Genomic DNA, 72,089 nt, shown 5'->3' with positions numbered 1-72,089 from the left:
ACAGTTCACTGCAGTGGGCACTCCCTTCTGGTGTTGTGTCCTGCATGCATTTGCAGCCTCAATACTCATTGAAAACGCCAGAGAATTGACCATTATAAGTTGTCCACTGCAGTGAAACTCATGCACCACAGGGTTAAGGCAGTGAAAGATGGACTTTCAGTGTGAAAGATATTCAGAAACTGGGGATTGCTCAGGAAAAAAAAAAACAAGTTTGGAATAGACTGATGTGAAAGACATAATTATGAATGTAATGAAAATGGTATGGATGCAAGTGTATTAGGTCATTCAGCCTGGTGGATGGACGGCAAATGGATCAACAACCTCCATTGCTGAACTCCAATAGATAAGGACAGTTTGCGACGAAAGATAGGCAGATGGTGTTAGAAAACACGCAGGACTAACGCTGACGTGTATAGCTTGTCACATGAGATAGTGGTGCTCCCACTTCTCCAAGTGCCGAAGTTCTTCATAATTGTTGATTGTGTATTGACTGAAACATGACTGAAACAAGCGCTCTAGTCGCTTATTACCTTGTAGTGTTACTTACATAACAGGTTCCAACTCAATTAATTGTTACTTACAAGCATGTAATATCTTTATGCTGAGAACAGAACAATCACATTAAGTCTGAGTTAGGACGACAGTCGTCGTTTTCAGCTGGCGCACAAATGGAGAAGTCTGGACGTGGTCTCTATCCAGCAAGGGAAGTCAAATGGCTGATTAATATTGAACCAGTAGCCCCATCCAAGATTCTTTAAGCAATAGAACTCCCATGCATTAAACAGATTCAAATGTCTGATTACTTTACAAACGAGTTCACGCGCCAAAAATTGACGTTAAGCACGTAAAATTTTTATTGTTTAAGAAGAAGAACACTAATGATGATGGTTGATTTGTTTCGGGTTATTAACACATACGCTAACGAAAACGTTAAAATCAAAACTCTTTTCCTATTTTGTGGCGCTGTGGGTGAGAAAAATGTAGAAAAGATCCGGATCTATGTGCAAAGTTTGGTGGTAGTCGCTAAGTGCTATCATTCTCAAATGTTTGATGAATATCGTCTAGGTGATTTATGAACCATGAAATACACAACCCCGAGATATGCTCAGTTTCTAACTTAAATGTTAGGGGGACCAGGGAATAATGTTTTTGGATTGTCGATATTGGTTTGTCATTTATCAGCTCATTGTGTACTTCAAAGACGTACAAAAGACATTTTAAACTTACGATGACTTGTTTACTCGTAAATAATTAAATATTATTATTACTGGTAACTGGCCAGTCAAACACAGGACAAATAGCCTACGTACCAAGCATCATATGTTTATTGAGTTTCACAAGGGTAGTAACGCAATAGTTACTACCAATACCATTTGCGGTTTTATACAAGTGCGTTCTTTCTCTCTCCGTCTGAACAGCCTTTGAAGGCTCAACGGTACCGATCGACCGCCGTATCTTCCTCAGCCCATAGGCGTCACTCCCAATATGGATACCGGGAGAAATGTTGTCAGCACACCGTCTTTCGGGCGTTGTCAGTTGTCGTGACTGGGGACGCTACTTGTTAGTCAACTAGCTTCTGTATTGGCCTTGAAAAGACCAGCAGCGGTCGGCGGTCTCGGACGGTCAACCATCAGAATTAGCTATCCCAGCCCGACAGCGCTCAACGTTTATGAGCTGACGGGAATCGCTGTTACCATTGCGGCAAGATCTCCGGCATCCAAGACGTTCGTAGATGCCAGAGGCCGTTCTCTAAGTTCAAATCTGATAATTTTGATCTTTCCAACGGTTATTGGTTAGGAAGATCAGCAACTGTAGACAGACATGTTAAGGGCGGAAGTGGAAGAAAAACCGTGTCAAACAATCGATGAACTGTCACACACTCTTAACCAACATTAGTGGACCATCTAAGAACATTTACAGGACATTGGTAAAGATCAGTGAAGCTAACCCATCCAGCTCACGAAACTTATTGCTTCAGCGGCACAATACAGAAGCGTTTTTTGATCGCTTGATCACTGGAGATGAAAAATGGGTCCTCTATGATAAAACTAAACACAAAAGCCAATCGCTATTTCCGAATGAAGTGCGACGAAGAAGAAGTAAGACAGGTATCGCACCCCAGAAAGGTGCTTTCGTGTATGTGGCGGGGTATTCACGAGCTCGTTCATTTTGAAGTGCTGGAACCCGGACTGACAGTGAATGCATATTGAAAACTACCCAGCGATTAGTAACAGTTAGTACAACACGAAAACGTAAGATCACACGGCGCAAAACGAAACCGTAAAAATACATAAAAAAGTTTTGCATCACCTCGCTTCCGAGATTTCCGGAAGCTGTACAGAAAATTGGAATAGAGATCAACATAAACATCATGTCCGCCTTTTTATTGCTCGTGAAAAGCACACGTTGCATGTTGTACCACCATACAGAGAGACCTTCAGAGGTGGTGGTTCAGATTTCTGTACACACCGGTACCTCTAATACCTAGTAGCAAGCACTGTTGGTCCAGACAGTCCCACCCCTCAACTGCGATTCGGCGTAGTGGTTGGTGGGTCTCGTCGTCTATAAACAGCCCTTTTCAATCCATCCCAGGCATGTTCGATAGCGTTCACATTTGGAGAACATGCTGGCCACTCTAGTCGAGCGATGTCGTTGTCCTGAAGGAAGTCATTCACAAGATGTGCACGTTGGGGGTGCGATTTGTCGTCCATAAAGACGAGTGCCTGACCAATATGCTGCCGATTGGTTGCACTGTCGGTCGGAGGATGGCACTCATGTATCGTACAGCCGTTACGGCGCCTTCCATGACCACCAGCGGCGTACGTCGGCCCCACATAATGCCACCCCAAAACAGCAGGGAACCTCCACCTTGATGTACTCGCTGGACAGTGTGTCTAAGGCTTTCAGCCTGATCAGGTTGCCTCCAAACACGTCTCCGACGATTGTCTGCTTGAAGGCATATGCGACACTCGTCGGTGAAGAGAATGTGATGCCAATCCTGAGAGGTCCATTCGGCATGTTGTTGGGCCCATTTGTACCACGCTGCATGGTATCGCGGTTGCAAAGATGAACCTCGCTGTAGACGTTGGGAGTGAAGTTGCGCATCATGCTGCCTATTGCGCACAGTTTGAGTCGTAACACGACGTCCTGTGGCTGCACGAAAAACATTATGTATATGTATGTATATGTAAAACATTGTGTATTGTGTGTGTGTTTTCAACCGGGGACCTAGAAAGAGCGTAGAGGCTTCGTCCCGCCGTAACACTCAATGGTTCACAACCTCTCAACAGACCACACCGGTCCACCCACCCCACCACCGCCCCAATCCGAACCCAGGTTTATTGTGTGGTTCGGCTCCCAGTCTCATACAAGACGTGTGTAGCCCCAAATGTTTGCGTGGTAGAGTAATTAAGGTGTACGCGTGCGTGGAGACAGTGTTTGTGCAGCAATCGCCGGCATAGTGTAACTGAGGCGGAATAAGGGGAACCAGGCAGCATTTGCCGAGGCAGATGGGAAACTGCCTTAAAATTCAACCACAAGCTGACCAGCACACCGGACCTCGACACTAATCCGCCGGTGGATTCGTGCTGGAGATCGGCACGCCTTCCCGCTCGGGAAGCAGCACGTTAGACCGCGCGGCTACCGGGGCGGGCATTATTCAACATTGTGGCGTTGTTGTCCGAGGTATAATCCGTAGGTAGCGGTAATCCACTGCAGTAGCAGCCCTTGGGCGGCCCGAGCGAGGCATGTCATTGACAATTCCTGTCTCGCTGTATCTCCTCCGTGTCACTCCGAGACGTCTGGACACTTTCCTTGTTGAGAGGCCTTCCTGGCACAAAGTAACAATGCGTACACGATCGAACCGCGGTATTGACCGTCTAGGTATGGTTGAACTACAGACAACACAAGCCGTGTACCTCCTTCCTGGTGGAATGACTGGAACTGATCGGCTGTCCGACCCCCTCCGTTTAATAGGCGCTGCTCATGGATGGTTGTTTGTCATCTTTGGGCGGGCTTAGTGACGTCTGTGAAGGGGCTGTGTCTGTGATACAATATCCACAGTCAACGTCTATCTTCAGGAGCTCTGGGAACTGGGGTGATGAAACACTTTTTTTGATGTGTGTATTAATGGTTCAAATGGCTTTGAGCATTATGGGACTTACCATTGAGGTCATCAGTCCCCCAGAACTTAGAACTACTTAAAGCTAACTAACCTAAGGACATCACACACATCCATGCTCGAGGCAGGATTCGAACGTGCGGCCGTAGCAGCCGAGCAGTTCCGGACTGAAGCGCCTAGAACTGCTCGGCCACCGCTGCCGGCGGGGAAGGTATTGCCTCACCCACCATACCTGACCGATATTTCGCCATAGGATTTTCATTTATTCCAATTGCTACAACATTTTCTTAGTGATAAAAAATGTGAAACTGTGTAGGATGCCTAAAATGCCATAACTAGGTATTTAGCTCGTAAAGCAGCGGATTTTTATGGCCCCTGCATTCCAAATTTGGACATCGAGCGTCATTACGTAATTGATTAAAAATAAAGAACTTGTTAAAAATTTATCTCTTTGAATTCGATGTAAAAACGACATTAATTTCCGTTCTCGCTCATACCTGACTTATTATTTTAAATGTTTAATGTAAGATTATAACTGTTTTGAGTAGATCATAATAATATTCTAAATTTTCGAAGTCTGTCAATAATTATTTGAAAGTAAAGCTTTTGTTGCTCCTGGAAACCATCAGATAGGGAACCTGCAAATGATACCGGGTGACCGGGTGTCCGTTTTAGCCATTTTGTTAGTAATACACATACTGAAGGCATATAGTCGTCGCACTTAGGGTATGCAAACTTTGAAGTGTTACATCACGTTGCTTTAATTTTATTTATTCGATTTTTTCATTATGCTGCAAGTTGCTTATTATTTGATGGCTATGTTTCAATTCGGATACAAATGTAGTGACATCCTTGAAATTTTAATGTTAAGTTTCCGCTAATTGAAAAGTGATGTATTTAAAAAAAATGTGTACTATAAATGATCCAACGGATACCTTTGGATGGAAAATTGGCGTTTAACGTAGCACCGTCAAGGAAAATGTTGGTTATGACACGTAAATACGCTGTGGGTAATAATGAGAATGAGAATATCGCAGCGAATTTTTATCCTGAAGAAGAGGCTCCAGTCAATGTGTTTCAGAATTTAGATGCAGTTGTCTGTGTGTCAGTATCGGATATACTGCCTGAAATTTCTGTGTGCCGGCTGTATTGCGAACTCGGCAGTAGCTCGGCGCTCCCAATAGGTGTGAGGACAGGTTCGCCACTTGGATACCTCGCGGGATGCGCGCGGCGATGCAGCTAACTTGTCAATAAGCCCCACACCCGGGCGCGCCCTCCCTTCCGGCCGGCTGCCTTACGCTGCACCTCCGCCTTCCCGCACCCTCCCCAGCACTCTTCCTGCGCTTGGCACGTGTGACTCTCCCTCTGGTCGATAGCGTTCTGTTGCTGCCAGTCGTGCAAAAACGCGTGCTGTCTGTCACACCGCAAAACAATGGCTTTCATAACGCATTATTGCATATATCACACAGATCAACAAAAGTCTTTGACTCCTTAATTATTCTTTCCGATTCTTTCAGCATAGGTGAGCTTTTCATTAAAGGCTCGTATTTGCACAAGTACACTAAATATTTTTTAACGCGTTCATAGATACACTAGTAGCTTTGTCGAGCTCACGAGACATGGCTGTGAGTTTAGAACTGCTGGTCTCCTTTACCGAACGAGATACGACTATGAGTTTAGAACTGCTGGTCTCCTTCACCGGGACTTGTAAAGACAATTCTTTTATTTCAATTCTGAGGAAGACACTCCTATCAGTGTTGAAACCCGGTTAATTCGTTTAAATATAGTGCCGAGAGTTGTAGTATATTCCTAGAGTCATCCTTTAAAGCTGGTTCCTGAAGTGTTATTAGTAGGTTTTTAACGGATAGTTTACGTCTGTCTCCAAGAGTCTGCCATTTCAGTTCCTTCAACGGCTCTGTGACACTTTCCAACGGATCAAACAAACCTGATGCCCTTCTCTGTGTACGTCCAATTTCGCCTGTTAGTCCTATTTGCTACGGGTCTCACACACCTGAGCAACAATCTAATACCTGTAGCACAAGTGATTTGTAAGCAATATCCTTTCTAGACTTATTGCGTTTTTTCAGTATTCTACCTATAAACCGAAGACTGCCACCTGCGTTACTCACGACTGAACCTGTATGATCATTCCATTTCACATTCTTACAAAGGACTTTCAACTCTGACTCCCTGCTGTTACTGTTATACAATACTACGTTTTTTGTTTTGTAAAATGGACTACTTGGCATTTCTAAACATTTAAAGCAAGCTGTTAATCTTTGCACCTCTTTGAAATCTCATCAAGATCTGACTGAGTATTTATGCTCCTTCTGTCTGACAGTATTTCATTAGAGGTATCAGCATCATCTGCAAAAAGTCTGAGGTTACTATTAATGTCGCCCGCAAGGTCGTCAGTGTACAACATGAGCAGAAAGGATCCCAACACACTTCCCCGGGGCACATTCTAAGCTACTTCTACATCAGTAAGTGACACTTCATCCAAGATAACTTGCTGAGTCCTCCCTGCTAAACACCTTCAATAGACACAATTGAAAGATAATGGCTCTGAGCACTATGGGACTTAACATCGAGGACATCAGTCCCCTAGAACTTAGAACTACTTAAACCTAACTAACCTAAGGACATCACACACATCTATGCCCGAGGCAGGATTCGAACCTGTGACCGTAGCAGTCGCGTGGTTCCGGACTGAGCGCCTAGAACCGCTAGACCACCGCGGCCGGCACAATTGCAAGAAAAACAGCTTTAGTAACCATACGGTTTTTCTTTTCTGCCTTTAAGGCACAACATAAAAGAATGAAGAACAAGCTAAGCAGAGTTTAAAGGACTAAAAAAAAAATGTTGGTTTTATTACGCACAGGATGCCGTCTAGTTTTGGGACCTGTAACAAGGCGTGATAATGCTGCTTTACCCAGTGTCAAATTTTGCTCTGTGTAGTATGACTGATAGCTTGCTGCAACTGTAGTTGCTATATAAATGATGAGCTGCTTGTTAAGAACTGCGACTACTTAGATAAAACAAATATTGGTACACTGCTCAAGTCTCTTTTATTTAACGAGGGTTGGAACTTGAATAGTGGCAACTATTTATTTACAGCTCGTACAAAATACATTGGTGTTTCAAAGTTTTACTGGCCTTCAAAGCAGTCACCAGCATTATGTATAACCCGTTTCCAGCGATTTGGAAGTCGCAGGATACTCTTAGCAGTGCCAGTTGTGTTGATAGTTAGAGCGGCGCGGTCTATTGCCCGTCGAAACTGTAGCAGTTCTGAAGCGAATGCCGTGAAGTGTTTACTTCAGTTTAGAAATCGAGTTGAATTCACGAGTTCAGTAGATGGTATAGCACTTAGCAGGCCCAAAAGTCAAACAAATCAGTAGCAGCTTGCACTATACGCGCTTGAGCATTGTTCCGCAAAATGATGGTCAGGTCCTGCAGAAAGTTTCATCACTTCTGTCTCTAAGCTGGTCGTACGTTGTGTTGCAAAAATGAACAGCATAGAGACAAGTGACGACACTTACTTCAGGACCTGACCATCATTTTGCAGGACAATGCTCAAGCGCGTATAGTGCAAGCTCTTACTGATTTGTTTGACTGAGGGGGCTGCTAAGTGCTTTACCACTTACTGCACTTCCCTGAGTTAAGCCCTCCTATGTTCAGCTCGATTTCTAAACTGAAGGAAACACTTCACGGCATTCGCTTCAGAACTGCTACAGCCGGCCGGAGTGGCCGTGCGGTTCTAGGCGTTAGTCTGGTCGCATGTTCGAATCCTGCCTCGGGCATGGATGTGTGTGATGTCCTTAGGTTAGTTAGGTTTAAGTAGTTCTAAGTTCTAGGGGACTGATGACCTCAGAATTTGAGTCCCATAGTGCTCAGAGCCATTTGAACCATTTTTGAACTGCTACAAATTCGTTGGGCAATAGACTGCGCAGCTCGAAGTGTCAACTAACACTGCTAAGATGATGATGATGATGATGATGTTTGGTTTGTGGGACGCTCAACTGCACGGTTATCAGCGCCTGTACAAATTCCCAACCTTTGCTCAGCCCAGTCTCACTACTTTCTGGAATGATGATGAAATGATGAGGGCAACACAAACACCCAGTTATCTTGAGGCACGTGAAAATCCGTGACCCCGCCGGGAATCGAACCCGAGACCCCGTTCTCGGGAAGCGAGAACGCGACCGCGAGACCACGAGCTGCGGACAGCACTACTAAGAGTATCCTACGACTTCCACATCGCTGGCAACGCGTTATACACAGTGCTGGTGACTGCTTTGAAGGTCAGTGAAACTTTGAAACACGTATCTATTTTGTACGAACTGTAAATAAATAGTTGCCACTTTTAAAGTACCAACCCTCATATTTCGACATCACTATGCTTTCCGATAGTCATGCTATCGTCTTCAGGTGAATTATGATGCTCTACATTGCTGATTTATCTATTTGGTAGACAGCGCTGTGATACTGAGGTTAGATGTCGCCGTGCTTCTGTATCTGGACGGATACCTTTGTTAAATACTGCCACAGGGATCGCAATGCCTCTGTCAGTACACACCTTTGAGTTGTGCAATACTTAAAAGCGGCACTCACATGAAAGCTAGACAGATGGAAAAAAAATAGCAAACTGTTTATTCCTCAAAAGTAATCGCACTAACTGTTAGTACACGTATCTCACTTTGAGACAAGCTGGTCATCTCCTTCATGGAAAAATGTTTGTGGTTGCCTACCGAACCATCATTGTGCGAGGACGTGCATCTCTTCGTCCGAAGCAAATCCACAGCCACGAACCTGTTTCTTCTGACCTCTAAAAATATGTAAATCACATGAGGAGACATCCGGAGTCTATGGAGGATGTGTGAGGGCTGTGCAGGGAAACTTCTACAGCAAACTCGGAACACCCTTGGCAATATGTAGGCCGGCATCATCCTACAGCATAGTGATGCTTTGGACTTGATGACGGGCTTCAGTCTTTGCAAAGTGTCGACGTACCACTGCTTGTTAATTGTGGCACCGTGTTACAGAACGTCAATGAGCAGCGGGTTGGCGGACGACATCATTCTGTTGCAGGATAATTCGCGTCCAAATGTTGCCAAAATTGTTTCGACTACACTGCAGAAGTTTCGCTTGGAAGCCTTCTCCATAGAGTCGTGAACTCTCCGATATGCGATTTCCGTATTTATGGAACCGTGAAGAAAGACATTCCTGGCTGTCCATTTTCTTCGCACGAAGAGGTGCACTCCTATGGACAATCATCGTTCCGTAGACAACCGCAAAGATTTTTCCACGAAGGCGTTGACCGTCTTGTCCCACAGTGGGATAACAGTTACGGGAACAACTGTTCAAATAATAAACAGTTGTCATTTTCCTATCTGTCTCGTTCTCCGTTGACTGCGCCTTATACAAGTCTTACAGTTCAAATAGGATAGCTTTGAGAGACATTCTGCTCATAAGACAAAAGTTTGTTTAAAGATATGTAGATGCTGTCTGGCAAATACGAGTAGACAGCACGTTTATGCCTCCAACAATTTCAAGAGTAAAACTACGATAGTCCACCTGAAGAGGGCCGCGCGAGATTAGGCGAGCGGTCTATGGCGCTGCAGTCGTGGACTGTGCGGTTGGTCCCGGCGGAGGTTCGAGTCCTCCCACGGGCATGGGTGTGTGTGTTTGTCCTTAGGATAATTTAGGTTAAGTAGTGTGTAGGCGTAGGGACTGATGACCTTAGCAGTTAAGTCCCATAAGATTTCACACACATTTGAACATTTTTGAACCTGAAGTTGGTGGTGGCATGACAATCGAAATACGTACTGACGGTAAAATAAGAATAAAGGAGTATAAAGTTGAGTATCAACAATTCTTTGTAATTATTGTTTCTATCTTAAATTCACAATGACGCCCAAATAAAATTGACCCGTAAAATATCTCTGAATCTGACATGATGTTACTCACCCCAGTTAACGAACTGGAGTACTTCTCCTTGCAGGAGATGCTGGAAATGGCCACTGTAGATGCCGATACAGGACTGTGTTTGATTTACCAAAACCATGAATCACACATACCAACTTTGCCTGAGGAATGCCAACGCATGGCGTTTCCATCATTCCGTAGCTCTTCCACCTGGTGTAGATTATTTGAGCACAATAGATTCTTCAAGTTATCCCATAAAAGAAAAATCACAGGGAGAGACAGAGTAGAGTACCAACTACGGTCTAATAGAAGTCGTCTGGTACCTCAATCATACGACAGTGAAAAATAGTGAACTTCATCCCTGGTATTACCGCTAGTTGGAGGTACGTGTTCTGTACCACATCTACGCTAGTTATCAAAATCGCGGTCGTATGGGTACCAAGCGAAATTTGGGACTCGTTTGAAGGTGTTTGGCAGGGAGGACTCAGCAAGTTATCTTGGATGAAGTGTCACTGACAGATGTAGAAGTAGCTTCGAATGTGCCCCGTGGAAGTGTGTTGGGATCGTTGCTGTTTATGTACATTGACGACCTTGCGGGCACATCAGTAGTAACCTCAGACTTTTTGCAGATGATGCAGATACCTCTAATGAAATACTGTCAGACAGAAGGTGCATAAATACTCAGTCAGATCTTGATGAGATTTCAAAGTGTTGCAAAGATTAACAGCTTGCTTTAAATGTTCAGAAATGTCAAATAGTCCATTTTACAGAACAAAAAACGTAGTATTCTATGACAGTAATATCAATGAGTCAGAGTTGGGATCGGCACTGTGTAACACTTTGTAAGGATGTGAAATGGAATGATCATACAGGTTCAGTCGTGAGTAACGCAGGTGGCAGTCTTCGGTTTATAGGTAGAATACTGGAAAAACGCAATAAGTCTAGAAAAGATATTGCTTACAAATCACTTGTGCTACACGTATTAGATTGTTGCTCAGGTGTGTGAGACCCGTAGCAAATAGGACTAACAGGCGAAATTGGACGTACACAGAGATGGGCAGCAGGTTTGTTTGATGGTTGGAAAGTGTCACAGAGACGTTGAAAGAACTGGACTGGCAGGCACTTGGAGACAGACGAAAACTATCTCTTGAGAACCTACTAAGGATCAGGAACTGGCTTCAAAGGATGACTCTAGGAATATACTACATATCGCTCCCGCTTATTGCACGCACAGAAGCAAACATTCTTCCCACGCTCTATACATGAATGGAATCGGAAAGAACCATAATAAATGGTGCAGTGGAATGTACCCGCTGCCATGCACTTCACAGTGGTTTGCAAAGTATGGAAGTAGAAGCAGATGTAGAACAATTTTTTTTGGATGCTAAGAGAATTCTACGTAAGAACTGCGTCCTTCCTCATTCAGTCTCGAACTTTCCTCGACTGACCTGTCAGTCTCATATCGATCAATTTTCCAGATCTCAGTTGCATGGAAACTGCGACCACAGAACAGTGTGACACTAACAAGACGTTTCAGCAGCAGACAGAATAATGGAAACATGGAATAGAACAGTAACAAAAGAGCTAATTACACATTCTACAACTATATAACAAGATAAATGGGATGGTGAAACTATAGTCACTATATATATCTACGTCTATTGCATTCTGCTCATTCATAACACACTCCACACACAGGGGTACCCACAATCCATGTACCTGACATTGCATGCAAAGAGAGTGGCATTTTCTGCATAGATAAGATAGGGTTAATTTTTTCCGAGTCTTGTTTGATAGTTTCAGAACCTCCACACTAGTAATAAACAGAGGATGAAATGAAATCGAGGCCCCAAGCTGGACGCTAATATTATGTAAATTCGGATTTGTGAAATGACAGATAAGGTTATCTCACTCTGACCGTCAAAAATGTAGAGAAATAAAATTGATATATAGCCGGCCGTGCGGTTCTAGGTGTTGCAGTCCGGAACCGCGGGACTGCTACGGTCGCAGGTTCGAATCCTGCCTCGGGCATGGATGTGTGTGATGTCCTTAGGTTGGTTAGGTTTAAGTAGTTCTAAGTTCTAGGGGACTGATGACCTAAGATGTTAAGTCCCATAGTGCTCAGAGCCATTTTTGAAAATTGATATATAAATGAGATAACAACGAAAACAGTTTGGTCGAGGGATTAAAACAAAGAAACATTTACATGTAGTATTAGCTCACGGCTGATCTGACTAGCACTGACAAGACACAGTAATTGGGCAAGGGCAAGTTCGGTGGATGTGCCATTTCATCTCGCCACTCAGCGGAGTCCGTTTGAAATGAAGGTATGTGTGGCAGGTGCGATGTCGGACGCTGTGTCGATCACCTCTTGCCGTTTGACGATGATTCTTTTCTTTCTCTCGTCGTTTATGTGGCTGCGGGTTGATAGCGAGCAGCTTTCGTATTCTATGTTCTGTAGCTGTGAGACGATGCCCTCTGCTGCTTAACACGTTCCTTCTTCCTGCTTGGCTGACCTAAACTGTCAGATATAACGCAGTTTAGCATCATATATGATGTTGTGTTTGGACTCGCGGTAACTATTGTCCCACATATGCGGTGCGAATGTAGGGTTTGGAAGTTGAGGTCAGACAGCGAATTTAGCATTGGATCACAAGGAAGGTCCATTCGACATGGTGCCGGAAATGAGTCTGTCACAAAGTGACGAAAGACATTGCAGTGAATGCAGGGATCTAGTTAAATGAGTCAAAACCGAGTTAAAATAGGTTGGCATGCTTCCGGAAGGAAATCTTACTATTCTCTCCGCCTGTTCGGTTCCTTTCTGTCTGATTGCTGACTGCCTCATCTGTCTCACTGAGTGGCCACTGACTGATCACGCTGACACCCCTGCGGCTGCTCCTGTTTGGCAGTTAATTTATCCCACACTCCATCCTTCAGAGCTCTAAATTTCCATCGAATTCTCTTTGCCATTGTCATGTTCAATTTACAATCAACACAATCGACACTGCATAACCACAACCATTCAGTCCTCGCAGAAGGTGACAAATTTTCCAGTCTTGCGACGGCTAACATGTCATCTGGGATCTCCAGCATCGTTTTCGTGATGGCCCCTTGTTGCGGCACCTCTCAGCCTGAACTGTCAAGAAAGAAGTGACTCAAAAACTTGTCTGTAATGGGAATTCCTGTGCTTCGATCAAGTGTCTCAAGATGATTGTAACTCAGCGGCGTCCCTGTAGTTGTTCACCAGACTTTAAAATTGGAGACTTTTCCGCTTTTTGCACATGCTTCAGTTAAGTTGTACAAGTCTGGCATTTAGGAAAATCTCATTTGTAAGTTGCGGATTAAGTGTCCCCTTTTGTCCTGAGAACCTAGCGGCACAGTATTGCTTTGTCTACAGTTTCACTGTAGAGCTGGTGAAGGACGTACACATTGAAGAACCAGAACATTATGACCACTGCCTACCTTGAGAATGAATGCAACGTGGTGGTATTGCAGGCATGTGTCGCGCTAAGGAAAACATATAAGCGAAGTAGAGATGACTGGGAAACCATTCTAGTGACTATAAGCGCCGGAAATGGAGAGATCCACTGACATAAGTAACTTGGACAAAGGGCAGAGTGTTATGGCCTGACGTGTTCACTCGAGCATTTCAGAAACAGTGAACTTCACTATCTGTGTGCGTGTTACTGTCTTGAGCACCTATGGAAAGATGTTGAAATCAGAAGTTGACGACAGGATGTTGGACATCCATGCCGCATCAGAAGACGTGAAAGTAGGAGGCTAGCCTTGTCTATAAACCAGGATAGGTAGCTATCCGTGGCAGTTCTGACGACAGAGTACAGTACTACAATGCTAATGCAGACACAAGTGTTCCAGTGCACTTTGATGAACATGGACTTCGCAGCATACGATCCCTACGTGTTCCAGTGTTGACCCAATGATATCATCAATTACCATTGTAGTGGGCACAGGATAACCGAAATTTGGCAACGGATTAGTGGCAACATGAGTCCTGGCCGAATGAATCGCGTTTTTTGTTACACTAGGTCGAGGGTAGTATCCGGATACGCCGTCATGCAGGCAAATTGCTGCTCGAAACATTCACCACATCATGGACGCAAATCATGGAGGGTAGTATTCTGGTGTAGTGGACTTCCACGTGGGCTTCCATCCCCGACGGTGAAGGCATCTTCCATCAAAATAGTTATCCCTGTCAAGAGAGCCAAAATCATGGTACAGTGGATTGAGAAGCAAGATACTGAACTGACGCAGATGCCTGGCCACCTTAACTGGAGCGCTATTAGAGCCAGCTTCGCAGCACAGATCGCAAGCCCATAATTTACGGGAACTGCACGACCTCTGCCACACACAGCTAGAAACCTGCCAATGGCCTGTAAAATTCACGCCACGTAGAATTGCTGCTGTATTGCGTCAGAAAGGTAGACCAACACGCTATTCAGCAGATGGTCATAATGTTTAGACTCATAAGTGTATGGTCACCCTCTATGACGTGTACACTACATACGCTTATACTAAGGAATAGAACTGGCGATTGATTCTCGTCCTTCACAAATAAAAACTAAGCACGTTCCAGTCTTTTCCCTTCCTGTCCTGACTATGATCACAAATTTAGATTTACGTCTGTCCCATAAGCACGTTTATTAACTCTTCCATGTAATTACGGATGTGTATTACTTTTTGATCCAACATTTTGTTCAAACTTACTCTCAAGTTTCGATTATAATCGCAGACCTTTTTATCAATGTTTTCTCGTAATCGTCTAATTTTTTGCTCAGTTCTGCAATTTCCGATTACCGGCCTTCAATTTCTGCTTATTATTTTTTAGTTTTCTATTATTATCACATAGCTTTTTGTTCCAATTTTGATTATTTGACAGCATTTTTTGTAACAGTTGTATTATCAAGTCCTTCCTTCCTACATTATCAACATGATTGTTGTCTGTTCCTGCCTCTCAAGACAGAATGTTTAAGTCCAAATATGAGCTTTCATTTTCAGTTGCCTCTACAGTTCTATTTCTGCTAATTAGTCCCAGTTCATTAAAAAAATTCATGCCAAAACTATAGGGCGGTCCATTGATCGTGACCGGGCCAAATATCTCACAAAATAAACGTCAAACGAAAAAACTACAAAGAGCGAAACTTGTCTAGCTTGAAGGGGGGAACCAGATGGTGCTACGGATGGCCCGCTAGATGGCGCTGCCATAGGTCAAACGGATATCAACTGCGTTTATTTAAATAGGAACCCCCATTTTTATTACATATTCTTGTAGTACGTAAAGAAATATGAATGTTTTAGTTGGACCACTTTTTTCGCTTTGTGATAGATGACGCTGTAATAGTGACTAACATATGGCTCACAATTTTTAGACGAACAGTTGGTAACAGGTAGGTTTTTTAAATTAAAACACGGAACGTAGGTGCGTTTGAATATTTTATTTCGGTTGTTCCAATGTGATACATGTACCTTTGTGAACTTATCATTTCTGAGAACGCGTGCTGTTACAGGTGATTATCTGTAAATACCACATTAATGCAATAAATGCTCAAAATTATGTCCGTCAACCTCACTGCATTTGGCAATACGTGTAACGACATTCCTCTCAACAGCGAGTAGTTCGCCTTCCGTAATGTTCGCACATGCATTGTCAATGCGCTGACGCATGTTGTGAGACGTTGTCGGGGATCACGATAGCAAATATCGTTCAACTTTCACCACAGAAAGAAATCCGGGGACTGTATACTAATCGACCTCCTGACTTTGGCTGGCTGTTGTTCTTGAAATATGTACACTGCCCACGCAATTTACCACCGATAGAATAGTTTACTGTGTGCATCTATTTCCTGTCTAATGTTGCACGAAAAATCGATATGCCGCTCATAATTTGAAATTCACTCACCATCTATTGCTGCCGGCGATCGGGCTCCGGGTCGGAAGGTTATTGCAGGATGCAACGATGTCCGTGTCATCGTTGACCTCGATCTGCTGATGTGCTATAACGGTAGTGCTGCATTACTCCTCCTCACTTCAAGGATCTAATTATATATTCCTTTTGCTGGTAACTTTTAGGAGGCGTTTAATGACAGAATCGATTGATGAGTTACTGGCGGATCACTGACTGTGCGATTTATTAAAGAAGTTATTATTCACTTCAAAGTAGTTTAGCTACACTCAGTTTAGCAATGTCCAGTATGCCACAATGCCAAATCATTCACTTCACATTGAAACTTCCAGACTGTCAGAACATGGCTTGTATATTTAGCCGGAGTACATTGGCCGACCAGCACAGGCTCACTGATGTGACTGTCTACTCGCCACTGATGCAGTGCTGCGTCAAACACACTCACGCAGCAACAGTTACACTTAAAAAGCATTGTCAGTGTGCAAACGTTACCCATAACTGCTGGACACCACTATGCCAGCAGTAGCTCCGGAATTATAAAATACAGTCTGCAGTAATGTAATCAACAGACTTACGAGGAGGGTCGCCTGAGAGGTATAGGATCCTTACAAACTTCAAATTGGCATCAAGTGAACTACGAGTAATGCTTGCATCTCCAAATTATTAGCAATTCAGCGCAACTGCACAAAGTAGACAGAAGTAATGCATTTCACTCAATGAAGAACTGCTTAGCCGATTCCTCACTTAGAAATTGCGTATGAATGTTGTTTGTGAGAAGATCTCATTGTGCCTCGTGTAAGGAAAAGCTTCTGCGAGCACGTGTCGGAATTTTACTGTGGCAACCTGTTGGGGATTCGGGTTACTGTTCAACTATATTGCTGCTCATATAAGTTAGGATGTTACGATTGTCACGTTAATATGGAATGGGTTCAGATGGGCCGAAGTGGGCTTGTTTGCGCAATACAAGTATCGACAGCTACAGTGCGATACATGTGAAGAGCTACTGTCAATCTGAACAGCGACCACTTTTGCTGTTTTCCTGGACGTGGCAGCAGAGGTAGGCGCCCGGCTGTGGAGCACCCAAGGGTAACAGAGGAGGCAGGAGTGTCATAACGTCACCCTTTCTGTGTGCGATGCTCCATGGGGAACGACCGTTGCCAGATTAAATTTGTCATCTTCATAAGATCCTGGCAACTGGAATGACGGCATGCAGTCCTATTAGATTCAAACACGACGGTCTCTATTTCCCATAGCATTTTATTTTGGATAACATCCGTTACATTTCTGACGCGTGAAAGCAATGATGTTACCTTTCAACGACTGGAGACTTCATGTTACCCTTGCTGTCCTGAACTACATGTATACAAAATGTGTTCCACTCATGCCTTTGACACCATGTTCCTCGTATCTCTAACCCATTGAAAACAAATGGTCGTATGTTGCCGAGAGACTGACACATCACAACACGCTATTCCCTGTGATTGATGAACTCTAGGATATAGTTAGGGAAGCATGGAATAACTCTGTCGCTTCTGTCATCCAAGCTCAGTTCGACTCGACGCCCTGCCGTGTTAGAGCTACTGTCGCTGCCGGAATCGGCATCTCTGTAAACTAAATTTCGCACTTTGCACTCCCCAAATTACCTACATATTTAATCATGTCTATTCGTACTATAATTCTGTTATTACCAAAAGCGTCTGTTACCTATGTAGATTAGTATCTGAGTACAGCATAGTGCGTTCATGTATCTACATCTTCATGGATACTCTGCAAATCACATTCTCTATTATTCCAGTCTCTTATAGCGCGAGGAAAGAATGAACGCCTATATCATTCCGTACGAGCTCTGATTTCCCTTATTTTATCGTGGTGATTGTTCCTCCCTATGTAGGTCGGTGTCAACAAAATATTTTCGCATTCGGAGGAGAAAGTTGGTGATTGGAATTTCGTGAGAAGATCCCTTCGCAGCGAAAAACGCCTTTCATTTAATGATTTCCAGCGCAAATCCTGTATCATTTATGTGACACTCTCTGCCATGTTTCGCGATAATACAAAACGTGCTGCCTTTCTTTGAACTTCTTCGATGTACTCCGTCAGTCCTATCTGGTAAGGATCCCACACCGCGCAGCAGTATTCTAAAAGAGGACGGACAAGCGTAGTGTAGGCAGTCTCCTTAGTAGGTCTGTTACATTTTCTAAGTGTCCTGCCAATAAAACGCAGTCTTTGGTTAGCCTTCCCCGCGACATTTTCTATGTGTTCCTTCCAATTTAAGTTGTTCGTAATTGTAACACCTAGGTATTTAGTTGAATTTACGGCTTTCAAGTTAAGTATACTATTCTGCTAGCCAAATGGTTTATGAAAATAGATTCTCACATCGACATAGCAGATTTTTCATTGTCATTCGAATGATTTCGTGTGGATTACTCAAAATTTCGCGGATGTTTATCTGTACATTGTATTATGCGAGAAAGTGAAGGAAATTATCTGAATAAGGTAACTTGTTGTACATTTTGGCATCTAATACGTTATTATTTGCAAACGATTGTACTTTCTCCTATCTGCACTGCGCAACATAATTAAAATATCACTTTTTCGAAACCCTGTAACTGTCTCCCATTCTGACGCATCAGTTTGAAATTTGCTTCAAAGGTGTCTACAGCCTTCCTCTGTAATGGTTCAAAAGCGTGGCGCCCTGTGATGTCATCCTAGTGCTCAGCGAGGCGTTAAATACCAAGGTGTCGACATATGCTAAAAATAGCCCAAAACATGTGGGATATAGGGTGAGTTAATTATGTCACATTAGCGCCAAATTTTACCACAATTCTGCCCATCGCTAGCGTTGACGTGTCACATGATGGAAAGGTCGTCACAGTCCCTCTTACCCACATTTCACACCTTCTTTTGTTTCTCTGCGACGGAAATCAGAATCGCGACACTTGTGTTGAAATCACGCTGTTTTCTTATGGGTGGCCGAGGGAAACACTTTAGACACATAAAGGCCTCAGGGAGTAGCATAAAGGGCGTCAATGAATCCAACCCTTCCCTTGGGATTTTGATTCCCACACATTTTGCTGTCAAGAACGTTAGTTTCTAATGCGATGAGCAACAGGACACCGTTCTTGACAATGTTTAACATTGCCGCCACCATCTGGGCGTTTTAACCCTACTCTAACGACAGCGCGGGGCTGCAACTTCATTGCAAGTGGTCTGACTCATTTGAAGTGAAGTGTGACTTCAATTATTGACCTGGCATACAGAGTGAAACCGCTCGGGACCATTCAAAACCATTCGGCGAAATTTGAACATGATCTGAAGCAGCAAAGCGGCTTTATGCTTCTTGAGCCTTTAGCGCATCCGTTTCACGCAAATGGCTCTGAGCACTATGCGACTTAACTTCTGAGGTCATCAGTCGCCTAGAACTTAGAACTAATTAAACCTAACTAACCTAAGGACATCACACACATCCATGCCCGAGGCAGGATTCGAACCTGGGACCGTAGCGGTCGCTCGGCTCCAGACTGTAGCGCCCAGAACCGCACGGCCACTCCGGCAGGCTCCGTTTCACGCATTTTTGTGACGTGATCATGGGGGAGGGAGTGGCTAAATTATCCTCTGCTTGAATAAAACAGCAAAGGGTCCCTATAACACTCCTCAGTTCGACAACACTCTCGTTGCCATCCACGATAGTTTGTTGTGCACTTTGAAAATGTACCTGTCGGAAACTTAGGCACGAATTTAGTCTCGGATCTGCTCTGACACGTAACGGTTACGCAGCCGCTCTGGTGAGGTTTGCCTGCCGTCAGGCGCTCGGACAACCGCGAGACGAAAATGGTGTCGAAGTTTCCGAAAGGTACATTTTTAAAGTGTACAACAAAAGTGCGTGGCTGGTACCGACAGTGTTGTCGAACTGGAAGGGAATCTTAGAGAGAGCCTTTGTCGTTTAATAACATACATGATAATTAAACATCCCCCACCCCCATACCCTCACGTAAGTATACTGCCGGAGGGCGCGAGACAGAAGCGTTGAAAAAGCATAATACCCATTTTCTGCTTCGAATCACGTTCAGAATTCGTCGAATGGTTTTGACGGTCCCTAGTGGTTCCATCCTGCATGCCAGAACAAATACTGTGGTCGCTGACCCGTGCAGGGCTCGTGTTCATCCCATTAATTGTTTGTCATCTTCTATTACGATAGCGCCGCCTCGTTTTCTAATTCCATTTACTGGTGTCACTAACTTCCTGCCTTACTTGTCCGTGAGTAGCAGCAACAGCGCCTCTCGATAAGCGCACTGTCGTACCATTTTTGAAGCGACCGATAGTATTTCCGCTCTGTCCTGCTAGCCCAGGCTTTTCAGTCACACTACACTCCAATGGGGTGAGATCACCTTGAATGGGTTTGGAGCCGCACGTTGTCCTTAGAATAGGTTGGAAATGCCCAGGGGGTGGCAGTAATGGCGAACATTGTCGCCGCGAGGGATTAGCCGAGCGGTCTTAGGCGCTGGAGTCATGCACTGTGCGGCTGATCCCGGCGGAGGTTCGAGTCCTCCCTCGGGCATGGCTGTGTGTTTGTCCTTAGGATAATTTAGGTTAAGTAGTGTGTAAGCTTAGGGACTGATGACCTTAGCACTTAAGTCCCATAAGATTTCACACACATTTGAACATTTGAACATTATCAAGAACCTTGTCCTGTTGCTCATAACACTGCAAATTGTCGTTTTCGATAGCGAATCAAATGGTTCGAATGGCTCTGAGCACTATGGGACTTAACATCTGAGGTCATCAGACCCCTAGAACTTAGAACTATTTAAACCTAACTAACCTAACTAACACATCCATGCCCAGGGCAGAATTCGAACCTGCGACCGTAGCTGCCGTGCGGTTCCGGACTGAAGCGCCTAGAAACGCTTGGCCATCGCGGCCGCCGGCAGCGAATCATGTATGAATAAACGCCCAGAGGAAAGGAGTGGTTTCACTGACGTCCTTTACTCTATCCTCTATAGCCTTTTCATGTCAATTCCGAGAGGTGTGTGTCTGAAATATTTCCCTCGGCCTCTCATAACGAAATCACGGGATTTCAACTCAGAGCGTCGCGGTTTTGACCTCCATCGCAGAGGTGTCAAAAGAAGGGGTGAAATGTGGGTAAGGGGAGCTTGACGACCTTCCTGTTGTGTGGTGTGACACGTCCTTGGTGGTGCTGGGCAGAATTCTGGTGAAATTTGGCTCCAGTTTGGTGCCATTAATCCAGTTTATAAGTCACATGAAGTTCTGGGCTGTGGCCGTTTTACACAAGTGTCGATACAGTTTGAAGCGTCGGCGAGCCAGAGGGTGAATGGCAGGGCGCCACGCCTGTGCACCACTACAGAGAAAGGTCGTAGGCACCTTTGAATCAAGTTTCAAACTTTTTAAACTTATGCGTGGGAATGAGAGACAATTACGGAGTTTGGAAAAAGTGATCCTTTAATTTTATTGCACAGAGTATTAGGCACATGAAAGCACACTACATAGCCGATTGATTTGGGACGATTATACGTCTTCGTAGTTCATGTAGCATATTCCCGTATCAGCTCCTGATGTCTTAGAGTGAACGAGTATGGTGTAGTACAATTATTTTCAACGACTTTGTGTATTTGTGACGTTTCCCTGTATTTCTATTTTTCAGGGATGACAGTGACAGATGGTATGACTTAGTACTCATAAAAACTTATACAGACTAGTGTTCTTATTTCATGTGCATCTTTGCCAGCTGTTACTTGGCCCCTTGCAGGACATGTTAGTGTATCCACATTTGTAACACATTATTGGGTTCGGTGCACGATGTCGCACTTTTAACTAAAGGAAACCCAGTGCACGATTAAGAGATTTCTATTTTTTTTATCTTACCCTTCCTACTTGTCTTTTAGTATTTTTAGTTCTGTTTCTAGTGACTCCCTTCAAGAACAACGCCCTTGCTGTTATTCAGACTTATGATGGGATACTGGCTAACGATTTTCGCTTCTTAGGCGCTTACATTAGCCACTATTACTTGCAAGTGCAATATTTGATGCACTTGTGAGATTCGTTTCCGGTGTCAGTTTTAATATTAGTTTACATGTAATACTAACTCACTATATCTATAATAGCGCTCGCAACGAGGTGCAGCAGTAAATCGTAACATATTTACAGACGTATGATCTCGCGTCTTTGTGAATTAATGAACTCTTCTTGAGCCGCCAGACGCGTCAAGTGGCTTTCGGCCGAGTGCTCCTCGGTCATTGTGGAGTGGTCCCTGACTGCCGTGTCGGTGACCTCGCCTTTGCATAGCGCGCTGCTGGCTGTGACGTCACTGGTGTTCAGTCCAGCCAAGTAAGCCAATATTTGCGTGCCGCATACGGCGCTCCCACTTCAGCCTCGCCGAGGTCGTATTTCAAGGAGCACTGAGCTGTAAGCAGAGACTCTTCCGGTATTTTAATTTCATACTTTTTCGTTACCCTGTCACGGAAATCGTGCAGGATTCTAATAATAGAGGTGTCATTGAACACAGTTCGGTGTCCATTCTCTAAGACCTCTTCTCCCGCTGCTGACTTCTCAGATTATGAGCATAAGCACCTCTCACGTTCTGACCGACATTGTTCTACAGCTCGCACTGTTTTCCCGACGTAGTATTACCCATGCTCACGAAGTATCTTATTGCATGGCATACAGCCACACAATCATACGAACCCCCCCCCCCCCCCCCCTCTCGACTCGTCTATAACGCTTGAACGCTTGTTATCTAAATTTTCACTTGTGGTAGACCTTATGTTTCAGGCCTCTTTAAATGTAATCAAAATTACAGGCGCGTCTCCGCTTATACTTAAAACGTGCATAGTATCAGAAAGACAGTGTAATTCTTTTATGATAATTTACACGGATGAAGGGGTGTAGTCAGCTAACAAAGATACTGTTAATCTCGTCCTCTTCTCCTCACACTTACTGAGGAAGTAACCACATAAATGCGTTGCTGATAATGCTAGAAATAGCTGAGATTAAAACAAATTTGAGGAGCCTATCACTTTGTGTACATTCCTAGAAAGATAATTGGCTTCTTTGTGTTGGCGTCCGGTTTTGTATATCACTCTGACCCGCAAAGCCTCAGTGCCCTTCTCGCCAACTGACGCAACGGATCCTTCAGGCCAGTCAGAAAGCATAGAGGATAGTAGTCTGTCCCAACAGTGAACCATTTGCAAAAATAGATACGATCGGAAGTTGTTGATGACCCAAACAACGGCGAGGCACACTTTCTCGACTGTAGCGTAGTTCTTCTTGGAATTGAAAAATACTGAAGGCTAAAGGTATCAAATTTTCAGTACCTTCTTAAATCTGCACTACAACTGCACCTATCCCATAATCTCTGTGAAGTCCTGTCTCAGCATTCTCATCATACAACGTTAGGACTGGAGAAGATTTTAGTTCCTCGTCAAGGACAGGGAAAGATTTTTCTTGCAACTTAGGAAGTTTTGTCGCCCCCAAGAAGACATTTTGCATGACGATTGTGCCAAGGAAACGTAAAATCTGCGATTGATCTCATTTTCTCTGGATAGATACCAATTCCATCTCCATTTATGTGTGCTCCAAGTTTTTTATCTCTTAGTCAGCGGAGAGGCAGTTTCAGGCTTTTAGCTGTGGCCTGTAATCTGAACGCACTTCAACACGGTATCAAGTGCCTTAGATATTCTTTAAATGTCTTCGATAAAACAACAATGGCATCCAGACAGGAAAGGCACGTTTTCCATTTGAGATGTCCAAGCAGTTTGCCTGTCAAACGTTCGAAGGTGGTTGGAGCGTTAGGCAGTATAAACGGCATTATTTTAAATCCATAGACGCAACCAGGAGTTGTGGATTCAGTCTTTTCCCTGTCAACCTCGATTTGCCAGTAGTTAAGACATACTTTGTTCCTTTCAAGCAGACCAGAGCGCCATCAATGTGCAGCAATGGATAGTCGTCTTCTTGATTTAGTTCAGGCATCTGTAGCCGAAGTAGAAACGCCATGTGATACTTTCTTTTTCACAAGGACCCCGGTAGAAAATCAAGAACACGCTGAAGGTTCAATGCTGTCATCCTGCACCATCTTCTCCACATCCTTCTCTATTATCCGTCGTTCAGCTGGCGACACTTTACATGAACACTGGGTGATTGGGATGATTGGTGCATGATCAACTCCGTGGAGACTGTGCTTTAGCATGGGCCGCTTGGTCTGTCTTTCCTCCACTAGAGATTTGAAAGCAGCCGAAAACTGACACTGAATGGATTTCTGACTCACTTGCGTTATTCCACACTCAGATCAGATCCAATTGCAGTTCGATAGTAACTTCCTCCCCTGTGTTGTATTTAGTCATTGTGGAGCGAGATGTTTCGTCGATAGTGGCTTGGCTGTCCCGACACACATGCCTTTAGGGATTAGTTGTGGCTGCGCGATACATTAAGTGATCCAAAGTTCTCTCTGACCACCTACAATCATGGCTGGCACGTAATTTGAGACCCTGAGCAGCTTTTTGTCGTCGACGGAATCGTCACAGTTCAACTGAACATCTCGATTAATGACTGGCACTCGTCTCGTTGACATTTCAAGACACTTCTAGGCCTTATTAATACTAAATAACATATAATAGGTAGTTGATGGATTTATTACGCGACAGGCAACACGTCTGTCAGTGTCGCTAATCCCACATCGCATGCACCTCAACTCGCTGCAGTATAAATGTTTAAAATGAACTGTGTATGCGTATTGCCGAGGGCCGGGTAAGCGAGATTCCGCTGCACTTGAGACAGAGGCTGCTCACTTGCGACTGCTGATTTTCAACCGATTTTGAGACCGGAATGGTTTCCCCATCAGAAACGCACTTTTACCAACGTAAATGTCATTTCTTTGCTGAATGGATCGTTGCTGTGCCCCTGGTATCCCCTACGTTTTACTAATACACAGAAAGGTCCAGTATCAAGTGACAGAAAACAAATTTGTGTTCTCTGCAACCATTGAATGAAGACTGAATCACTTTTAGAACTGTAGGAAGTGGCATGATCTTTATTGTGTTATTTTATGGGAGGTCCCATTTGAGGACTCCAAAAATCCACAACTACGGTCGTCTTCACTTCGCGATCCACCAGTCAGTTTTACGTGACTATTGTCTCAAACAGATTTTATACGGTGACCGTAATGTAGTACATTGAGTGTTTCGCCAAGGTGGGGATTGGTAGCCTCATTCAAAGTGGCACACGTAGCAGCATGGTGCTGTGGTAAGGAACTGGACTCCCATTTGGAAGGACGACGGATAATATCTCTGTCTGGCAAATCAGATCTATGTTTTCCATGCTTTCACTAAACTGCCTGAGAAAATGCTAGATGAAAAGGATACGGCGCGAGTTACCGCGGTACTCTGTCCCAAACCCCCTTCTACTAAGTAACTGTAGGCTGTAACGACGCTACTGCTCTGGTAGAAATGCTGCACATGAGGCTGCAGTTTGGATGAAGTACTTACTTGTGCTGAACTAAGGCCTTAGCTGACGTCGGTCTCGAGTCGGAAATTTACGTACTACTCAGTGGTTAGTGTTATTCCTTGCCCTTGCAGATGTAGTGTCTTTATATGGATCTGGGGGAGGGGGCCCTATCAGTCAACTAGTCCGATGCGGGCCGCCTTGAGTGCCTCTCGTGTGGCAACCTCCTCTTCTTAGAGTAGCATTTGCACCTAGCATCCTGAATTATTAGTTTAATACACTCCAATCGCTGGCTTGCATTGCAGTTTTTACCCTCTAAAGTTCCCTCACGTAGCGTGGAGGTTATTCCTCTATGCCTTAACATACGGGTTATTACCCCCTTCTTCTTGTCAGTGTTTTCCACAAGTTCCTCTCCAAGCCAATTTTTCGGAGAACCTCGTATTTTCTTATTTATCAGTCCACCTAACTTTCACCACATAGTACCACATCTAAAACGCTTCGGTTCTCTCCTGTCTGGTTTCTCTCAAGTCCACGATTCACTTCCACACGCTGCTGTCCCCCAGATTTACGTTTTCACAAATTATTCCCTCAAGTTAAGCCTGACACCAGTAGACTTCGTTTAGTCAGGAATGCCCTCTGAGACTGATGTTTTCCTGTAGCTTCCATGATAGTTTCCTATCTGTACCATCAAGAGTCGTATTTTATATACACTCCTGGAAATTGAAATAAGAACACCGTGAATTCATTGTCCCAGGAAGGGGAAACTTTATTGACACATTCCTGGGGTCAGATACATCACATGATCACACTGACAGAACCACAGGCACATAGACACAGGCAACAGAGCATGCACAATGTCGGCACTAGTACAGTGTATATCCACCTTTCGCAGCAATGCAGGCTGCTATTCTCCCATGGAGACGATCGTAGAGATGCTGGATGTAGTCCTGTGGAACGGCTTGCCATGCCATTTCCACCTGGCGCCTCAGTTGGACCAGCGTTCGTGCTGGACGTGCAGACCGCGTGAGACGACGCTTCATCCAGTCCCAAACATGCTCAATGGGGGACAGATCCGGAGATCTTGCTGGCCAGGGTAGTTGACTTACACCTTCTAGAGCACGTTGGGTGGCACGGGATACATGCGGACGTGCATTGTCCTGTTGGAACAGCAAGTTCCCTTGCCGGTCTAGGAATGGTAGAACGATGGGTTCGATGACGGTTTGGATGTACCGTGCACTATTCAGTGTCCCCTCGACGATCACCAGTGGTGTACGGCCAGTGTAGGAGATCGCTCCCCACACCATGATGCCGGGTGTTGGCCCTGTGTGCCTCGGTCGTATGCAGTCCTGATTGTGGCGCTCACCTGCACGGCGCCAAACACGCATACGACCATCATTGGCACCAAGGCAGAAGCGACTCTCATCGCTGAAGACGACACGTCTCCATTCGTCCCTCCATTCACGCCTGTCGCGACACCACTGGAGGCGGGCTGCACGATGTTGGGGCGTGAGCGGAAGACGGCCTAACGGTGTGCGGGACCGTAGCCCAGCTTCATGGAGACGGTTGCGAATGGTCCTCGCCGATACCCCAGGAGCAACAGTGTCCCTAATTTGCTGGGAAGTGGCGGTGCGGTCCCCTACGGCACTGCGTAGGATCCTACAGTTTTGGTGTGCATCCGTGCGTCGCTGCGGTCCGGTCCCAGGTCGACGGGCACGTGCACCTTCCGCCGACCACTGGCGACAACATCGATGTACTGTGGAGACCTCACGCCCCACGTGTTGAGCAATTCGGCGGTACGTCCACCCGGCCTCCCGCATGCCCACTATACGCCCTCGCTCAAAGTCCGTCAACTGCACATACGGTTCACGTCCACGCTGTCGCGGCATGCTACCAGTGTTAAAGACTGCGATGGAGCTCCGTATGCCACGGCAAACTGGCTGACACTAACGGCGGCGATGCACAAATGCTGCGCAGCTAGCGCCATTCGACGGCCAACACCGCGGTTCCTGGTGTGTCCGCTGTGCCGTGCGTGTGATCATTGCTTGTACAGCCCTCTCGCAGTGTCCGGAGCAAGTATGGTGGGTCTGACACACCGATGTCAATGTGTTCTATTTTCCATTTCCAGGAGTGTATAATGTCCACAGGTGGCAGCTCTCTCTCGTATTGGTAGGTTGCTCGTAACGCTCTGTTTTGTAGAAGCTCTTTGCATTTCGTATACCAAACAGTGGAGATGGTGAGATAAGAGCAGTACCGTGCAATAATATTCTGTGTTTATTTAAATCATACAGCCATTGAAACTTACGAAAAGCTGCAGCAAGCGAACGGCGAAGATGCGCTACCTCCTGCAACAGTGTTTAGATGGTTCAAGGACTTCAAAGAAAGCATGGTTGTCTGTGTTAAGCAAGGTGGCCCTGGTGCTACGGGTCCAGCCGTGATTGAAGTCAACATCAGCACGGCTGCTGTAATTATCCGTTAGAATCGGTGGATAACAATACGTTACCACAGTGAAGTGCTGAGAATTTCATATGGTGGTGGCTTTATGATTATCTCCTTATGACCCGTGTTCGTGACCATTTGGTGCCACGCCTGCTGTGAGATGGAGGGAATGCGTTCCTGGAATCGATTATCACCGGTCAGAGTCATGGCTGCATCATTAAGACCCTGAAGGAAAAAGAGTCAGCACTGGAATTTTCCAGATTCTCCAACACCAAAAAGGCGAAAGTTGCTCCATCTGCAGGGAAAGTAGTGGTGACCATTAACACCACCCTTACAGCAGCGTACTGCACATCAGTCTTGGCTAAACTGGGGAAGCACATTGCAATGAAACGACCAGAAGTTTCTCGGACTGGGTGGCGACTTCATGGTGGCAATGCGAGGCCTCGCTTCAGAAATCAAGTCATGCAGTTTCTGGCTCAATTCAACATTACCTGCGTACCGCATCTGCCTTATAGGCGGGGCGTTTTTTATTCCATCATGAAAGGCAATACTTCGGGACATTTGATTTGAGAAATCTGAAGCAGTGCTCAAAAAAGTGAGGCGATTCTCAAGGATCTGACAAAAAAGTGGCCTGCACCACATGTTCGAGGACTGGCAGAGACGTTATCAAAAGTACGTTAAAACGGAGGGGAGTACTTTGAAAAGATTATGTAAACTTTCAAATGTAGTAACAAAGATCCATGAAATCAGTCCTTGTTCATCAGCCCTCGTATAATAGTCCACCCAAGTTTCAACATCTTTCTCTAACACCACATTTGAAACACTTCGAATCTCTTCTTTTTCGGTTTCCCACAGTCCATGATTTACTCCAATATAATGCAATGCTCGAAATGTATATTTTCAGAAATTTCCCTCTCAAAGTAAAGCTTATTGTCGATACTAATAGACTTGCTATTCTGCTTCTTACAGCTTCAGATCTTCGTCCCTTGTGCAATATTTTGCTTCCAAGGTAGTAGAATTTCTTCACTTTGTCTATTCCTTGGTCCAAAATTTTGATGTTAAGTCTGTCGATAACCGCATTTCTGGTACTCCTCATTTCTTTCTTCTTTCTTTGCTTTACTCCGAATTCTATGTTCCGCGAAAAGCAAAGGTCTCAGGTTCCAGCCCCTGTCCGACATACAGTTTTGATCTGCCGGTAAGTTTTAAATAAGCACAGCGCTAGCCTTACTAACGCCAAGGAAGCTCTACTTAAGGAAATGGCTTTTGTTCCTCCGACACTAAAGACAACTAACTTCAGGGAGAGTATCGAAAAGCTGAAATATTATGAGTATTTGTTAATCAGTAGCGATCTCAATTACGTGTATTTTATGTCATTCAACGTATAAGTAAAGAAATGGAAAACAAATTATTCAGTTTAGGATATAAGCTCCTTAAATTTTAAAATTCATGTCAGACACATAGGAATATTGACACATAGGAATATTACCTTAAATGCTAAAGACATGGAGTCATGCTCTGGGCTCGAAGGGAGCACACCGTGCCTGTACATGTGAACCTCGGCGCTCGGGGGTCACAGCACCAAGTTACGACACCAGAAGATGAGCGTATAGGAGCGCGAAACCGATCGTGTTATAATAAAAGAACTCTACAACTGAAGCGGTATTTTCAACCTCTGGTATAATGCTCAGTTGCGGATGTTCCTCCAACAGTATTGTTTGTAGTTATTTTATTATTGTGTCTTACTTGTAATTATTACAATATTTCAGATTTCCGAAAAGGAAAGATCTAAATGAAGCCTGGGTAAAAGCAATTCACAGGGGAACTGGTTACCAACAATTGCTTCAGGTGCTTATTCCCGGCACTTTCGCGAAGAAGACATGGATTACACGGGTCAGAAGAGGAGACTACGAGGAGCTGTTGCATCTGTAGTCTCTTCGTGTCCATCATATTTTCAGAAATCAGGCATCTCAAGGAAGTCTACAGTTTATTAAGGTGGTTGTTTCTTTACAGGTGTGTTACGACAGTTCATCGTCAAGTTGTGATGAGCCTGGTACAGCAAATCCATCATCATACAAAAGGAAAGTGATGGAAGAAATGAGGGAAAAAACGTAGAGTTGACGAGTGCAAGGAAAAAACAGCGTAAATGCTACAGCGGAAGGTTAGGCAAAATCAGAATAGAATACAGATGAGCAGGGATATTATTGATAAACTTTGAGATCAGGCCTTTAACGAAAATAGTGATAAAATGTTAAAAATTCGTTACCGTCAGATGTTTGCTCGAAAAATCCGCACGGATTCTTGATATTCATGCGAGTAAACTGGACATAAGGTATGATCCCGATCTGTGATATTTGCTTTTACTTTATATTATTTGTCACCTAAAGCATCTGACCTTGTTGGATAGAAATTTAATACTGCTTTACTATGTCCCAGATTCATCAGATCTTGGTGCATGCAAGTAAATTTGTGAACCAGGTTTTAGCTAGGAACGTTTTAATGTAACTGAGGAGAAAGCAAAAGAGTGTCAACAAAAATGCACAGTGCCAATAGTAGCTCTTAGCATTGATGATGTCATTCAGATTCGGTAAGTGGTAGTAGTGTTTTGTATATTAGTGGCTATGGAAGTTTAAAAAATGTAAGTACAAAAAACTTGTGTTATGTTTTATTATTCATTATGGTCTGGCGCTTACAGTAATGACTAACATTGCTTGTGGTATTATTGTATTTATTAATCTGTTATCAGTGTCGATCGACTTCATCTTTTCTTCGAATGATATGCTCGTTATAGAACTGCTCCTATAAGTAGAACGTGCTATATGTGCCTTCATTCCTTTGAGTGTTTTTACGAAAACTACAGTCTGCTTTAAATGTGTGTGTATGTAACTTGGTGGTCCTCTTACAGCACGATTCTACAATTTATGTGTTAAACGCAAATAGTACGCAAATATTATCTCAACTGCAGTACTCGTTTAGGCCACGTCGTAAAGCTAGGAACATCATTTCGTTTCCGACAATCGTGGTAGTACCATACACAATTTTTTTGATGTTTGGTGAGGTAAGATGACGGTATCAGACTTCAAAAACAGATGCACCTTTGCCCGTATAGTAATGAATGTCTGTAGAAACGTATCAAGCCAAATGAAGAAAAAGGGTACGTCTTGTCGTACATAAAAATATACAAAATGTGGCTGGTTCCAGCATTTTCTTCGAATAAAGCGTCGTTGTGTCGCAGGGAATAACAATGCTCTTGTTTTATAATTTTACGAACAAGACAGTCTAGATGACTTTTTTTTATTTAACTGTATTTGCTGGTTTCGTTTAGACTTCAGAACGTTCTAACGATGCGCGCTGGTGGTGGAGGTTAGGGATCCTACTACAACTCTTCTATGTTTCGATCCTCTTGCGTTTTACGAGATCTCACTATGGTTTAATGCAGCTGTAAAAGTTGATTACAGTTAAATAAATAAAGCATTTTGTTCATAATAGCAACAAAATTCATGATCCCATCGTTCTAAAGTTGTGCCAGAGTGGTTTAAGAGACACTTCACGAACTATCCCAAGCTACCAAACGTCGAGCCTGTTGAGCTTATCCGAGAAGTCAGGGATGAGATTTGAGGGCTTTGGGCACACCACTGAGAAATCTCCTTGACTTTTGGGTGACGGCTGAGCGGTCGAGATTCGCGATAGCTACCCACCGCTTCTATCATCTCGTGGAATCTACGCCAAACCCACAGTTTAAACAGTACATGCTACTATGCTCGGAATGGTGAAAGAAAAACAGTGAGACCTACCAGCACTGTTGTCAGTTTCCAACGGCCATGTGCAAATGGCTGTAACAACACTCACAGAAAACCATAGCACAGCGACAACACTGAAACGTTGCCACAGAAACGCAAACTAAATCGCGTTACGTGATTTGTCGTGGCAGACGCGCGAAGCAGTCGCTCAGAGCCCACCTTAACTGTCAGAGATGTTCTCTTGCCGTACGAACTACAGGTAGGCACCACTGATTCATTTCCTCATAAATGTATACAATGAGTTTCCGTGTTGTTATTAAAATCCTTCGGGAATAATAAAGAACTAATCTCTGATTAGGCAACGCGTGAAACGAATGCGGGTCTAGAAGAATTAGCTGTACTAGTGGTTGCCTGCGACCGAGATGTTGACGGCTATCTGTTTTACGGTACTCGATTCGTTTACTTGTTAATTGTTACAGTGAATTCAATGTGTATTACATATTTTGAATTGCATTATTTTATTGTATATTCTCGTTAGGTAAGAGAGAAGTATTTTCTTAATGTCTGCCGTGTATGAGAAACAAAATACCGTCTCTTCTGTATCTGTGGGGATTCTGACAGCCGGCCGGTGTGGCCGAGCGGTTCTAGGCGCTTCAGTCTGGAGCCGCGCGATCGCTACGGTCGCAGGTTCGAATCCTGCCTCGGGCTTGGATGTGCATGATGTCCTTAGTTAGGTTCAAGGAATTCTAAGTTCTAGGGGACTGATGACCTCAGATGTTAAGTCCTATAGTGCTCAGAGCCATTTGAACCATTTGATTCTAACATTTCGTCATTTAACAATCCTTTTAATTGTGAAATATAGAGACAGATTTTGAAAATATTTTTGGAGAGAGTGGAAATATTGAAAGTGAAGTTGCTCGCCTACGTTTCACTGTGCTAAAAATCACTGTGGGTATCCTACTATAACTCTATAATGTTTCGATTGTTGTTGTTGTTGTAATTGTGGTCTTCAGTCCTAAGACTGGTTTGATGCAGCTCTCCATGCTACTCTATCCTGTGCAAGCTTCTTCATCTCCCAGTACCTACTGCAACCTACATCCTTCTGAATCTGCTTAGTGTACTGATCTCTTGGTCTCCCTTTACGATTTTTACCCTCCAGTCAGCTTTGATTTGTTGCATGTTACGCTATGTGGAAAACCAGATGCTGTTGGTAAGTTCTGTTGCATATCCTGTGTTTGTAATTAATTGTATATGATAGTTTTGACCTGTCCTGATAAGATACATTTACATGTAGTTAAATACTGAACGGACTGTGCCAGGTTACCCTGCCGTCCCTAACCTGCTTTCTGGGAATATGGTTGATGGTTATTTGATCTGTGTGCATTATAAGATTTACGTTATAGCTCAACTTAGGTATCGCAATCTCCACTTGAGTGCTGAAGTGGTTGTTGTTTTAAAACGCGCCGTATCGAAGGTTCAAATGGTTCAAATGGCTCTGAGCACTATGGGACTTAACATCTATGGTCATCAGTCCCCTAGAACTTAGAACTACTTAAACCTAACTAACCTAAGGACAACACACAACACCCAGTCATCACGAGGCAGAGCGTATCGAAGGTTTGTGCCGCATACAGCGAAAGCGGGAAAGCATCATTCTCTAAGTCACAACGCGGATGAAAATGTGGGCTGAGTGAAACTGACGAATGCTCATCGAAGAGAACTGCGGCGAAAAATAAGAGGACGACAGCGGCAAAAATCACTGCAAAACTGAATGTCGCAGTCGCGCACCCTGTCAACACCAAAGCAATACGAAGGGAGGTCTATTAGCAGGGAATTTCAGGACAAACTGAAATCCCAAACGATTCATCAGTGATCCAAATGCCGGGAACAGAAAAAGGTGGCCATAAAACCTGTAGTATGAAGCAATGGAAGAAAGTCATTTGGATGGATGAATGTTGTTTCACACTGTTTTCAACATCTGACCGAGTTCCAAGAGCGCAACATGGCGGGGGTTGGGTGGCGGTTTGGGCAGCCGTATCATGGCCCCCCATGTTCCCCATGGTTACTCTCCAAGGTCGTGTTACTGCCATGGATTATGTGACCATTTTGGCTGTTCAGGTCCATCCCATGGTACAATGTTTGTTCCCCAATGGTAATGCCGTGTTCCGAGACAACAAGTCGCCCGTACACACAGCTCGCACCATTCGTGATAGTTTTGTAAGGAGCAGAATGAATTTTCGCATCTCCCCTGATCATCACAATCACCACGTATCAACATCATTGAGCCTTCGTGGTTTATTTTGGAGAGAACTGTGCGTGGTCGCTATCCATCTCCATCGTCATTACCTGAACTTCCACTAGTTTTCAGTAATAATGGTCCATGATTCCCTTGGAAGCCATACATGACCTGTTTTTTACCATTCCGAGACGATTGGAAGCTTTTCCAATGCCAACGGATTTTCTACATTGTATCAGGCATGTATGTGTCGGTGTTTTTGGTGCTTCCATATTTTTGCCCAACCTGTGTATTCAGGGTGTTACAAAAAGGTACGGCCAAACTTTCAGGAAACATTACTCACACACAAAGAAAGAAAATATGTTATGTGGACATGTGTCCGTAAACGCTTACTTTCCATGTTAGAGCTCTCTTTAAATCACATTGGTTATGGAATATAAACACAGAGCAAGAGAACGTACCAGCGTGACTTCAAACACTTTGTTACAGGAAATGTTCAAAATGTCCTCCGTTAGCGAGGATACATGCATCCACCCTCCGTCGCGTGGAATCCCTGATGCGCTGATGCAGCCCTGGAGAATGGCGTATTGTATCACAGCCGTCCACAATACGAACACGAAGAGTCTCTACATTTGGTACCGGGGTTGCGTAGACAAGAGCTTTCAAATGTCCCCATAAATGAAAGTCAGGAGGGTTGAGGTCAGGAGAGCGAGGAGGCCATGGAATTGGTCCGCTTCTACCAATCCATCGGTCACCGAATCTGTTGTTAAGAAGCGTACGAACACTTCGACTGAAATGTGTATGAAATCATGGCGGTGAATCGAGGAAGTACAGTACATACTGACGAAACTAAAATGAGCTCTAACATGGAAATTAAGCGTTTCCGGACGCATGTCCACATAACATCTTTTCTTTATTTGTGTGTGAGGAATGTTTCCTGAACGTTTGGCCGTACCTTTTTGTAACACCCTCTATACAGTTCAAGAGCAGCAGAGCCATAATCGTATCGTCGAAATGAATTGTAGCCCGATGCCTTTAAGTTCAAAAGGAGCTAATTATGAGTATATCGGCGAGCCTGGCACGTACTTGTAACATTTTGGGCCGATTGTAATTCATTTCACCTGTTTTTTTTTGTAGATTTCGCATTCATTTTAATATAAACTAGACATGTTTTTTACATTCTTGGACACTGGCTGTCAGTTCTTCTTAGAAACGCCCTTTCAGTCTTGCCCTTGCTTCTGTGCCTTGCGTGAATCTGTTATTTTTATCTATTCTGTTTTACAGATATCAAAATGTACAGACTCTCTTTTTCGCATGTAACTTGTAGTCCTCCAACATGTGTACCTGAGACCTTTTGTTCTTACTTATGTCCGTATCTAAAACTATACCTACACACATCTCATTACATTTTGCACAACACGCAGTTCCGATTCATTTCCAACTCCCACTGCTGTATCATCTGGTAATCGTATACTATGTGAGCAAAAGTATCCGGACACCCTCCAAAACATACGTTTATCATATTAGGTGCATTGTGATGCCACCTACTGTCAAGTACTCCGTATCAGCGACCTCAGTAGTCATTAGACATTGTGAGAGAGCAGAATGGGACGCTCCTCGGAACTCACGATCTTCGAACCTGGTGAGGTGATTGGGTGTCACTTGTGTTATACGTCTGTATGCGAGATTTCCAGACTCCTAAACATTCCTAGGTCCAATTTTCCGATGTGATAGTCAAGTGGAAATGTGAAAGGACACGTACAGAACAAAAGCGTACGGGCCGACCTCGTCTGTTGACTGACAGAGACCGCGGACAATTGAAGAGGGTCGTAATGTGTACTAGGCAGACATCTATCCACACCGTCACACAGGAATTCCAAACTGCATCAGGATCCACTGGAAGTACTATGGCAGTTAGCCGGGAGGTGAGAAAACTTGGATTTCAAGGTCGAGCGGCTGCTCGTAAGCCACACATCACGCCGGTAAATACCAAACGACGCCTCGCTTGGCGTAAGGAGCGTAAACATTGGACGATTGAACGTTGTGTGGAGTGACTAATCACAGTACACAACGTAGCAATCCGATGGCAGGGTGTGGGTATGGCGAAAGCCCAGTGAACGTCATCCGCCAGCGTGTGTAGTACCAACAGTAAAATTCAGAGGCCTTGGTGTTATGGTGTGGTCGTGTTTTTCATGGAGGGGGCTTGCACCCCTTGTTGTTTTGCGTGGCACTATCACAGCATAGGCCTACATTGATGTTTTAAGCACCTTCTTGCTTCCCACTATTGAAGATCAATTCGGGGATGGTGATTGCATCTCTCAACACGATCGTGCACCTGTTCATAATGTACGGCCTGTGTAGGCGTGGTTACGCGCATGCACAGAGTCCTGACCTGAATCCTATAGAACACCTTCGGGATGTTTTGAAACGCCGACTACGTGCCAGGCCTCACAGACCGACATTTATACCTCTCCTCAGTGCAACACTCCGTGAAGAATGGGCTGCCATTCCCCAATAAACCTTCCAGCACTTGATTTAACGTATGCCTGTGACAGTGGAAGCTGTTATCAAGGCTAACGGTGGGCCAGCACCGTATTTATTTCCAACGTTACCGATGGAGGGCGCCACGAACTTGTAAGTCATTTTCAGCCAGGTGTCCGGGTACTTTTGGTCACACAGTGTATTATGCTAAATTTCTGTCCTTATGCCAAATCCGACTGAAGCTGCTACAGTTTATAGCGCCACAACAAATTCCGAAATACGGCCCCATTTACATTTTTAATGAAATTCTGCGCTCCATTTATACACAGACACACTATCTTTTCGTAGTATGTTTGTATGTGTCAGCAGCATGGCGGCGCTGTAGTAACGAAGTTGCAAAGAAACTGCACGTGTTTCGCGACTCATTGCTTGTGCTGTGGCTTCTCCTGGTGGTTACGCTACGTGACATCGCATCATCCGCGCATTCAGTTGTAGCTGCAGCTTCTCGCAAATCACTTCTTTTAATAAAGTGATTGCTACCTTGAAAAGGGCTCACTCAATGAAATGCGAGTCTCTGCGTGCACTTAGCCGCTGTGAAAGCGCTTTTCCTAGCGTAAGGTTACTTCGCATTGTATTAATTGACGGTCACGACTGCCTGATAACGTTGTTGAGAGGTTTTATTTTATTTCTGACTTGCTTATGCACTTTTACTGTTGTCCGTCTTTCAAGTGTTGCGCGCTCAGCTCTTCTATTTAACCCACTACCTGAGGTAAATCTACTGATCTCTGCAAGCCTACTAAGCTCAGTGGCGTCGATAGTGTTTTTTAGTGTTTTCTTATCCTTGTGCCTTCCTACAGCATGGTCATGTCAGACTGTTCCCGGATGCCTTAGCACATGTGCCACTGTTAAGAATTTGTACACTGTGCTGAAGCTGCCTGAGAGATTAGAACTGTGTGACAGGCCTGGATACGGACGCACATCCTGTCTTTTAAGGGCACTGTTCTCACCAATCTTCCAGGTTTCAATAGTAGGGGTGGATTGTGACTCGTAACTCAACATTGATGTTTTTGTTGTAATCCTCTAAAATCTGTTAATAGCTTATCATAAAATTAGTCAGCTTTGTGACAATTTTAGCTTTTATTATAGTAATCTCATGTAAATGTATACTGCTACATTTGATTTCCCCATAAACCGAATTTTAATAGAAATTTTTTATGTGCAGTGAGGTATTAGGAATATGGAATATAAATTGTCTCAATGTTAATTGCCTCCCCCTCCCACCTTACGCAGCTCAGCTCAGGACAGGAAAACGTTGTGACGTAAAGCCTTAGCCAAGAAAAGTACAGTTAAAGTCATCAGTCAAAAGGAAGGGCTTCTTTACGACACTTACAAATTTTCCCAGCCTCGTGTGTTCTGTTTTATCAATCCACACAAAAACATTTACCACAAAGTTTGCATATTTCGTGAGATTCATTTTCTTAATTTTCTTAAAATGGAAATAATTATAGGCCTATAATCATTGAAACAAAAAGAACAAAAATACTAAACTGCATTAAGCAAGATAATTAAACATAGGTTTCACACACTGTTTATGCGTCTGTTCAGTGGAAACGTATGGGAAAAGACAGACTAAATCAATTAAATTTAACACAATATCCTCTAAGTAAGGTAATTTGTTCAAACAGTTAGACACTTACAAGTTCAGTGACCCATTCAGATGTTTGTTTTACATTGCATTTTTTACATTTTTATTGTTCCTTTTTATCATTTGTTGTACAAGGTATACAATATGATATTGGGGAAGTCATTGTGATTTACAATACATGTTTTTAAATCATATAAGAATATTTACATTGATTTAGACTTAATGTTATCACAACTGAAGGTTCAGCTTCCATACATTATATTTAACCTTGGAAATAAATTTTTATGTTTCGAGATATTCATTTATATTATAATAACATTTTTGCAATAAATATTACTTAGAAATAAATACTACTTAGAAACATAGTTGTAATGAGAAAAACACCGTCTTTTTACCAAACCATTCACAAATGTCCCTAATTTCATTATTAGACTTGTTTATTGTAATTTTGTCACACTTGTTTCTGTAGGTATTTGTAGTGTCACAAAGGTACCCCTATAAGCCACAGAAATATTTTTTTTCACTTTCCAATGGCTAAAGAAAGCTTTTGTAAGATTTAAGTCTTGTATGGATTGACCTGAACGAAAAGCTCGTTTATTTCAACTTACCCTCAATTTGTCAGCTCGTGAAAGTTATAGACAGTAGCAGGAAATTTCCAAAAAAATCTTCAACCAAATTTTTCTACATGCCAAGAAAATGGCTTTGTTACCAGCTCAAGTGCAGTCTATGTGCTTGCAGATTTCATTACGGATGGCAGTATTATGAAAGAACACATTGCAGCAGAAATATATGTTGAATGTTGATCCGAATTAAAGTGCTTAAGAATATAAAAATGCAACGTGCTGTTGTCACAAAGTAATACCTTAGTCACAAAACCGCCTAGTTCCAAGGTGTTCTGAAGCAAGTTCTTATTTTCCATCCCACACTTAAGATTAAAAAGAAAACAGTAATATGACCATTTCATTAGCGTTAAGTCGGTAGTTATTACTTTGAGCTAGACATTCTCAGGCGAATTGGAGTGATGTGCTTTGTGGATGTCATTACAGGTGGTGCATGTATGGTGTACTGGCAACTAGCAACTCATGCTGTATGCACAGCACGGTAGCATTTTGGGTCCTGGGTGTTGTTTGCTTGTGATGGTAGCTGGGCAGGAGGGGATGACGCATTTAGCATCAAAGACTATGTCTGACTGTCATAATTTATGTTCAATGCGAGTATCACTCTATTTCCTCTCTCCTCTGGTGATCTGCAAAATTCGCCATTGGTAAGCCATTGAATTATTTATTAGCAACTTTTATTGCTTTTGAGTAAAAGAAATACACGCTAAAAAGTTTTTTTCCAAAAGCGTTCCAGAATAGTGTTTACTTTGTTAGTATCTCCTCCAAAATGTGTGAACTATGGTGGGTTGTAAATAATTAGAGGTTCTCTCAACCACGGCTCTTCTCATGAATTATACATTATTGCTGCTATCCTGTATGCCAAGGAATCTGAGATTCCTCCCTTGACTCATGCAGTCAGTAAGGTACCTCTGGCGTCATTGCTTAGAGAAATACTTCCACACCTTTGTCTCCACATCCGTCTGCCCCCCGACTCATGCAGGTACGTCACAATTGTTGTTGTTGTTGATGAAAACATCATAATGTTTATGTGAAAGTAGGCAATTTAAGTAACGGGCAAATAGCGACCGAAAAAATGTAGGCCTAGTAGCTTCTTCCAGATGTGGTGAAGGTGTTACATCATGTTGGTCCCGTATCATAAAACATTCAGTTTGAATAAACACTATATGATCAAAAGTATGCGGATACCCCCAAAACATACATTTTTCATATTAGGTGCATTGTGCTGCCACCTACTGTCAAGTACTCCATATCAGCAACCTCAGTAGTCGTTAGACGCCGTGAGAGAGCAGAATGCGGAACTCCGCGGAGCTCACGGACTTCGAATGTGGTCAGGTGATTTGGTGTCACTTGTGTTATACGCCTGTACGTCAGATTTCCACACTCCTAAACACCCCTAGGCCCACTGTTTCCGATGTGATAGTCAAGAGGAAACGTGAAGCTCACGTACAACACAAAAGCGTACAGGGCGACCTCTTCTGTTTACTGACAGAGACGGCCGACAGTTGAGAGAGGCGTAACGTGTAATAGGCAGATATCTATCCAGACATTCTCACAGAAATTCCAAACTGCATCAGGATCCACTGCAAGTACTATGACAGTGAGGTGGGAGATGAAAAAACTTGGATTTCATGGTCGAAGGGCTGCTCATAAGTCACTCATCACGCCGGTAAATGCCAAACGACGGCTCGCTTGGTGTAAGGAGCGTAAACGTTGTATGGTTGAACAATGGAAAACGTTGTGTGGATTGACGAATTATGGTTCCGATGGCAGGGTGTGGGTATGGCGAATTCCCGGTGAACGTCATCTGCCAGCGTCTGTAGTGCCAAGAGTAATATTTGGAGGCAGTGGTGTTATGGTGTGGTCGTGTTTTTCGTGGAGGGGGCTTGCACCCCTTGTTGTTTTGCGTGGCACTATCACGATACAGGCCTACATTGATCACTTCGTGCCAGCCATCACCGACCGACATCGATACCTCTCCTCAGTGCAGCATTCCGTGAAGAATGGTCTGCCATTCCCCAAGAAACCTTCCAACACCTGATTGAACGTAGGCCTGCGAGAGTGGAAGCTGTCATCAAGGCTGAAGGTGGGCTAACACCATATTGAATTCCAGCATTACCGAGGGCGCCAGGAACTTGTAAGTCATTTTCAGGTAGGTGTCCAGATACTTTTGATTACATAGCGTATATACACAGTGTGTAGTGCTTGTGGAGTGTTAGCTACAGCATACGCTGTTTATGTTATTTTGCTTCCACTTCCGTCATTGCAAAATCTGTATGATGATAGAGGTGACTGTTTCCCACTTCTGGTAAGGACGAGCTCAGTAATCATCTGATTAGCCGAGAGCGCTAACGTAGTGGGGTTCGGTCTGTACAAAACCAATCTGTAGCATGATGGGAGAAAGTCCCACCATCCTCATTTAGCCTGGGAAAGGACTGGATTTAGCTGGGATCTGCTGAACTTGCACCAGTATCCGGGGTTAAAGGTTAAACCTCTCTGCAGTGATTGGCGGAGTCACGGTGTGATGCTGTTGATGAAGTAACATTCCAAAGGTAAGAGTTATGTAAAATAAACTTAACACTCTAAGCGCAAAAGTAAACTAGCGATACGTTATGGCCCCAATATTCTTCATGGGAATGTGTTGGCTTGCCGGCCGAAGTGGCCGAGCGGTTCTAGGCGCTACAGTCTGGAACCGCGCGGCCGCTACGTCGCAGGTTCGAATCCTGCCTCGAGCATGGATGTGTGTGATGTCCTTAGGTTAGTTAGGTTTAAGTAGTTCTAAGTTCTAGAGGACTGATGACCTCAGATGTTAAGTCCCATAGTGCTCAGAGCCATTTGAACCATTTTGTTGTTTGCAGGATGTCATAACTGAAATTCCAATTTCAAATCGTTGTGGAAAGAGAACCACAGCTCAGAATGACGTCAAATTTGAAATTTGACGCAGGGAGAAACGTCATGGAACAAAAATATTTAACGAAAATTTGACCGATGGATGTCACTGTAAGCATCAGAATATATACATCAATAGACGCGCACGTCTTACTTTTTATCCGCCAAAGCAATATGGCGAAGGCCACTTAATTTTTAGTTTTGGGCCTCCGTTTCTGAATGGTGTCTGTTTTTAGCCCTTTTTCCACGTGCTTGTTTTTATCGGTCTTCTATTATGTCGATTGGGACTGACGTATAGTCGTTTTTTAACTTCTTTCTGTCGTCGTGTTCTACAGTTTTATATTGGGCGCGTATGACGCTAGTTGTTTTTGCACCCTAAAGCAAAACAAAATCAAACCAAACAGACGCGCGGTGCAGTGCTGTTTCTCAGTTTACGTCCGAGACGCCCAGCATGACCGTCTCCATGAAGGATCTCGTGCTGTTGGTAACAACAGGCCTGCAGAAGTTCCTCGAGGGTATGAAGAAGACATTTGTCCGATGTCTAATAAGGGTCTAGAGAAAATGATTACAAAATTCGAAAAGACATGTTCTCTTGAAGTACAATGTAGCAGAAGGAGGAAAGCAGTTCATCGACGACTTTTGAAGATGTGACCACAGCCTTACAGGTGATATCGAGCGGTGGCGTGCAAACATGTAGCGTGCGGGGAATTGCTCGGACGTTGGACGTGCCTGCGAGCAAGGCGCATAAAATCCTACGAAACCTCTTGCATTGCTATCCATACAAAATCATTCATGTTCAGGAGATGCTTCCTGCTGACCTACCAGCAAGGCAAACGTTCGCTCTTGAACTTCTTGCTCAGATGGAAGTGGAGGTTGACTAGCCTTGGAACATTCTGTGTACAGACAAGGACACTACAATAGCCAGAATTTCAGAATGTAGGCAACGGAGAACCCGCGCGCACATCAACCTGTACCACTTCATTCTGGAAAGGTGACCGTGTGATGCGGTGAACGGCATGGTTTATTGTAGGGCCTCATTGTTTTGGAGGAGTTGAGTCCTGTTACATTGATAAACGCTATGAGAGTTTTTTGGGCACCAACGTCATTCACTCTTTGACAGCTTGAATGTGGGGGAGGATGATGATTCTTAACCAAGGTGGCGTTCCTCCACACATTCTACAGTCAGTGAAATGACTGCTGCAGAGGCGTTTCGGAAACGCTACAATTATCAACCATCTTTTCTCTGCAGCTTGACCGTCCTGTTCACCTGATCTTAAGGTGTAACTTCTGGCTGTGGAGTAATCTGAAATATGTGTTCCTGTTCCAACTTCGAATGTAACTGAATTCAAGGCACGCATTGCGCAACGCATTCTGAACGTGACTCCGAGATATTCCGATCTATTGTGGAACGTTCTGTACCTCGATTTCAAGTTGTCGCAGAAAACGGTAGACACCATATTCAACATGTCTCTTGCCAGTCTCACGTCAATTAGAAACCGATGTCACGTTCCTTTTATGCGATATTTGGTCTCAGGCCAATTAAAATCCGATTTCTCCCATTCGATGTGGTACGCCCTTGCCGTAGTGGATGGTCTCACCTAACTACACTACTGCCCATTAAAACTGCTACACCAAGAAGAAATGGGTATTCATTGGACAAATATATTATACTAGAACTGACATGTGATTACATTTTCACGCAATTTGGGTGCGTAGATCCTGAGAAATCAGTACCCAGAACAACCACCTCTGGCCGTAATAATGGCCTTGATACGCCTGGGCATTAAGTCAAACTGAGCTAGGATAGCGTGTACAGGTACAACTGCCCATGCAGCTTCAACACGATACCACAGTTCCTTAAGAGTAGTGACTGGCGTATTGTGACGACCCAGTTGCTCAGCCACCATTGACCAGACGGTCCAATTGGTGGGACATCTGGAGAATGTACTTGCCAGAGCAGCAGTCAAACATTTTCTGAATCCAAAAAGGCCCGTACAGGACCTGCAACATGCGGTCGTGCATCATCCTGCTGAAATGTAGGGTTTCGCAGGGATCGAATGAAGGATAGAGCCACGGATCGTAACACGTATGAAAAGTAACGTCCACTGTTCAAAGTGCCGTCAATGTAAACAAGAGGTGACTGGGACGTGTAACCAATGGCATCCCATACCTTCACGCCGGGTGATACGCCAGTATGACGATGACGAATACACGCTTCAAATGTCGCCAAACACGGATGCGACCATCATGATGCTGTAAACAGAACCTGGATTCATTCGAAAAAATGACGTTTTGCCATTCGTGCACCCAGGTTCGTCGTTGAGTGCACCATCGCAGGCGCTCCTGTCTGTGATGCAGCGTCAAGGGTAACCGCAGCCATGGTCTCAGAACTGATAGTCCATGCTGCTGCAAACGTCGTTGAACTGTTTGTGCAGATGGTTGTTGTCTTGCAAACGTCCCCATCTGTTGACTCAGGGATCGAGACGTGGCTGCACGATCCGTTACAGCCATGCGTATAAGATGTCTGTCATCTCGACTGCTACTGATACGAGGCCGTTGAGATCCAGCACGGCGTTCCGTATTACCCTCCTGAACTCACTGATTCCATATTCTGCTAACCGTCATTGGATCTCGACCAACGCGAGCAGCAATGTCGCGATACGATAAACCGCAATCGTGATAGGCTACAATCCGACCTTTATCAAAGTCGGAAACGTGATGGTACGCATTTCTCCTCCTTACACGAGGCATCACAACAACGATTCACCAGGCAACGCCGGTCAACTGCTGTTTGTGTATGAGAAAACGATTGGAAACTTTCCTCATGTCAGCTCCTTGTAGGTGTTGCCACCGGCGCCAACCTTGTGTGAATGCTCTGAAAAGCTAATCATTTGCATATCACAGCATCTTCTTCCTGTCGATTAAATTTCACGTCTGTAGCACGTCATCTTCGTGGTGTAGCAAATTTAATGGCCAGTAGTGTACTAGTGCCATAACCGCTGACGCCGAACTTCTACAGTCAAGCATACTGAAAAATGCGGATGGTGTAATGCGCAACTCACACCATAGCCGTCGTGACTGCGATCCATCTGTCATTTGTAACTGACGACATTTAAGTGTAGATGTTCACAGCGCCATCATTTGGTAAAATTTTAGTTAATTTTTTTGTCCCATTACGTTTGCCTCTGCGTCAATAATATGCTGTTCAAATCTGACTTCATTCCGAGGAATTGTTCTGTTTAAACAGCGTTTGGAAACTGGAACTTTGATTATGGACACCCTGTACTTTGTCATCTGCTTAGGTAAATGCCTCTTTGGTTCTTCTTCCCTGAGAATAGTAATAATAATAATAATAATAATAGTAATAATATTATTTTCGTATCTATCAGAGCTGTTGCTATTGTCTCTATTGGTTACCAATCCGGCGAGTCCCTAACCTACCTATGTTACCCAGCAAGGGAAACGAAATCTACATTTCAACGTGGAATCCGAACCAAGTGTGGTTTCTGGAGACTCCTCACGTCGCCGAGAGGTGAAGGCTAGGATAAAGCAAAGAATAGAAAACTCGAGGTGCGACCGAAATTCGATCCCATGACCTCCCGATTTCGACGCACGCTCTTTTTTCCTAGACCTCCAGGCCCAGCATTCCTTTTCTGATTATGGTACGTAATACGGAAGGAATGACGTGTATATTAGAGTTATGACGTGACCGTGGATTGGGGTATCGTCCATTAGCCATCTTAGAGTTGTAACTTTCTTTGTAGAATTTGGAAAAAATTGGAAATTTGTGGTAAGTACTTTGGGACCAAACTGCTGAGGTCATCGGTCCCTAAGCTTACACACTACTTAATCTAACTTAAACTAACTTACGCTAAGGACAACACACATAATCATGCCCGAGGGAGGACTCGAACCTCCGACGGGAGGGAGCCGCGCGAACCGTGACAAGCCGCTTTAGACCGCAAGGCTACCCCACGCGGCTAGAATTTGGAAAGGAAGAATGGTTACTTCACTATGATTCAGCATACTTAAATTAATCATTTTTGTGTCCTTGTTTCCAAATACACTCTAAGACAAAAAAAAAGAGGCATCATGACGATTTACTCGAATGGGAAGCAAATCGGTAGATGTGATTTAAATGTAGAGACAAACAAATGATTAAAATTTCAGAATGATTGTATGATTTATTTCAGAGAAAGAGCTTGACAAACTGAGCAAGTCAGTAACAATCTGGTCTACCTCTGGCCCTTATGGGAGCAGTTATTCGGCTTGGCATTGACTGATAGTCAGTGGATGTTCTCCTGAGAAATATCGTGCCAGATTCTGTCCAACTGGCGCGTTAGATCGTCAAAATCCGGAGCAAGTTGGAGGGTCCTGCCCATAATACCCCAGACTTTCTTAATTGTGGGAGAGATCCGGCGGCCTTGCTGGCCGATGTAGGATGTGGCAAGCGCGAAGACAAGGTGTAGAAACTCCCGCCGTGTGCGGCCGGGCGTTACCTTGCTGAAATGTAAGCCCAGGATGGCTTGCCATGCAGGGCAACACAACGGTGGGAAGAATGTCGTCGAAGTACCTCTGTGCTGTAAGGGTGCCGCGGAAGATAACCGAAGGGATCTTGCTATGAAATGAATTGGCACAGCAGTCCATCAGTCCAGGTTGTCAGACTTTATGGCGGGTAACATTCAGACTGGTATCTCATAGCTGTCCGAGGTGCCTTCTGACACGTCTTCACTGGTCATCAGGGTTCAGTTCGAATCGGGACTCATCACTGAGGACAATTCTACTGCAGGCGACGAGGTTCCGGGCCGAAGACGTGTCTGGAAACGCCCCGGACAGAACATCTAGCAACTCTATCAATCAATGCCAAACCGAATAACTGCTTCAGTAAGGGCCAGAGGTGGACCAACGCGTTACTGACTTGCCCAATTTGTCAAGCTCTTGTCTTGAATAAATCATCCAGTTATTCTGAAATTGTAATATTTTTTTTTATCTGTACAAATACATCATGTCAACCGATTTCCGTCCCATTCGGGTAATTCCTTTGTGTGTGGTGCGTCGTTTTTCTTTTCTTTCTTTTTTTGTCTTATAGTGAATATCGTCAAAGCAGTTCTTTTTTTCTTATATACTTTTTACACTGGAATGAAACGTTCAGTAAATTTCTCATAATTATTGCGGCATTAATCCTCCCTAACAGGCGCGCTCTTGATTTCTAAGTACTTAGAGATCACAACAGCGTATTTTATCCATCGTATGGCAATACAGACACATAAGAAACAGACAGACAAATCACTAATATAACAAATGTTAATAATTGCAAACCAACATTACTAATATAACAAAGTTTACGGATTACAAACAAACATCAAGTATGTTAATATAATCTATCGACTCTGGAGTTGCGAGCAGGAAATCGTCGGGGCTCCCATTATAGGCTCTTCTGGGACACTCTTCAACAATGTGGCTGATGGTCTGACTTTCTCCACAGTCACACTCAGGGGATGGTATTTTACCTTATTTATACAGGGAGTAAGCACATCTGCCATGACGAGCTCTAATCCTATTTAGAGTGGACCACGTTTTGCGTGGTAGGTCAAAACCAGGTGGCTTTTGTGTGATGCAAGGCATGTTATGATTTTGCCACGCGTTCCATTTTTCAGACCATGCGTTTGTGATACTGAAACCTTCTTGTACACAGTTCCTTGCTGCTCTTGTTGGCGGGTTCCTAGATCGAAGCCTATTAGTGTTTGTAGCCTCAATGTCTTGGTGGATTGGCAGGCTTCGATTTCCCATGATGTTTTTGTATTCACGTATAAGGGCTTCAGTACATCGCAGGTGTGGCGGTGGGATGTGGCTTAATACTGGGAGCCATTGCGTTGGAGTGGGTTTAATTACTCCAGAAATCATCCTTAGAGTGTTATGCAACAGGACATCCACCTTTTTTACATGTGGGCTGTTTAGCCAAATCGGAGCACAGTATTCGGCAGCCGAGAATGCAATTGCTAAAGCAGAGGTGCGGAGAGTGGAGGCCGTTGCTCCCCAGGTAGTACCACAGAGCTTTTGAATAATGTTGTTTCTCGTCTTTAATTTTTCGGCAGTCTTTGTTAGGTGCTCTTTAAAAGAGAATGTTCTGTCCAGCGTCATGCCCAAGTACTTCGGAAATTTATTATGCCTGAGAACAGTGTTTTCAAATCGAATGTTGAGTTCCTTTCCAGCGAGTTTGTTGTTGAGATGGAAGCAAGTAACCTCTGTTTTGGAAGCATTTGGTTGAAGTGTCCACTTAAGGAAATATTCACCCATTATCTTCAGGTGTTTCGTTAAGATATCCTCAGATGCTTCAATTGTGCTACATCTTGTAGCGAGGGTCCAGTCGTCAGCATAACCGAACTTTCTTGGTTGTGTTTCCGGCAGGTCTGCAATATAGAGGCTAAACAGCAGTGGTGCAAGCACTGATCCTTGTGGTAAGCCATTCTTTAGTTTTTTGATGGAGCTGTAGTCAGTGTCCATACTTCCTTGGAACACACTATCATTGAGCATGCTGTCTATTAAGCGTGCTATAGATTTGCAAGGAATCACTCGAAGAATTTTGTACATGATGCCTTCTTTCCACACAGTGTCGTAAGATGCTGAGAGGTCAATAAAGGCGACTGATGTTTTCAATTTTCTCTGGAATCCCCCCTCAATGTAAGTAATGAGTGACAACACCTGTTCAGTACAACTTCTTCCTGGCCGAAAGCCTGCCTGTTCAACTGGGATCGCCCTGAACAATTCTGGGCTAATTCTGTTATATATAAGCCTCTCTAGTAATTTGTAAATCACAGACAGCAGGGCAATTGGTCTGTAGCTTTTTGGGTTGTCAGCTGGCTTCCCAGGCTTTAGAATAGCTATTACCTCAGATCGTTTGAGCTCTTATGGGATATTGCCAGTTTGCATTATGTTTGTGAAAAATTGAGCCAGTCATACTTTTGTATACTTGCCACAGTTTATTATGAATTCAGGGTGAACGTTGTCGAAAGCTGGTGCCTTTGTTGGTTTGACATCTTTCAGAGCTTTCTGTATGTCTTCGCTAGAGAAAGGGCGAGAGTGTTCAGTTCCTGTGGCTTCATATTTTAAGGTTTTGAGTTCTCGCTTCACTTGGATTGTATGCGTTTTATCCTTTGGTGTCCTAGACGTGTTAACCAGATGTGCAGCTATGCCATTTGGTCTTACAGCTGCTTTTTGTCGTTGTGCTAGTGGGCTGCTACTTAGTTTTCTCAGCAGTGACCATGCTTGCCCGCTAGATGTTTGGAAATTGAGGCTTTCTACAGTTTCCGTCCACTTTTGTCTTCTGGCAGCATCCAAGCTGTGAAGCAGTTCATCCGCTATTTCCTGATCTCCGGACTCAAGGAAGCTCTGGTATAGTTCTTCGCTGGTTTGGGACCATCCAGGGATGTATTCTTTGCGGTACTCTCTTGGTATGTGCTTCTTGGCCGTGCTTATCATGGCACCAACAAATCTTTGGTAATTTTTGCTACTAGGTGGTATCCATCCCAAACATTTGTCCAGATCTGTGGAGAACCCAGTCCAATTGGCTTTTTTAAAATTCCATCATGGGCGAGGAATAGAGGTAATTAGGGGAATTTGAATTCCTACCTCTATTATGATTGGATGATGTTGACTGTGCGGAAAGTCGGGCAGAACTCTACGTGAGGCCATGAGAGGTTGTTGGACGAGACAAAACACAGGTCAGGGTTGTATTCCTGTCTCCAGGCAGCTGATCTAAACGTAAATCGATCCTTAGCATCGAATACATGGTATAAGTATTCGTCTTCTGCCCATTTTGCTAGTGCTTCTCCATTTGCATCATTGCCTTTATACTTCCACTGTTCAAGATGACTATTGAAATCTCCAACGTATGCAGCAGGATGTGGCTGAGTTTGAAGAACGTGGGCTGGCCAAGGTGTAGCAGGTGGCTTATAAATATTGGAGACGGTAATGCTTCCGATTTTGTGACAACGTTATGAATGTCTTCGTTGGTGGATGTAGAAATTAGGAAAGCGTTTTCAATATCTTGTTTGACCTACTTCATAAGACCTATGATAGGTCGCTCCAAACAGTTCATAGCCTGGTATTTTGCCTCTTTTATTTAGTTGTTGCACTGTATGACAATGTGTTTCCTGTATAGCAACCAAGTCAATGTTGTCATTCTTTAATAGTTTTGATAGAAACTGGCACTTAGCATAGCTTATGCCTTCTATGTTTATGTGACAAATTCGAACCACGGGTCCGAGACTTCTGGTCAGAGGGACCTGAGAAGGGCCGTTTGGTCTGTCTGGTGACATAACTCTTACTTAAAGTGTCTTATAGTCAGGAGATCCTCAGATTATCTGACTGCCAGTATGTGCTAGTTCATTTAGCGTTACCCAGGGTGCACGTGTAGTGATACACTACGAACGCGAACTAGCTTTACACCCCAATTCAAGCTATACAACAACGTAGAATAGCTTGAATTGCATAAAAAATCATCGTAATTATAATTCACCAAGTTCGATTCCATGGGAATGGTAATGCCTCACGACTGCAATGTAATCCAAGGCGGATAGATGGTCAGCATCTCTCGTAAAATAATATCACTTTTTTATTGCAGGTCTAGACTTCAGCTAACACTGCACCTCAAGAATCACATCATATACTGCAGTTATCGTCAGTGTGTTATAGGTATCCATGTATACGAACGTAATTATAGCTACACATATTCCAGTCGAACTCAGGGATGTACAAGCATTAGTCCAATGCTTGTGTGTGCCTAAGTTACAACGGAATATGTGTTGTAATAATTACGTTGAGTCTACACGACTATCGTCCGCCTCCGTAGCGTAGCGGTAGCGTTATCGCCTACCACCCAGGGGGCCCGGGTTCCATTCCCTTCAGCGGACTGGGTATTCTGTGTTCTTCATCACCATTGACTCGCAAGTCACCGAAGTGGCGTCAACTAAAATGGACTTGCAATACGGCGGCCGAACTCCTCCGAATGGGGCCTCCCGGCCAACAATGACATGCAATCATTTCATTTTACGCGACTATATATAACACACTGATGATAGCTGCACCATCAGCTGAAATCTAGATCTGTAATAAAAAAGAGAGATGATTTTACCAGAGATGCTGATCTTCTACCTGTCCCATAATTGTAATTCATAGCCGTCATATATCTTTTCACCGTAACATGTCATTCTGTCAATTGGACTGCGTCTTTAATACGCATGAGCATATTGAAACTCTTACATTAGTGAATCTATACCCTTTAATAATGATTTGCAACATTTATGGCTTAAATAAACGCGCACTTTATTTTTCGGGTAAGTTTACTACGACAAGCAAGCTGTCACTGTTTCTGCTACGTGCCATGTTATAGGTGTCTACTAAGCCGCCACCTCCTTCAACGGTAATGTAAGGACTGTCTTTGTGTTATGTGCTGCCATAATCTTGAATGCAACGATACGTGGTGTATTCAACGCGTGAGAGATTAAATGCTAATGCGCTAGTCTCGGAATAACCTCCAATTCCAGGGTCAGCAAGCAGCTATTTGTAGCCACCTGAGATGCTGCTGAAAGTCACGCAGAGCCTGTAATCACGATAACGAAAACACGCCAATCCGCAGTGTATAAGGAGCTAATAGCATTGTGATTCAAGGCGGCCCCTCTCATTTGCCTGCTCCCTGGCGGTGTGATACAAGCGTATTGCAGTGACTGACAGCATCGGCAAATTGATTGACGCTATCCTGCAGCGGTTACACTTAATTTCGGCGGCATTACGAATACCGCTGGTGTTGCAGTAAATATCGAACGCCAGTCGGGAATTCGTTTGAGACAGTGTTTTAAGTAAACACTGCCCAAATCGCTTTGATAACACAGATCGTTGCATTATTGTTAACTTCTTATTCTGAAATCCATTATTGAATAATGCGTTACATCGACCTAGATCTTACGCGGCACTTCATCTAAAATCGATATTGAAAAAATTCGGGAGAAGTTATTTAAGTACGATCAAGTAAAGTCATTCACACATGTAGACGCAAATTGCAAATCATTTATACTTACGTACGGATAGTGCTGCACCTTAGTAAATTTTTCAAATTTACTCTTCTCGCCAACCCTGTAATAAAAGTTTAACATATTTTCTTATTCCACTTTTAAATGTTAGCACTAACTTTTTATGTGCTGCAGTCCTTTCCAGAAACTACAAAAAACTGCTCAGGGAATTTAAGGTTTTTCCAAATGCGAAAACATTGTCCAAGGTTGTAAGTAGGCTGTTTATATTTTCTCTATGTAAGTAGGCTGTTTATGTTTTCTTATTGGCAACATTACGTAGCGCTCAATATGAAAATGAAATCACTGGCTGTGCTGTGTGCAGTCTGTGGCTGCTTTGCATTGTTGTAATACTCGCCATTGTAGTGTTAGGCAGCTGGCTGTGAACAGCGCGTAGCGTTGCGCAGTTGGAGGTGAGCCGCCAGCAGTGGTGGATGTGGGGAGAGAGATGGCGGAGTTTTGTAATTTGTCATGAACTACTATATTTATATATGATGATATCAAGGTAAATACATTGTTTGTTCTCTATTAATATCTTTCATTTGCTAACTATCCCTATCAGTAGTTAGTGCCTTCCATAGTTTGAATCTTTTATTTAGCTGGCAGTAGTGGCGCTCGCTGTATTGCAGTAGCTTGAGCAGCGAAGATTTTTGTGAGGTAAGTGATTTGTGAAAGGTATAGTTTAATGTTAGTCAGGCCCATTCTTTTGTAGGGAATTTTGAAAGTCAGATTGCGTTGCACTAACAAAATATTGTGTGTCAGTTTAAGCACAGTCGTGTATAAATTGTTCAAAGGGGACGTTTCAAGGTACAACACGGTTATATATCTTGAAAAAAAAATTCTACTGTTCAAAACCGTTGCAATGGATAAAATCTTGCCACATTGTATTTATTTTTGCGTTACGCACCAATACTCACTAAGTGAGATCAAATGAATCAGAAGTACTATCAAAGACCAGTTACAACCTAAATATATTTTAAAACAGATGATGTTGGAAACGGAAACCAATTTTCATTTTCAATAGGTAAAAACGTCCTAAAGCAAGATGTCATAAATATTTATTTATTTACAACAACTGGTTTCGACAGACTTTGGTGTCATCTTCAGGTCTTCAAAAATTTTTGCTATAAAACATGTTCATTTTGAGATGGAACCATACGTCAAGTTGTCATGTTAGTCAATGAACTGTAGCGCGTTGTACAAAGATCTGTCACAAATAAAACATTTAAGATAAAAAGCGATCTTGTGCACACGGCCATGTCCATATATGTAGCACTCGTAGAAGAACGTTACGTCATAAAAATAACATCTAATTTGGATCTTCAATGATTAGAACATGTCCACCTAACATAAACAGATGGGATAATATGCATTTAAGTGTGTACCGCGATATTCATGACGTAACAGTCATGTGTGAGTGCTACATATATGGATATGGCCATGTGCAAAAGGTGTTTTTTGATTTTTAATGTTGTATTAATGACAAATCTTTGTATAATGTGCTGTATTTTATGCAGTAACGGCTCAACTTGGTGTGAGGTACAAACTCAAAATGAACACGTTTTACTACAAAAATTTTTGAAGACCTGAAGGTGACAGCAAAGTCTATCGCAACTGGTTGTTCTAAATAAAGAAATATTTATACGATCTTCGCTTTAGAAAGTTTTTACCAAATAAAACAGATCGCTCCTTCTGATTTCTCAACATGAGAAAAATCTTTCACCAGGTAAAACTGTAACGAAATTACAGAAGATCAGTTCATTTCCTAGTACCAGATGTTCCACGGTAAAAGCTCTTCTTCTGTTTCAAGGTAAAAGACGGTGCACGACCGACGAAGTACGGCTTAACTGACTTATCTGTTCACACGTTACATAAATAGTTGTACAAATATATAGCAATTTACTTGCCATAAAATTATGTACATGTTCCAGATAGTTTTGCATTGTAATACAGCACACAGATGTGTGGAACGCGAAGTATTTAAAAATTGCTGCACAAACACAATCTTATATCTAGCAACACCAAAAACTACACAAATTGATGGAAACTGCTCGTGGTGGTCTCTAGTGACATACCCTCACGTGATTCTGAAACGAGTCACTAGACGAATACCGACCACAAAATTCGTGTCCTTAGGTACTGTGTCATCTTTGAGTTGAAAAATTCTGAAAGTTCAAGATGATTTCTAATGTTGAAAACTGCTTTTATATTGTGTATTCAACTCACACAAACACGGAACAGAGAGTGACTATTACAGTTTATAGTAATATATGAATGAGATGCACTCCAATGAACATCTCTGCCCAACTATAGCAGATGTAAACGATACTCACTGCCTACAAAGACGAAAATTGTGTTGTTATATGACACGAATCTGAAAAGACACTCACCTGAATGATCAAAAAAGAATAACTTTATGAATAATTAATACCACACTTTACTAATGATGTTATAAGAAACAACTCGAAATTTCCTATTATGACAACTATTTTACGCTCAAAAAATAAATAAACCGATATATTGTGAGTCTCTCAACTTTGCATCAATAATTTTTGATTTTAAAACTTGTCTCGTTGCCAGATAAGGCTCAGTTATTTGCGGTTACTTATACATATTACACTATCTGACAAAAAAAGTGAAGCATCTAGAAGGAAAGGAGGAAATGAAGTGAAAATTGACGTTTTCGGATAGGATGTATTGTTAATTCAGTGACTACAAAACCGAATCCAACATACAACGAATCTGACAATATGAGTCCACTTATCAGTATGACGTCCCACCCATTCAGCATGCACTGGTCTGGCTGGGAACGACGTCATAAAGCCGCGTGTCTTCTCCAGGCACAAGCTGACCCACAAGTGCTTGACATCATAGGTACTGGATGGGACAGAGTTGATATCCGAACTGGTCCCATATATGTTGTATCACGGCTAGATCTGGAGATCTGGCCATGGGAATACTTCACCGTCAAGCCAACAGTCAACAGAGACATGTGCTAGTGTAGACCAGCACTATCATGTTGAAAAATTGTACCACGATACTGTCACATGAGAGGTAACACACGAGAACACAAGATGTCCGTGTTGTACTGTCCAGCGTTCAGAGATCCCTCAACGACTTTCAGCAATGAACTTAAGTTGCACCCAATGGCTCTCAATACCAGGAGTAACACCGGTGTGGCTCTTCACAATATTGGAAGAATGGGACCCTTCTCCAGGTCGTCGCCATACTCTTGGACGATGGTTATCTGCGGTTGTGCGGAACTGTCATTCTTCGCTGAACAAAATGCCATGCCGTTCATCAGCAGTCCATGCTCCCCAGTAACAACACCACTCCAAATGCAACCGTTTGTGTTGTGGTGTTAATGGCAGACTATCCATGGGGTGTCAATTCCCTAATCAGGCTACTGCTCTGAACAATGATGCTGGACGACACAGGATATTGCAGTGTGTCTGTCACTTGTTCTCTGGTGGCAGGAACAGAAGTGAAGGGACTACGATGTCCTTGGCGCACAATGTAGCAATCCACCCTTGTGGTGGTCAGGCGAGGTGGACCAGAACCTTGACAACGAGTATGGCTACCCTCACTTTCCAATGTAGTCTCACGCTGGGCAGTTCAACCAGCCGACAAAATGCAGTCCAGCAATGAGGTCCCTTTCAAACCGGGTCAGGTGCTGAACACGCTGCCTCGCATGAGTACCCAGCATTCCTGTGTCCCTCACACTGATTACTCAACATCTGACTCTGTTTATCCCCTTTATTTATCCTATCAGGTCTGGTAACGACGCAAATGCACTCTGCTGACTGTTCTACTTGCCAAACAGAATTGCAACTCTAATCAAATACATATCAGATAATGGTGAGTATGTCTGTGAAGCTACACTAATGCCCCCATCTTCACCTCTTCTGCAGTGTACATTGTTTATGCTCCATCATCTTTCAGCTAGAATAATGAACCTTCAACCACTACATTTTCTGGCATAGAATAAATGGTTTTGCCATGACAGAAATCAAATTATGTAAACATCCTTACCGAAAATAAAATGATATTTCACTAATAGTTTTTAACATCATTCTGACATAAATCTTAGGAAAAAGTACCTCTCGGTGTAACTGAAGTACTTTCACCTAAACAGTTTCACTGGTATGGGGCAGTCACCTCTTGGACCAGTATTTTTAGTTGTCATGGAAGCTATGCATCTTAGATGGTTACAGTACTAGTGCAGGAGACCGAGTTTGGGAGCTGGTGTGGGTGACTGCCATACACCATAAGCTGTCAGTGAGACTGTGCTGTCTGGAAAAATGTTTATTTGCTATGCTTTACAGTAGGGACTGTCTTCTCCGGCATGGTAGAAAATGTGCTGATTCACAGACTAGAGTGAGTCAAGGAATGCCGACACAACTATTTTTCAGCTGCAGTTGTTGTGCAAGTCAGGATCCAGCGGTGATGTTGTGTGGGTAGCCGGTAAAGGGGTCTGTTGGCGTAAGCCTAACCTGACTCACTGGCAGCTAGTGTAGCTCCCCCAGCACCAATCACAAGTATACATTTTCAGCACCAGTTAACAGTTGCCAGCTGATGGTGAACATGAACACTTGTAATCAGTTCAATATAGTTATATTTATGTTTGTGCATAATACTTTTATATTTGTCACACCGATGTCTAGTCATCTTTATGATAGTGGGGAGTATATATGCAATGTGAAGTGACTTACAATACTGATGGACAATATGCTGTAAAAATTTTAAAGCGTAAGACCCGATGACGACAGAATGGTACTGTCGAAAACGGTCATCTAGTAAAATGCTTTTTCAGTGAGCTTCTCTTGTGAAGTTTTCTTCAGTTTTCTCATCTTCTTAATAGTTGATGATTACGGTCTGCGGCCTAAAGACTGTGTAAATCCAGCGAGTATCTTCTCTCTGAAAATATAGTTGAAGTTGCAGCACTCACTTGTCCCTCTTAGCAGTTGAACTTTGCATCATCATGCATGTGTTCGAACTATTCTAGTCGGAAAAATGGTAATGCTTCCATGTCTAGACACTCGCAATTCCTCTAATGTCTTGAGAGCATGTACATCTCCTTGTTCTGAAATCATCAGCGCTTCCTTAGTCTATAGTTGGACACATTTATTCATGGTTTTCCATTTCATTAGGTATGAATGAATGGTGCTCCACTGACAATGTGCGTTTCTACCAACTACTGCGAATCGAATTGATATACACTATGTGATCAAAAGTATCTGGACACACCCAAAAACGTACCTTTTTCATATTAGGTGCATTGTGCTGCCACCTATTGCCAGGTTCTCCATATCAGCGACCTCAGTAGCCATTAGACATTATTACGCGAGATTTTCACACTTGTAAACATCCCTAGGTCCACTGTTTCCGACGTGATAGGGAAGTGGAAACGTGAAGGGACTCGTGCAGCACAAAAGTGTACAGGCCAACCTCGTCTGTTGACTGACGGAGACCGCCGACAGTTGAAGAGGGTCGTAATAGGCAGACATCTATCCAGACCATCACACAGGAATTCCAGACTGCATCAGGATCCACTACAAGTACTATGACAGTTAGGCGGGAGGTGAGAAAACTTGGATTTCATGGTCGAGTGGCTGCTCATAAGCTACTCATCACGCCAGTAAATGCCAAACGACGCCTCGCTTGGTGTAAGGAGCGTAAACATTGGACGATTGAAAAGTGGATAAACGTTATGTGGAGTGACGAATCACGGTACACAATGTGGTGATCCGATGGCAGGGTGTGAGTATGGTGAATGCCCGGTGAACGTCATCTGCCAGCGTGTGTAGTGCTAACAGTAAAATTCGGAGGCGGCGGTGTTATGGTGTGATCGTGAATAATGGGCTGCCATTGCCCAAGAAACCTACGAGAACTTGATTGAACGTATGACTGCGAGAGTGGAAGCTGTCATCGAGGCTAAGGGTGGGCCAACACTATACTGAATTCCTGCAATACCAATGGAGAGCGCCACGAACTTGTAAGTCATTTTCAGCCAGGTATCCGGATATTTTTGATCACTTAGTGTACGTTGTCTTGCTTTATCAGTATTTACTTAGACAGTTGCGACGTGGCAGAATAGTGCTAAATTCTTTTGTGTTAACTCGGCTACATGCTGAGCTCTTCTGGGAAGTCCTTCTTTGCTTGGCAGTACCCTTCCAAAAATTGCTGTGGCTGCATCAATGCTGAATTCAACTGGCAGCATACTGCATGATGTACCACTTCCTACATTCCTGCTACTTGAAGACTTGCCTCATTAATACTGTCTGCCACTATCTGTCACAGTCTAGTAACAGTCATCTTTTCATCCAGTGCACTTAAACCTTTCTGTATTATCGCTAGATTGTTATCCGCTGCTGCTACCGTATTATGCACGCTCTTCATGAGTTCTGTAGCTATCTGATGTGTTACTTTGTTACTGTTCAAAAAATTTTGCTCCATATTGTTAGTTGTGTGATACCCTACTCAACTGTGGGCTTAATAATTCCTACTGTGTTTTCCACCTGACCAACTGTCATGTTCAGTTCCTGCACATGTACTTCATCTGCTGTCCAAGACAAGGTTTGTAACAAACTCCTGCCTGTGTTGATGCACCCACTTTTTCTCTGTACAGACAAATGTGGCACTACATCTCTAATCTGCAACAGGTGTGTTCTTGGCGTCTAATAAGAAACTTCCAATTCTTGATACTCAACATTAATTTATGAGAGAATGGCTTCCTTCTGCACCTCTTTATGTGAAAACCTCGAATCTGTCTTGTAGCCTACAAGTCTTATTCATCACTTTCTATACCTCGAACGTAAGTCCCAATGTTCGATGGTGATCTGTCAACAGGACTTGGAAAACAACAGTGTGCAGTTAAATGGCTGGTCCAGGACTGCACTTTCCATTCCTTGTTTGATGACGAACAGTAACATCAAGATTAAAATTATTCTCTGATTTATACATGTTGTTCTGCCATCTTAGGGAAAGGAATAGCGGTCACCCCATGGGTCAGGATTTTTGGTGGCCGTGGAAGCTGAGTAGGCGAGGTAATGACGCTACCGGTGTAGGAGGCTGAGCTCAGGAGCTTATGTGGGTGGAGACAGAAATGTCTGGAAACATTTTTTTGACTTGTGACTTCACAGGGCGGATGTTTTCTCCAGCGCAGTAGAAGGTGTGCCAATTCAAACGCTCGAGTGCGATAAGGTATGTGGATAGCACTTTGTCGACTCCAGTCGTTGCGCAGGTCATACCCAGTATCGAGGTCGTGTGGGTATCTGGAAGAGGAGCCTGTAGCTGCACGCCTACCGTCGCTCCCTCTCAGCTGGTGCAGGCCAGTACAGCTCTCTCGAAGTTGGATGTGCACTTCAGCAGCATATCATGGACGGCGGGTGTCGTGAAGGTGGAAGCCCAGGACCCAAATCAGCAACATAATGTATAGCCAGGGAGGCGGCACTCAGGTGTCTCGGTCAACAGGATGTAGGTGGTAGTTTGCAGTCACTTGTTATCGCCTTGACCAGGAGAAGGGCCATTCCCTACAAGCGTCATCTAACCAAACTGCGTGCCTATGGAATATCGCCACAGTTGTACGACTGGATTCGTGATTTCCTGTCAGAAAGGTCACAGTCCGTAGTAATAGATGGAAAGTCAACGAGTAAAACAGAAGCAATATCCGGCGTTCCCCAAGGAAGTGTTATAGGACCTCTATTGTTCCTGATCTACGTTAACGACATTGAAGACAATCTGAGTAAACCTATTAGACTGTTTGCAGATGATGCTGTCATTTACCGTCTTGTAAAGTCATCAGATGACCAAAAAGAATTGAAATATGATTTAGATATCTGAGTGGTGCGAAAAGTGGAAATTGACACTGAATAAAGAAAAGTGTGAAGTTATTCATATGAGTACTAAAAGAAATCCGCTAAATTTCGATTACGCGTTAAGTCACACAAATCTGAAGGCCGTATATTCAACTAAATATTTAGGGGATACAATTACAAATAACCTATATTCGAACGATCACATAGATAATGTTGTGGGTAGAGCCAACGAAAGACTGCGATTCATTGGTAGAACACTTAGAAGGTGCAATAGGTCTAGTAAAGAGACTGCTTACACCACGCTTGTCCGTCCTATTCTGGAGTATTGCTGTGCGGTGTGGGATCCGCATCAGATGGGACTGACGGATGACATCGAAAAAGTGCAAAGAAGAGCAGCTCGTTTTGTACTATGGCGGAGTAGGGGAGATAGTGCCACAGACATGATACGTGAATTGGAATGGAAATCATTAAAATAAAGGCGTTTTTCGTTGCGTCGGTATCTTTTCATGAAACTTCAATCACCAGTTTTCTTCTCCGATTGCGAAAACATTCTGTTGGTACCCACCTACATAGGGAGAAATGATCATAACGACAAAATAACAGAAATCAGGGCTCGCACAGAAAAATTTAAGTGCTCGTTTTTCCTGCTTGCCGTTCGAGAGTGGAACGGTTGAAAGACAGCTTGAAGGTGGTTCATTAAACCCTCTGCCAGGCACGTTAGTGTGAATAGCAGAGTAATCACGTAGATGTAGATATTCGGCGACAACTTCTTCAGTCGTGGTGGTGACCAGACAGCAGAAGAAGCTTGGGGCGGGTAAGTTCAACGACAGGCAGCTGGTTGCAGTCCCGGAGGCGTTCTTCTCCCGGCAGCAGACGGCACCTCACGATTTGCCAGCCAAGTTATCCTGTAATTAGCGAGACTGTCATTCCGTCGCAATCAGCGATTCAAACGGGATGACCAGACCCTGAGACTGAGGCTTCTGAAATGGAAGTATTTAAGCTGGACATCAAGACACCGCGGCTGGCGATGCATTCAGTTGCTCTCATTATCCGGAGATGTCAGCGGACTTGTTCTACTGTGCTTTCTCTGTTACCGTCGGTTCCTCTTGCCTTCGCTCTTTCTGTCAGCGCTAGGACGCCGTAGAGCGGCTGACCACAGAGGATACATATTACGGCTTCGTACAGCAAGGCTCGCAGAATAACGCGCTAGGTACTGGCATACTCCACAGTTTACACTTCTTGCTTACGACTCGGCTCTATATGGAAACGTATTGCCAGTGGCACCCTGCCTTCGGCAACATTGAACTCCTTGCGTGCACAGATACAGGTTGTGAGACACAGTACGAGCCGGATCTGCTTCTCTGCCGTCTGCGCAGTTGATAACTTTAAAAATTAGTATCCACACCCCGGGAGCTGGACCTGCTGTGCAGCAGTTACCTTATGTTATGAAACTCATCAGCATACATAGAACTGCAAGGAATTATGTGAATTGTTATGCAGACACTTTGATGCACATCATCGTAAACATTCGAATAGAGTATTTCCAAATTGAAGGAGACAAGAAAGCTGCTCATGGCAGACAGTAGAAGTAATTTGTCAACCACTAGCAGCGTTTCGAAACAAAGATGGTTCAAATGCCTCTGAGCACTATGGGACTTAACATCTGGACTCATCAGTCCCCTAGAACTTAGAACTACTTAAACCTAACTAACCTAAGGATATCACACACATCCATACCCGAGACAGGATTCGAACCTGCGACCGTAGCCGTCGCGCAGTTCCGGACTGAAGCTCCTAGAACCGTTCGGTCACCGCGGCTGGCTCGAAACAAATACACTTACCGGTTCCACATTGTAGTCGCTGAAACATGATGGTATCATTCGACAACATGATGGATTTAAGATACTATGCTGATCCTCAATTTTGCAGGACACCTTCCGAAGAGCTACTAAACGACTTTATTCCACTGTTTCCTAATCGGCGTATTATTCCACGTGTTGTATCCACGGACCCAACCAACCAACCAACCAACTCGCGCACGCGCGCTCTGACCGTGACATCGCTGGCCACAGTTCCTGTCTCAGGGCGTTACCGCCGACGGAAGAGGTCGCGCCATGGCTGAGCTCGGGTCCGTAGCGCCCTCTGCCTTTTGCATATAAAGGGGAGCGCTGGCCCCGAGACGCCTTCTCCTCCTACGTGATCGCCGCCGACCTCAACATCCATAGTCGTTCCGCCGCCCAGTTACGGCGGTGGTATCGGTTCCTCTCCTCCCTTCAAGGCGACCTCATCCCCATGCCCCAGCACACCCGTCCAGAATCCAACTCCACTCCCGATGTTATCCTTTCCTCCCCCAACCTCCTTGGCCGCATAACGGTGGATGTCCTGGAGCCTATTGGTAGCGACCATCTCCCTGTCCTCCTTACCGTTTCAGACGGTCGTCGCCCCCGCTCTGACCCTCGTAAGGACCCTCTCCTAAGTACATCCATGACTATTCCCGTGCCAACTGGAATGCCTACCGGGATACCCTTTCCACCCAGGTCGATCGCCACCCCTTCACCTACCACCACCCTGACGATGTCACCCATGCCGCCTCCTTTCTCCAGCAGACCTTGTCTGAGGCCGTGGAGGCCCACGTCCCTACTGTCGCCGTCCATCCCCACCGTCCTACCTTACCCCCACGGGCCGTCCTCCTCCTCCGTGAATCCCGCCGTCTCTACCGTGCCTTCCTCCGCACGCGTGACCTGGACACACTACGACTCCTCTGGCAACTCCAGCGACACATTCGTAATTTGCTCGCGGCTAAGAAACGCCGGGACTGGCGACAGACATGCACCCGTTTAAATGCTACCCTACCTGTCAACTCGTCCAAGTTCTAGTCAGCCTTCCGTCGCCTTACCGGAACTAAACCCTCCCCCTACTATCCTTTTCTCCATGATGATCACCCCTTCCCTGACTCCCTTAGTAAGGCCAATCACTTTGCCTCTTACCTCTCCTATGTCTTTTCCATCCCCGATAATCCCCAGTTCTATTACTCCCTCTTCCCGGATGTCCGTGATCGAACTGACACCTCTGTCCCTCCCTTCGCTCCTGGTTTCCAGTACTTGGACAACATTGCACACACGGAACTCAATATCCCTATCACTACACAGGATCTCATTGCTACACTCCGCACGAAACTCAACACTGCTCCTGGTCACAATCGTGTCACCTACGGTCACCTTCGTGATGCTCCTGTCTCTTTCCTCTCCATCTTGGCCAGGCTCTACAATGTAGTCCTGTCCACCGGTTACTACCCCGACCTGTGGAAAACCTCCTGTATCCTGATGTTCCTTAAACCTGGCAAACTGCCGTCCGCCGTCTCCTCCTACCGTCCCGTCAGCCTTACCTCGGTCTTCAGCAAGGTCCTGGAATCTATCCTCACCCGCCGCATCCACCAGCATCTCTGCCAGCACCGCCTCCTTCCCGTTACCCAGTGTGGCTTTCGGCCATCCTTCTCTTCCGACGATCTTCTCCTTCACCTCACTCATCTCCTTTCCGACCAGCTTAATTCCCGTCGCTCCGCAATCTTCCTCTCCCTGGACCTCGAACGAGCTCATGACTGCATATGGCATTTCGGTCTCCTCTTCAAGCTCCAAACCTTCGCCCTTCCCATTAACTACGTCCGTCTGATCGGCTCCTTTCTCTCCCACCGTCCTTCCTACGTCACCATCCATAACACCGACTCCTACACCTTTTTCCCCTCCGCTTGTGCGCCCCAAGGCTCCGTCCTCTCCCCCCTTCTGTACCTTTTGTATACGACGGACATGCTGCCGCCGTCACCCCCCGCCTTCCTTGCCCTTGCCCCCACCCTGCAGCGCTCCCAACACCTTCTCCAACCCCATATTGACCAGTTCACCGCTTGGTGCAACCAGTGGTTGCTCAAGGTCAATCCCTCCAAAACCCAGGCGATCATTGTAAGCAAAACCACCCCTTCCTTCTGCCTCCTTGATTTCTATCTCACCATCTATGGCCGTCCTATCGCCCTCACTCACACCCTTAAGTTCCTTGGCGTCACCCTCGACCGTCGCATCTCCTAGACTCCCCATCTCTGGACAATCCAAGCCAAGGCACGCTCTTGACTCCATCTCCTTAAGCTCCTTTCCGGCCGTACATGGGGTCTAGACCCCTCCACCATCCTCCACACCTATAAATCCCTTATCCGCCCTATCCTTTGTTACACCCATCCAACCTGGATCTCCGCCCCCCCTACCTTTTATAAATCCCTCCAAATCCTTGAACGCCATGCTCTCCGCCTCGCCTATCGCATCCGTCTCCCCTCCCCCACGCAGATCCTGTATGATCTCATCTCCTTCCCCCACCTCCTCCTCTTCCTTGAAAGGATGCAGATCCTGTACACCTCCCGAAAACTCGATCCTCCTCATCCGCTTGTCTCACCCATCCTCTCCCACCCCCGCCCGCTGCCGCGCCTGTATTCCCACGTCCCACCCGGTCTCCATCTATCCAACCTCCTCACCCTCTCCCAAGGTGGCTTCCGCCAGCTCTCCCTCCCTGATGATGTCCTCCTCCCCTCCATCTACCCCTCCTATCAACTTTGATCCTCCCCCCCACTTCCTGTGTCCTTTCCCTTAGGCACCCTCCCTCCCTTCTCTTTCCTTTTCCCCCATCCCCTCCCTCCTTCCCTCTTCCCCTGGGCTTCCCCTCCACCTTCCTCCCTTCCCCCTATCTCCCCTGCCCATGGCATCTGCTCTCCCCTCTCCCTCTCCCACCCCCCCTCCTCCTCTCTTGGCAGGTCCCTGGACTCGTAGACGGTTAGTGAACATTCGCGCGCCGGAGATCAATGCCTCGTGTTCTGTGTGTGCCGTCATTTTGTGCTTAAGTGTTATACGTTTTGTGCATCTACGTTTACGTGTGACAATTTTCGTCTCTGTCTGTGTCCATGTGTCTGAACAATTTTATCTTGGACTCTACGCCCGTGAACGGCACCTTGTATTTTAAACAGTGTTTGTCTCTGTTTCTATGTCCACCATGTTTTTCTCTAAATGTCTTCATTTGTATATTTGTGTTTCTCTGCTGCCAAAGAGCGGCATAGTATGCTGCTGCAGGTCTGCCTGTAATACAGGTTTCAAAATAACAATAAAGGAAAAAAAAACCGAGACGGACAGTCCATTGTCGATTGTCTATTGCTAGCCTTTCGTGGAGTTTATAGCGGAGCCATTGCAGTTGTGATATTTGCTATTGTATTCGATTAGGCTCAGTGCACGGATTACTCTCGGATATTACTTGGACTTGTATTGCTGGTGCACGTTTCGTCAGAAATCAAGATAAGTCATCTCTTCATTCTAGCTGGCGCAATTCTTGTCATTAATTATTTTTCGGCCAACAGCTACAACCTGGTCACTACCCACGCTTTATACAATTTGTGGTGGCTGCCCCAAAAGTACCGCCGAGGGCCTTGGGTTTGGGAGCCGTTACAAAACCACGGAACAAATAGCATCTGCTATGAATTCACATTCTGGGCACTAAGTCATTAGGCGTTATTGTGTTGAAATGATATTTATGAGTATAATCTACGAGTTGCTAGACTACATGCTGTTACTGAGATCATTCGTGTTTCCCAGCGTCGAAGACTGGTCACGCTTGCCATTCGCCTGCTGTGTTGCTTCAGGATGCAGACAGAAAAGTACGAGTAATAGCCGCATAATCGGCAAGTGTAACTCATACTAAGTGAGAACTGACCGACAACGCGACATCTTTCTGAACCTCAGCTGCCAGCTTGTACTAAGGCTGTCTCTGTAAGTTAAATCGTCTTCAGATGAGGGTCACTTACTCGCATGTGATTTTGGGACATTATGTTGGATCGATATCTGGCTTGATAGTAGTGAACGCCGCTGTTTATCTCCTTTGATTGCGAACGCTACGGCTCTGAGCACTATGGGACTCAACATCTTAGGTCATAAGTCCCCAAGAACTTAGAACTACTTATACCTAACTAACCTAAGGACATCACACACACCCATGCCCGAGGCAGGATTCGAACCTGCGATCGTAGCAGTCCCGCGGTTCCGGACTGCAGCGCCAGAACCGCTAGACCACCGCGGCCGGCGAACGCTACGGATTCCGAGGACTCACTACGGTCGACGGCTCAGAAAGTTGTAAGGGGCGACGTTACACATTCCAGTAAGAAAGATAAGCGATTTATTAGAACTCTGCACCAACTACGAGCTCGGATGGCTGCTAACTCTGCTGCGGGCCGAAGCGCACAATAACCCTGGGGCGGCGGTGGGGTGGGTGGACTGCTGTAGCCTGTTGTGGGGTTGTGTACCACTGAGGGCTACGGCGAGGACTACGCCTCTCCGTCGCTTCTAGGTCCTCAGTTCAATACAATACAAACGCTTTCAAGGAAGCAATGATACATTTAGATTCGATATAGGTCTAATCATCCACAGCCACGAACGTGAGAGGTCCAAATAAAAAAAAATGTGTGAAACAGATAAGCCCACAGGACGTTTTCATACAACATACAGACTGCATCATTCAAAAACTACGTAATTCATTATAGTTGAGACTGCATTATTTTAAAAACTGAGAGCATTGTAGCTCCGGCTCTTTCGGGAAGTTAATCAATGCAATGCTCTAGACTTCTAATCACAGTGAATAAAAGAAGAAAGTGCTTTACTTCTCTATATACACATTCAGTCCCTGAGATGCTTACAAATTTAAACACAACAGTGGCTCATTTGTAAAATGTCTATGTGTAACCTCCTATCTTAGCACTCTGCTGCTGTTACGTTTATGTCGTGAACTTTGCATACTGTTAATATTGTTACATAAGACGCTCTTTTGTCGTAGACTGCAAGTTACGATACTTAGTCCCGCCTTATGAATAGTATCGCTATACTGCTTAACAATCATTCCACTTGTAAGTTGATCTGTTTTTATGTTTATTTAAGTGTCTTGGAGCACACACTGTAGCGTTCGACTACTCTGACTCAGATTGCGGAGTCACTTATATGTATATTTTTGACTTATTAAGTAACTTTGCTGCACATAGTGGAGCTAATTCTGTACAACATATTGATTAATTAATGCATGCGTTCTTCCTTGCAAAGTAAACTGATTATAATAATATTATGATAAAGCTGATAAATAAACCATGAAAAGCTACTAGCCGGCCGCTGTGACCGACCGGTTCTAGGTGCCTCAGTCCGGAACCGCGCTGCTGCTATGGTCGCAGATTCGAATCCTGCCTCGGGCATGGATGTGTGTGATGTCCTTAGGTTAGATAGGTTTACGTAGATCTAAGTCTAGGGGTCTGATGACCTCAGATGTTAAGACCCATAGTGCTTAGGGGAATTTGAACCATTTTTTTGAAAAGCTACTGACCTAGTCTCCTTTCTGTAATGTACAAGGTGGTGCTCAAAGGTAATGCCTCCGAATGTTTTAAATGAAATCTCTTAAAGTAGTTAAAACAATATAAATTTTGTCAACGTTCCACATCTTTTTTCTTCATGTCTATATATTTATTTCTCAACATAGTCACCATGGCTGTTGCAATGGGAGTCGGCAACTGTTACCCCCTCGTTGCTAATGACAAATGGGAGGAAGGTGGCGAAATGATCCGCTGCCGTAGGACTCTGGACAGGCAACAAAATATTATTACACACAAACGCAGTTTGAAAAAATATATGGTACTCGAATTATTCTGAAGAACTGTTACACTGAAACTTCCTGGCAGGTTAAAACTGTGTGCCGGACCGAGACGCGAACTCGGGACCTTTGCCGTTCGTGGGCAAGTGCTCTACCAACTGAGCTACCCAAGCACTACTCACGCCGCCTCCTCACAGCTTTACTTCCGCCAGTACATCGTCTCCTACATTCCAAACCTTACAGAAGCTCTACTGCAAACTGTTACTGGAAACTGTTACACTGTTGACAACTTGCTGCAGCCGTGGCTAGCAATGAGCACAGGGCTGGCACAGAATGTTTGCCAGTAGAGCTAACTATCCACAACTTGGAGTAGTGTTTGGCACCGACTAGCAACACGGAACTCTCACTAGAAGCGCGGAACTACAACTACAAGTAGAAGCAGAAGTAGAAGACTGGCGGCCAGGTGGCCGCCGCTTATAACACTGTCTTGGCGGTCTTCATTGCTCGGCAGTCTGAAGGTTCTTCATTGGCGGCGATGTTCAAAGCGCCACTCGCCGTACCAGCAGCAGTCTTCGAGGCGCCGGCTGTGGTAGTGCCGATAACCTACGATACTTTGCTTGCCACCTCCCCTCCCCCCCCTCTTTCCCCGCCGCAGAATTCGCCACACCATCGTCGTGTAGTAGCGATTGCTGCATCTACGGGAAGGGGGATGGTTTGGTGCGGGGGGGGGGGGGGGGGGAGGCGTTGGCCTTGTGACCGACTCGGAGGTCGCGTCCCTGCATACAGCGACCGTGCGAGGTCGTCCGGTGGTCGACCGCAAAGGCATCTTCGAGTGGTGCGCCGGCGCCCTGGCCGGCGGCAAAATCAAGAGGGCCATGGACTGTAGCCGTCTGCTGGGAGACAGACGAGGTGTGAAGTCCAGGTCAATCTGTTCACGGACAGGTGATGGCGACGCCAGAGAGGATGAGGCTGCACCATCCGGACATTCCATGTATCTGGGAACAAGGATTCAGCTGCAGGATCACGTCATTTACAGGTGCGAAGGTGATTCAGGTGCTGTCGCTGCAATCCGCCCGGACCTTGTATCAAGTACATGCAATTGCCAAAAACCTACACTGGCGACGAACACATCTTTCCCAATGAGAGACCAATTCATTGATACTGTCACTGTATAACGTGTACCTTCGTTGACGGAGCCACAACCGGACCTCTGCTTGCACCGCTTCATCACTATCAATGTGAAATACTCGAAGGAGCAATTTAAGTTTTGGAAGCAGATGAAAATTAGAAGGGGCCAGGTCGGGACGGTATGCAGGATGATCGATGACGGTGAAGCCAAGGCGTCCGACTGTTGAAGATGTCGCAGCGCTCTTGTGTGGTCTGGCATTGTCATGCTGCAGGAGAGGGTGTTCAGTGTGTGGACGAACTCTTTGAATTCGAAGCTCGATTAAAGCACTCTGTTTCTAAGGCCCTGAATTAGTTATACTACACACCGCCATGTTGCGCATTACAATTCTGAGCTGCAAATGTGTAGATGTGAAAACAGAGACGTAGAATGCTAATCAGATTTTATTCATTTAAAAAGCATTAAGAATTTTCAAATAAAAAATTCGGAGACATGACATTTCAGCAAACACTAACACAAGGTACCTGAACAAATTTTGGACATCAAACAAAGCTACACTACTGGCCGTTAAAATTGCTACACCAAGATGAAATGCAGATGATAAACAAATATATTATACTATAACTGACATGTGATTACATTTTCACGCAATTTGGTGCGTAGATCCTGAGAAACCAGTACCCAGAACAACTACCTCTGGCCGTAATAACGGCCTTGATCCGCCTGGGCATTGAGTCAAACAGAGCTTGGATGGCGTGAACAAGTACAGCTGCCCATGCAGCTTCAACACGATACGACAGTTCATCAAGAGTAGTGACTGGCGTATCGTGACGAGACAGTTGCTCGCCCACCATTTACCAGACGTTTTCAATTGGTGAGAGATCTGGAGAATGTGCTGGCCAGGGCAGCAGTCGAACATTTTCTGTATCCAGAAATACCCGTACAGGACCTGCAACATGCGGTTGTGCATTATCCTGCTGGAATGTAGGGTTTCGCAGGGATCGAATGAAGGGTAGAGCCACGGGTCGTAACACATCTGAAATGTAACGTCCACTGTTGAAAGTGCCGTCAATGCGAACAAGAGGTGACCGAGACGTGTAACCAATGACACCCCATACCATCACGTCGGGTGATACGCCAGTATGGCGATGACGAATACACGCTTCCAATGTGCGTTCACCGCGATGTCGGCAAACACGGATGCGACCACTATGATGCTGTAAACAGAACCTGGATTGATCCGAAAAAATGACGTTTTGCCATTCGTACACCTAGGTTCGTCGTTGAGTACACCATCGCAGGCGCTCCTGTCTGTGATGCAGCGTCAAGGGTAATCGCAGCCATGGTGTCCGAGCTGATTGTCCATGATGCTGCAAACGTCGTCGAACTGTACGTGCAGATGGATGTTGTCTTGCAAACGTCCCCACCTGTTGACTCAGGGATCGAGACGTGGCTGCACTATCCGTTTTAGCCATGCGGATAAGATGCCTGTCATGTCGACTACTAGTGATACGAGGCCGTTGGGATCCAGCACTCCGTTCCGTATTACCCTACTGAACCCACAGATTCCATATTCCGCTAACAGTCATTGGATCTCGACCAACGCGAGCAGCAATGTCGCGATACGATAAACCTCAATCGCGATAGGCTACAATCCGACCTTTATCAAAGTCGGAAACGTGATGGTACGCATTTCTCCTCCTTACACTAGGCATCGCAACAACGTTTCACCAGGCAACGCCGATCAACTGCTGTTTGTGTATGAGAAATCGGTTGGAAACTTTCCTCATTTCAGCACGTTGTAGGTGTCACCACCGACGCCAACCTTGTGTGAATGCTCTGAAAAGCTTATCATTTGCATATCACAGCATCTTCTTCCCGTCGGTTAAATTTTCTTGTCTGTAGCACGTCATCTTCGTGGTGTAGCTATTTTAATGGCCAATATAGTAAAATGTGGCTGTAGAAGTTGCTGCAGTGCAGTGGATCATTTATATTTGTGTATGAAATTTCAGAGCGGAGCAGTGAGTATGAATTACTACTTCGCCTGGGATTCGATTTCACGAGAACCTGTGTTAAAGACCGTTGAAAATCAACACAATTTAACCGACAACAGTATATTGAGAAACATACAGTAGTGCCACAACTTTCATTAGAGTCCATAATGATAGTGAGAAACCACGAATAAGCTTGACTATTTTGTCCTTCAAAGCTGAATAACGTAAATGTCAATAAAACACTGTGGTATTTCACGTACTTTTACTTACGCCACAACTGAATTCATTACAAGTGAATAACTTTAGGTAACCTGAAGATCAACAGACAACTGTACCCTTCCAGTTTAACCATTCAGTTCCTTTACATGTATAATAACAATACGATCTTTTGTAAAATAGCAGACGCCTCGCGTTCATATAATTGTTTCGCCTAGATGGGCAATGGATCCACCTTTCACAGTGCGGCTGCAAAAGGACGTCCGACCTCCTGCGCGGGTCTCAGAGCAGCCTGCTTGGAGTCAGTGGACAGGGACTACAGATAGGAGGAGCTCGTTGAGAATATGGTAGTCCTCGCAGTTACAATGAGGCTGTGTCCCGAACGGCGCAGTGGTTGATGCACCTGCTTAGTAAGCAGGAGATCTCAGGTTCGAATCCCGGTCTGGTACACATTTTCACTTGTCACAGCTCATTCTGAGTAATGTTACGATGCAGTTGACATCAGTAATCCTTTTCCTTCCCTTTCTCCCCTCGCCCTCTTTCACTGTACATTTAACATATCACAGCTGCGGATTTCGCGTTGTGTCTGTTCTTTGGACGCGTCAGAAAGAACAGTCACCACGCATTAACAAAAATCTTACAATAACGTCCTGTGAGCACTACATTTTTCTTTTATTGTATTGTTCATAATTGTGCCTGATACGTATGATCTATCTTCGTTGTTAACGATAAGACTGAACCCATCTGAATTGTTTGCATATATAACACGATTTTTTGCAATCTCCGATTTTTTTACGTCCTTCAGTCACTTTAGTTTTGTGTAATCACAGTTAGTTCTTTACATATGTAATGGCGATACGGTATTTCAGAATCTCTAGTTTTTATTCCTCTTGTATTACTCATAATTTTTCTCTGAAATGCTTCAAATGGCTCTAAGCACTATGGGACTTAACATCTGAGGTCATCAGTCCCCTAGACTTAGAACTACTTAAACCTAACTAACCTAAGGACATCACACACGTCCATGCCCGAGGCAGGATTCGAACTAGCGACCGTAGCAGCAGCGCGGTTCCAGACTGAAGCGCCTAGAGCCGCTCGGCGACAGCGGCAGGCTAATTCTCTCCCACTTTTATTTGTGTAAAGTTTTTCATATTATTTCAATAAATATTGGATATGTTTTATACACTTGTAATCCGTTAGTCTAAAAAATTTCATTTACTCATTTATGGTCTAAATAACGTGTTAAATAATTTTCCATATTCTTTTAGGCTGAGCCAGAATCTGTATGTATTTATTACAGACTTTCATACTTAAGGTCATTATCTTTGTCTGAAACGATTATAACGTGCTACAATCGATATATCCCACCCGACAGATACGGAGCTAGATGTTTACATGTTTACTGCTTTCGCTGAGTGGCCCAGCACAGCGCAGTTCGTTGTTGCCTCCCCTGCACGTACTGCTGGCAGTGCTAGTACTAGGCAATCGGCGAAGTGTTTCAGTGTGCTCATCGTGTGACAGAATGCGTATTTCAACATTATGCATGTTGACTAAACATTTTTGAGGAAAGCTCCAAAAGTGAATGCCTTAGTACTGAACTGCAGGTCACCTGAAGATATTCGTTGGGATTGTAACCGGTTGTAACATAATAAACGTACCTGAAATTCAAATGTGATGGTTTTTATTAACATTTAGAAACTATGAATTGAACGAACAATGAACCAAGGTGGAGCAAAATCTCCAAAGCAAGTTCACAGTGGCCCCATAGA

The sequence above is a fragment of the Schistocerca serialis genome, chromosome 1, assembly GCF_023864345.2.
Source record: "Schistocerca serialis cubense isolate TAMUIC-IGC-003099 chromosome 1, iqSchSeri2.2, whole genome shotgun sequence".
Lineage (NCBI taxonomy): Eukaryota > Metazoa > Arthropoda > Insecta > Orthoptera > Acrididae > Schistocerca > Schistocerca serialis.
The sequence above is the reverse complement of the archived record's forward strand: the minus strand, read 5'-3'. Positions refer to the sequence as shown.